This window comes from Cryptomeria japonica, chromosome 3 (genome assembly GCF_030272615.1).
Source record: "Cryptomeria japonica chromosome 3, Sugi_1.0, whole genome shotgun sequence".
Classification (NCBI taxonomy): Eukaryota; Viridiplantae; Streptophyta; class Pinopsida; order Cupressales; family Cupressaceae; genus Cryptomeria; species Cryptomeria japonica.
The window spans coordinates 974,877,016-974,949,104 of NC_081407.1; positions in this window are offsets into that span (position 1 = coordinate 974,877,016).

The window sequence follows — 72,089 nt, forward strand, 5'->3', positions numbered from 1 at the left end:
TAATTTGTTGCTCCAAATTATTTTTGGGAGGAGATTGATTTCTTGTAGCATACCCCATGTTTGTAACACCCATTTGAGGAGGAGCTTGTTGCATATATGGATGATACTGATCGTAGATATGTCCATATGGAGGTCTATATTGTTGCGACACATGTGGAGCACTTGGCATAACTTCTTGTTGAGGGACCCCATATCTGTTTTGCATATATACACCATATTCAATAGGCTTTTCATTTTCCATTGTGTTGCCCCCAATTTTGACATGGGGTCTCCTTGTGTCAAAATTTTGAGGATGTTCTTGTGTATCCACTTGTCTTAATTGACCCATATCTTGAGCATGTGTTTGAGCATAAGGCCTCCATGATGGTCTTTGAGTGTAAGTATCATATATTTGAGCTTGTGTATGTGGGATTGCTGGTTTTTGAAGCAAAACTGATGGTGACTCCGACATCATATTCGGTCCTCTATTTCCTCCACTATTTGGTCTCCTTTGATCCATGTTGGATTGAGTTTGTTGTGAGGGTCGACTTTCCATAAGTTGAGATAAGTCAAAATCATGCGGTATTTTAGCTCCACTTTGTGCCATCATGTTTAAAAAGTATTGACGATCTCTCCTCATTATCTCTTCAACCAATCTATTGAATTGAGGATCCATTATAGATTCTTGTATGTCTGCTGATAGTATTGAAGAATTGTCCACTGTGTCATTGTGTGTAGCATTGTTTATAGTGTTTGCGCTTTCCACATTTGGATTGTGTCTATAAACATTCATGTCTGGTAATGTAGTGTGCTCAGGATTGTAGAATAGATCATTGTCATACTCATAAGAACTCATGTTTACGGACTCTTGAGCTTCTTTAGCTATTCTCCTAGATTTTTGAAGGCGGGTTTCAACCATGAACTAGGTGTTTGACCAATATGTGCGAGACTAGATGAGAATGGAAAAAGTATGGAAGACCAAGAGTTGTATGAAGTGTAAATGAATCTTGAGGTGTACTTGCAATGTCCAAAGTGTAAGACCAAGTATGTAAGTAGTAGAGTAGGTGTGACTTCCAAAGAGAGGATAGTTTCTCTTGATGAGGTAAGCTGACCTTGACTCTAAGTAAGACCAAATGAGACCCAAAGGTAAGAAACCTTGATGAGGGACCACTTAGCAAAGTGTAGTAGTATGTAGTGTGTTGACAAAGTATGATGAGGACAAGCAAGTGACCTTTTGACTCAAGTTTAGACAATTATGAATGTAAAATGAGATGTGAAGCAATGATGGACTATGTGAGACCTGAGAACAGGCTGAATGCTAGGTTAAACCTGAAGAGACAACCTAGGAAGCTCAAGTATGCCGAAACTGATTTTCTTGGTTTGCTTGACTGTTAAAATTTTTCAAATCCTGACACAGACGCCTCTGTATACTTCACAGACGCGGTTTTAAGACACAACCGCTACTTTGTTTGACGCAGACGTGATTCTGAGATTTTCCTGTTGATGTTTGCCGGGACTGTAACAGTTTTTTTTTTTTTTTGTTTGCAATTGTGGACACAGACGCGCCTGTATACTTCACAGACGCGATTCCCAGACACAGACGTGTCTCTGTTCGACACAGACGCTGATAAAAACACAGACGCTATTCTGTACTTCACAGACGCGTTTAACCTACACAGACGCGGTTTTAACAGACACAGACGCGTTTCTGTAACCTTAGTGCAATCTTTCCTATCTGTGAATTTGTTTCGCTGTGACCAAATCTGATTGTTCGACTGTTTTTCGTGACAAGAGGACACAATGTTGATAACTCAATGTTTGCAGATTGTTTAGACTCCAAAAAGTGTGTTGTTTGATGTAAAAAGTTTTGCATACACTTGAAGACACAAAAGACACAATGTTTTGCTGTTTGGTCTTGATTGTTTGAATGTTTAACATAAGTCAAGCACAATTCTTATGGCTGGCCAAGACAATAGTTGTTGATCCCACATGGGGTTTTACCCCCGAGGCTACGCTATTCAGAGCGGATACTTAGATGCTTGACCTCACTGGTTCCACCCTCGGCACTCACTTCTCGGGTCAGCCAAGCATCAGTCCCCATGAAAACTCCCCATGGCGAACTTTGTATCTCTACTAAGAACCGTATGTGTGTGGGCCGCTACCAGAGGTCCGACCTCCTGCCTCAACAACTAGAAGGATTTTGGCATCTAAAACAAAAAGGTTCTAGTAAGGGCATCCGCTCGTGTGGCCATACATGCAGCACTTTCAGCTCTGTAAATATAGAAGGCTCCCAGCCGGTAGGGGTTACGCCCTACAAATGATCAAATAAATTTGATCAAACGGGTTTATGGGGAGACATAGTGTCGGTATGAACTAATCAGCACACGTTATTCATAGTTTTCACCATGAATACATTTGATTATAGTGGTTTGGATGAGGTGGGTTTTCCTCGCTACCACTTGGGTCGTTCTCTTCTCACTAGTAGTCCTAATGACCACACGGGAAGACAGGCCCTCTAAAGAGTAAACAAAAAGAGCCTATTGCTCAAGACACAAAAGACAATGATTCAATTTTAGTGCACCAATTGAAGTGTTTGCTAAGCTATGAAAACAAGGCACACAATAAAAATTACAAAACCCTAGCCAAGGCCCTGCAACAAAATTGTTAGTAGTTTGGGTTGTTTCAAATGATAACCCCTTCCTGCAAGCACACAAGTTAGGTAAATTTTAGAAAACCCAAAAAGACTTTGTGAAAAGGGGCCTTCAACAAAAACGTATTTGTCTCCAAAGCAAGCTGCACAAACCAGGTTAGCTAGATCTGCAAAGGTTAGCCGAAAATAAACCAGATCTGAAACCCTAAGTACAAAATCCGAAAACCTGAATTAAAGAAACTTGAAAAATTTGCAAAACAGAAAGCACAGACGCCTTTATACCAGACACAGACGCGTCTGAACTACACAGACGCGGTTCTGTAGTTCACAGACGCGATCAAAGGTCACAGACGCGACTTCCGAACTCAGACGTGATAATATCAGTCACAGACGCAATTAAAATTCTCAGACGCGATTCCAGAAACCTGCAAAAATAAAAATCTGGCAAAAACACAGGCACGATTCACGATATCACAGACGCTTTTGAAACACAAAAACGCGATCCGAACACTCGCAAACGCGGAAAAAACCTAAAATGTCGTCGAAATCGTCCGATCTGCAACTTCAAAAATGCAAAATCTGCAACAAAAATGTTAAATGCAAAGGGACAAGAGTCCCACCGGGCGTGCCAAAATGTTTATGGTGAAAATGGATAACAATGATAACAAAATTGAAAGGCTAAATGAATTCAACCACCAAACCCTAGCCTAACAATGAACAAAGATCCACCATAACATATGAAGATAACCTAAGACAATGCAAAATAACTCAAAATCACAAAGATTATACCATCACATGTCCAATAGGGTTTTGATCTCCATTCTTCCTATCTCCATTGATCTTGTTTGATATGCTTGCTCTCAGATTTTTGTATGCACAAGAGCTCAATAAAGAACGGAATGTGGTTGCAAGTGGAATTGTATTGTAGCCAAGTTGCATGAAAGATCATTAGCATCTATTATTAGGGTTTGACAATGAAGAAAGCATCTCCTTAAATAGAAGACACAATAAGAAATGGAGGGTTAAGATTGAGAGGTGTAAAAAGAGAGGTCGGCTAGGATTAGAGGGTAGGTAAAAGAAATAATAAAATAATGAAAGAGGTAGGTAGTGTATGAATTAAGAGATGAATGACATGTGTCATGTGTAGAAAAAGATAATGAATTAATTAAATAAATAAATATTTATTTAATTAATAGAAGAAGTAGGACAATTAAATAAATAAAATATTTATTTAATTTAGGAAAGGGATAATTTAAATAAATAAATGTATTTATTTAAATGAGAAATAAGGCTAGAAGAGGATAAATGAATTAATTAAATAAAGAAAAATTTATTTAATTAATAGAAGAATTAGGCTTAGATAATTAAATAAATAAAATATTTATTTAATTAGACATGACAATTTTGGGTGTCTACACAAATAATCAAACTTACTCTCCCCCTTTGAATATGAAACATGAATCTCTCTCCCCTAAAACATAGACTACTCCACCAGAGGAGCAACACCAACTCACCAATCCGGATAAAAGGATAAGACTCTAAAATCCATCGGATTGATGCAACTTAATGCATCTAGTTCTCATCAGGAGGGGTGGATACCCCTAATTTTTCTCTAAAATAGATAAAGGTATCTGCAAGCAAAGGCTTAGTGAAAATATCAGCTATTTATTCCTTTGTAGATACATACTCTAGCTTCACCTTCTCTTCATTGACTTGCTCTCTCAAGTAATGATATTTTATTGACACAAGCTTAGTCTTTGAATGTTGCACCAAATTCTTTGACATGTTAATAGCACTGGAATTATCACAATGTATAAAAATAGGCTAATGATAAATAACTCTGATATCCTTCAACATTTGCTTCATCCAAACTATCTGAGTGCAATTACTAGCAGCAACAATGTACTCAGCTTCAACAACATCTTTAGGTTCAACTTTAGAAATCAAACATACTTCCTCAGCAGTTAACCTTATTCTAGTTATTACACCTTTATTCTTATCACCAATAATCTGATTTTTATAATGATTCAGTCTTACATACCTTGAAGTCTTTTGATTGTTCTGATTATTAGGTTCCTGCACCTCTTCATCGACAACAACAACATCCGGGTTAACTGTCTCTACCAGATCATTCTGCTTAAGTTCTTCAGTCTGAATAGGGGCTAAAACAACATGTTGTCCATCATAATAACCACATGCTCTGATCTCTTTTCCAAGGTTCTCATCCACCTTCACATTTACACTTTTTGTTAACAACAATCAAGAAGGAAGACTGAGAGAGGGGGGGGGGGGCGGTGAATCAATCTTCACCGGATCTGAAAATTAAACTCCAAAACCAAACTGATAAACTGCAAAAATGAATAGATAAGAAAATTAACAACACAACGCACAACACAGAGATTTTTGACGTGGAAAACCTGATGAAGGGAAAAACGATGGTGGGAACCTACCCACAGTAAGATGATACTTTGTAGTAGTGTGTGAAAATATTATAATGGGGAATGCACATGCATTCAGACACATTGTCTAGAGCTCATTGCTCAAAAGATATTTGCTCGGAAGGATAAAACCCTCAGGGAAGTCTCACTGACTTACAATATTATGCGGACTACAATCCAAAAGAAATGAACTGCAATGATAGCATCTGCAAATGCCTGATGATAGTTTTGGTTAAGCACAATTGTCTACTCTACAACACCAATCTCACCTCAACACTTCACTGAATGATAAATCTCTTATTCACATATTCACCTCTCTCTGATAATACAGACACAATACCGACACCTTAATTACATAAGTATCTCACCTATATATACAAATCATCAACCTTGATAACAAAGTCGGCTAAACCCTCAGCCCTCAACTCACAACTACAAAAATTCCAAATGATCACATCCACTGAAAATCATGCCAAGATCAACCGCAACATGCTACACCATTAGAAATACCGCATAACACAAAAATCAATACCGGTTGACAAAAACCACCAAAAAATCGATCAATGATCAATGTGGAATTATAAAACAAATAGGACACTACTAGGAAACACCAACAAACATGTTAGAATCATCACCAACAGCTGCACCAACACCACTTATCAAATCTTCATCGATCAATATCAGAAAGCTCAAGAACACAGCCAATCAATATCTGCCACAAAGAAAGATAAATTGTGGGGCACCAAATCATGAACCATATGAAATGAAGATACAAAAGATCATCTCAAAAAATATCCCAAAACCTCAGCACAAGATTTGATAACACCAGAATATACCGGAGGAAATACCAGATTATGCAAAACAATGATCAACATAACAAAACTACAAAACCGGATCAGAAGATCTTCCCAAACTTGCTGAAATAAATCACAGGAATATGTTGACATCAATGACAACAACATATTCTAGCAACAACAATGATCAAACAAATCCAACAATCTCCCCCTTTGGCATTGATGACAACATATGAATGTGAAAAACAATCAATGCAAAGAAAGAAGATATCATCATCAAACTCCTCCTAAGATCACAGTAGATAATGCAGTTTTTCACATGATCTCTCTCCCCCTTTGACATCAATTCCAAAGATCTCCAGAATAGAAAACCAAACTCTCTCCCAAAACAGAAACATGAATCTCTCTCTCGCTGGGATACACAACCAAATCAACAAACTACTCCAGCAGAGGAGCAACACCAACTCATCAATCTAGATAAGAGAATAAGGCTCTGAAATCCACCAGATCAATGCAATTCAATGCATCTAGTTTTCATCAAGAGGGGTGGATACCCCTAGCTTGTCTCTCAAGTAAATAAATGTATCTGCAGGCAAAGGCTTAGTGAAAATATCAATAATTTGTTCCTTTGTAGATACATATTCTAGCTTCACCTTCTCTTCACTGACTTGCTCTCTCGAGTAATTGTATTTGATTGATATGTGCTTAGTCTTTGAATGTTGCACCAGATTCTTTGACATGTTTATATTGGTGGAATTATCATAGAGGCTCATCATGAATAACTCTGATATCTTTCAACACTTGCTTCATCCAAACTATCTGAGTGCAATTAGTAGCAACAACAATGTACTCATCTTCAGTAGTAGATAAGGATACTAAATCTTGTTTCTTACTTGCCCAAGAAACCAACTTCTTTCCCAAAACAAATGCTCCACCGGTAGTACTCTTCTAGTTATCAACATCACCAGCCCAATCTTCATCATTATAGGCACACAACATACAATCATCATTCTTTGGATACCATAGACCATAATCCACAGTCCCCTTTAGATATATGAATATCCTCTTAACATCAGTGACATGACTCTCCTTTGGATCAACTTGATATCTAGCAACCATACACACAACATGCATAATGTCAGGCCTAGTCTGAGTAAGATATAACGGTCCACCAACCATAGATCTGTACAAACTTTGATTAGCTTTCGAGGATTCATCATTTTTTGACAATTTACAACCAGTCACCATAGGAGTTCCAACGGGTTTGAAATCATCTAGTCCAAACTTCTTCAACAATTCCTTCACATACTTAGGTTGAGATATAAAGATACCTTTTCTTATCTGTGCCATCTGTAAACCTAAGAAAAAATTCATCTCACCAATCATAGACATCTCAAATTCTTTTTGCATATCATCGACAAACTTCATACTCATATCATCATCACCACCAAAGATAATGTCATCAACAAAGACTTCAACAGTCAGAATGTTATCATTTTCAATCTTAAAGTACATATTACTGTTAGCAACACCTTTAATAAATCCAAATTTCAACAAGTATTTGTCTAATCTAGCATACCAGGCTCTAGGAGCTTGTTTCAATCCATAAAGTGTTTTCTTCAACTTACATACCATATCTCTATCATCTGATAGTGAAAATCCATCAGGTTGCTCAATGTAAACTTCTTCCTCTATATCACCATTCAAAAATGCAGATTTGACATCCATCTGATATACCTTGAAATATTTATAAGCAACATAAGCAAGTAATAGTCTAACAACTTCAATTTTGGCAACCGGAGCAAAAGTTTCTTCATAATCAATACCTTCTTTTTGTGAATATCCTTTGCAGACCAGTCTAGCTTTATTTTTGACTACTTCACCAACTTCATTCAATTTGTTCCTAAAACCCCATTTAGTACCAATAACATTTTTATCCTTAGGTTTAGGCACAAGTTCCCAAGTGTTGTTCTTTTCAATCTGATCTAACTCTTCTTTCATGGCTCTTATCCAGTTATCATCTTTATAGGCTTCAACAACATCTTTAGGCTCAATTTTAGAAATCAAACATACTTCTACAACTAACCTTCTTCTAGTCATCACACCTTTATTCTTATCACCAATAATCTGATTCTCAGAATGATTCAATTTAACATACCTTGGAGTCTTCTGTTTGTTTTTATCCTCAGGTTCCCGCCCATCATCACCAACAACAACAACATCCTGATTAACAGTCTCTACCAGATCATTCTGCTTAGGCTCTTCAGGTTGAATAGGAGCTAAAACAACATGCTGACCATCATCATAAACTCTGATCTCCTTCCCAAGTTTCTCATCCACCTTCACAATTGCAATCTCAACTATCTTTCTCCATCTCTTATTATAGCACCAGTAGGCCTTGCTTTTTGTAGAATATCCCAAAAAGACACCTTCATCACTTCTAGCATCAAACTTTCTAATATCCTTACCTCTCTTGATGTAACATTTGCTACCAAAAACTTTGAAATATTTCACAGTAGGAACATGACCAAACCAAATCTCATAAGGGGTCTTATCGGTATCACCTTTGATATGAACTTTGTTAAATGTATAGGCTGCAGTGCTAATAGCTTCTTTCCAGTAGACCTTCAGAACATTTCCTTCAATCAACATAATTCTTGCACCATCCAAAACAATACGGTTATTTCTCTCAACAACTCCATTCTGGTATGGGGTTCTAGGAGCAAATAGTCGTCTTCTAATTCCATGCATCTCATAGAATGAATTAAACTCACTGTAATATAATTCTCCACCTCTATCTATTCTTAGACACTTCAGCTTCAATCCGAACTTAGTTTCAACTTTAGATTTGAATATCTTAAATTTCTCAAGTGCTTCTGACTTTTCTTTCAAAAAGACAACCCACATCATCCTGGAATAATAATCAATTAGCATCATAAAGTATCTATCACCCTGCACGCTTCTAACATTTGTAGGTCCACACAGGTCAATATGCACAAGATCCAACAATCCATCAGATGTATACCATTAATTCTTTAAATAAATTTGCTTACCCAACTGACATTCCTTACATACTGGATTAACAGGTTTAACAATCTTAGGTAGATCTCTAACAACTTGTGTAGAACTTATCCTAATCAATGAATCAAAGTTTACATGACACATCCTTCTATGCCACAACCAACTCTCATCTATCTTAGCAATCAAACAACTTTTCTCACCAACATTCAAATGAAAATTTTTACCTTCAGTCTTAGTTCCAGATGCAATCTGTATACCGGAGGCATTTAAGATCTTGCATTTACCATCCTTGAATTGTAGATCATAACCCTTATCAACCATTTGTCCAACACTCAAAAGATTATGCTTCAAACCTTCAACATACAAGACATCATCAGTGTTATGCTTAACATCAAAAGAAATTGAACCTCTCCCACAGATTACACAGGCTTTGTCATCTCCAAATATAACTATTCCACCATCATACCTTTCCATACTTACAAATTTTCTTTTATCACTGGTCATATGATGTGAGCAACAACTGTCAATCACCCATTCACTCTTTTCTTCTACCTTAACGACAAAGCTTTCTCCTCAACATAACAACTAGTGGAATCAATAGGTACATGTTTATCTTCTTTAATGGAAATAAACACAACTTCATGTCCTTCTGATTCATCATCTATAACACCTTCATCTACAACATACTAATAGTTATTTGGGTTCCTAAACTTTCGGTTAGACTTATCATACCTCCCATGTTTCTCATATATATCATTCCTATCATGCTTATCAAACTTGTCATGTCTGTCATACTTAGCCATTCTCTCTCGACATCTAGAAGAAAAATGTCCTATCTTATTACAAAAAAAACATTTCAAGGGTAATTTTACATCATACTTACTCACACCTTTAGGCAATCTCTGAGAAATCAATGCTTTAAGCTCATCAAGCTCTTTTTCTTGCTCTACAATTTTTCTTCTTTCTCTTTCATATCTAGATATCCTGCACTCATTAGGATCATATTTCTGCTTACCAGATACAGATGCTGATGCTCTAAATGTTGTCTTAGACTTTCCACGTGATTCTCCAAATTCGCTCAGCTCAAATGCAACAAGTTTGCCAACCAACACATCTCTTGTTACTGTAGTCACACTCCGTATCTCATCAATGGTGAAAACCTTATGTTTATAAGCAGGAGGTAAAGATCTTAGCACCTTAGCAACAATCTCATCTTCCTCAATTTTTCCACTGACACATCTAATACCAAGGACAAGTTCATTCACCTTAGCCATGTATGAATGCATGTTCTCATCATATTCGATCTTCAATGTCTCATACTTTCCTTTCAAGCTCTTCAACTTAGCAACTTTCACTTGACTATCACCTTCATACAAGATCTCAAGCTTCTCCCAGATCTCATGTGTGGTCTAAAGTCCCATAATATTTGTCATTTCAAAATCAGTTAGCGCACTAAGCAATGCTTCCTTTTCTTTGATGTTATATTCTGCTTCCTTAACCTCATCAAGAGTGGATGGTCCATTCCGAGGAACAACACAGACATTCTTAATAATCTTCCAGTAATCCTCTCTAAGACATTTCAAGTGCACCTCCATCTGGCTCTTCCATACAGTATAGTTACTTCCATCAAACCTCAGACTGTCCTTGAAAAGAATACCTTGAGCTGCCATCCCAGATCTCCTCAAGCGATTAAGCTTCTATCAGAGGATCTAGCTCTAATACCAATTGTTAGCAGCAATCAAGAATGAAGACTGAGATGGGAGGGGTGAATCAGTCTTCACTGGATCTGAAAATTAAACTCCAAAACAAAACTGATAAACTGCAACAATGAACAGATAAGCAAATTAACAACATAACCCACAACACCAAAAATTTTAACGTGGAAAACCCATTTAAGGGAAAAATTGTGGTGGGAACCTACCCACAGTAAGATGATATTCTGCAATAGTATGTGAAAATATTGCAATGGGGAATGCACATGCATTTAGGCACACTGCACTACTCAAAAGATATTTTCCTAGAAGGCTACAACCCTCAGGGAAGTCTCATTGGCTTACATTTTGATTTAGACTACAATCCAGAAGAAATGAATTGCAATGATAGCATCTACAAATGCATGATGACAATTCCGGTTAAGCACAATTGTCTGCTCTACAACACCAATGTCACCTCAACACCTCACTGAATGATAAATCTCTTGTTTGCACATTCACCTCTCTTTGATAATGCAGACACAATATCGCCACCTAAATTGCATAAGTATCTCACCTATAGATATAAATCATCAACCTTGATAACAAGGTCGGCTAAACCCTCAACCCTCAACTGACAACTACAAAAATTACATTACACGATACAAAGAGCGACCACCAGACTAATATTATGATTTACATTATATAGCATGTGTAGAACACAAGATATCACTGATAGGGGGGTGAATCCATGATTATAAACAATTTCAAACAATATGTGCAATCGATAGGATAATGAAAGCACTAACAAGCAACCACACACAAGAGCACATCACATAACACCAGATATACGAGGAAAACCCAATGTAGGAAAAACCTCGATGAGAAATGCTGCTAGAGATCTACTGCTCCAATCCAACATCACAATGAAATAACAGTTTTACAATGTTTAGGGCACCAACCCAAGGCACACCAACCCCTAGCAATTTATGGGTACCTACCCAAAGGAGCACCAACCCCTATTCTATTATTAGCACCAACTCAAGGAGAACCAACCCCTGCACCGAGCACCCACTCAGTGAAATAAAATGAGATATAAATCAATACAATGATAAACACTTGTTACAAATGAGTTTTGTAACCCCTGCAAACAATTCTCTCTATTGGTTAAACTCCTTTATGTTACACCGCTTCTTCTCTACCAATCCTCTGAATCCTTTGCAACTCTATTTATGCATTACCGAATCTCCTCTCACACTTTATCTACTCTCCTTCACTCTCTGCTTCTATCTTACAGGTTCAGACACTACTGGTTCAATAAATTGTTAACCTCTGCAACTATTTACCGATAACCTCAACCCTTGTCAGTTACACCTATCTTACCGGTTCTTCTCCAACACTCAATTGCTTCAATATTTTTCTATCACACTCAAACTGATCAACTCTCACCTCACAGAGAGTCACTTTATCATAAATATCTCATCCAAACTCATTCATCTGACCAACTATCTCTTTTCTACGATCTGCACATTTATACTCTTGCTTTCCCGCCAAAACAAAAACTCAAACTCAAACTTCAGGCTCTTAGGGTTTACTTCACCGAACTCAATCCGTATCAAATCAGATCTCATCTTCTTGAATTGACAACCTACAACAATTCAATAAAAAAGCTCTATCCTCTTTTTAATCTTTTTATAAATGTTTACTATATTTAGCAAACTGTAATCTATTCATCAGTCTTGATTTTGTCGATCATAATAAATGATCTAGCATTTTCCTTCTCCAGATCAACAAGACAATCAAATATCCTGCTTTGATCATAACATCAAAGAATAAAATCTCTGCCCTTCGACCTGCTTTGAGCCACAATCCTCTACAACCGATCCGTGTTTTTCACAGTTGACATTTAATACCGACCTAGTTGATAACTACCTCGTCGATGCACCATTCACCTACCATTGCAAGTTCACCACCTGGAGTCCACATGACATCTTTGTCAGCATCCAACTCACTTGAGTGTGTCAGTTCAAACTCAGTCATTGATTGAACAAGCTATCTCAGACCACACTTATCGGGTTTGCTTTCTTACCGGTTGACATCCCATACTGTTTGACATCAACATTGCAACAACTTCCAATGCGGGTAACAAAATATTGCATACTGGTTGACATACTTACTGGTTGACATCAATGACAATACAATGCCAACAATCTCCCCCTTTGGTATTGATGTGAACACCCATATTATCGGGTTAACCTCCACAATCTGGGATCACAATATGCACTATTTCCAACTGTAAAGCGGAAAAATCGTGATCGAACCCTAGTTGCTCTCCCCTCTTCCAACTCCAAGGAGAGAGAAGGGAGGTTTGCTAGGATTCGATGGTTTTCACTTAGGGGGGAGACTTTACATTCAAAAGAGGGGTTGAAACCCACAAGATCCAATCCCACGCAATGCAAGATTGGATGCTAAGTGAGTTTCAAGGGTTAAGACAGCAAGGCTACCCTCTTTTGTAAAGAATGTGCATAGGAGAATTAAGCTAGGAATGCATAGAAAGTGACAAAGATTCGCTTATAAACTGAGATAGGAATACAGTATGAAGCTGCGGACCTGGAATTAACAGTAAAATGTCGATACGGCGCTGTCCTGCAAATTTGAGCAAAAGTTGTCGGGACGATGGCGCCGGCGCCATGGTCCTCTGAAAAATCCGTGAAACGAAGGGGGATCTGTTCGTCTCTGCACAAGGATTCCAGATCTTCAATCTCAGCCGCGTACCTGCAACCTACACACAGAAAAGCGAAGACGATTGGGGGGTTAGGGATTAGGGGTTTGCCTTTAGGTCAAACCCCGGTTTTGGAATTAACCAAGAAATGAGCAAGAGCTGTAAATGTAAATGACTGTAAAACAAGTACTAATACCTTGTTCTAAGGATGTTTGTATCCTTATGTGCGAAGGTTTAGATGTTGTATGTTGTATGTTGTAGTAGTATGTGATCTCCTCTTCAATGGTTGAATCCTTGTCTTGAATGCAACACTTAGCCTTGAATGGAGACTTAGAAGGAATGCTTGAATGCTTGAATGCTTGAGTATAGTTTCCACGCCTTTTTCATCATGTATGTGTTATGTCCAAATGAGAGAGAAAAATGTAGTTTATATACTTGTCAATTAGGGCTGATAGACTGATTTTCCCGACCTTAGGCCGACCAGGAAAGATAATTTCCAAATTGCAAACAAAAAGACCCGAGACCCCTTAGGAGACCCGGCCCAAAATAGGACCCAGGGACCAGGGTGCTGGGCGCCATGGTCCTGGGGACCAGGGCGCTGGGTGCCCTGGTCCTGAGGGACCAGGGCGCTGGGCGCCTTGGTCCTGAGGGACCAGGGCGCTGGGCGCTCTGGTCCCACCTCCCGGGACAGCAGGGTGCAAGGAGGCTCAGGCCAGGGTACTTGAAAAATGCAGTTTTTGGTGTCGTGAGCAAGTTTCGGGGTCTCCATTTAGGTTGCATGTTGCGTCGCCATCGTGAAGACCGAAATGCAGTCGAAATTGCAAGTGTTGCAATTTTAGGACGCTACACCAACTGTGTTCTTTCTCCCCCTTTTACAACAATGACAAAGGGCTCAAACAACAATTTTTGGTAGACTAGACCACTCGACCCTGTCTCCCAATAGGCCAATTGCAACTTTTGTAGATAGACAATTTGAATAGACAACTAAAAAACTCACAAACGAGGATTGATGATCAAGTTCTCCCCCTATGAAGTTACTCTCTCGGTCAAGCTGATGGCAACTTTGGTAGATAAACAAATTGAATAGACAACTTCCTAAAGCTTCAAATCTGATCTTGATACACATTTAAGTGCATAAAGATGGTGAGAAAACTCCTAACTTGTGTCTTAGATATTCAAATGTGTTTACCAGTAGAGGTTTTGTGAAAATATCAACAACTTGTTCACTTGTAGGAACATATTCTACCTTCACTTCTTGCTCTGCAACCTTCTCTCTGAGAAAGTGGTGTTTGACAATAATGTGCTTTGTCCTTGAGTGCATAACCGGATTCTTTGAAACGTTGATTGCACTTGAGTTATCACATCATATTGAAATAGGGTCAGATATTTTTATTTGAATGTCTTTGAGTGTCTGCTTCATTCATAACACCTGAGAACAACATGTAGCAACATCAATATATTCTGCCTCAGCAGTAGATAAGGAGACCGAATCCAGCTTCTTGCTATTGCATGAAACTAACTGGTCACCTAAAAATAATGCACCACCACTCATTCTTTTTTGGCCATTAATGCAACCTGCCCAATCAACATCAGTATAGGCCTCTAAAGTGAAATCTCCTTTCTTTGGATACCATAAGCCATAATTAAGTGCTCCTTGTAGGTACTTGACGATTCTTCTAACTACATTCTCATGTGACTGTTTAGGTGTAGCTTGAAATATTTCCACCATACATACTGCCTGCACTATATCCGATCTTGAGGCAGTAAGGTATAACCAAATACCGATCATGGATCTATACAAGGTCTGATCCACTTCCGATGACTCATCAACCTTGCTCAACTTGCATCCGGTCACCATGGGGGTTCTTACTGGTTTTTTGTCTTCCATCTGAAACTTCTTCAACATATTTCTAACATACTTGGTTTGAGAGATAAATAGTCCTTTATCTTGCTGTGAAATTTGCAAACCAAGAAAATATGACAGCTCTCCAAGCATTGACATCTCAAACTCTGATTGCATCTGATCAACAAACTCTTTACACAAGATATCCTTGTTGCCTCCATATATTATATCATCCACATATACAACAACAATAATCAAGTGATTTCCATCCGTTTTGATGTACATATTACTATCTGCGATTCCCTTTCTGAAACCTTGCTCCTTAAGATACTTATCTAACCTTGAATACCATGCTCTTGGAGCCTGCTTTAAACCATACAATGCTTTCTTCAATTGGCATACAAAAGTTTCATCATCATGCAACAAAAAACCTTCTGGTTGTTCTATGTAGACTTCTTCGAAATTGCCATTCAAGAAAGCAAACTTAAGGTCCATTTGATATACCTTGTATCTTTTGAAGGCAGAGAATGTTAAGAATATTCTAATAGCCTCAAGTCTTGCAACTGGTGCAAATGTTTCTTCAAAATCAATTCCTTGTACTTGAGAAAACCCTTTGCACACTAACCTTGCTTTATGCTTGACAATCTTACCTTCTTCATTCATCTTGTTTCGGTAGACCCATTTAGTACCAATGACAATTTTATTTGCTGGTCTAGGAACTAATTCCCAAGTCTTGTTCTTTTCAATCTGATGCAACTCTTCTTCCATAGCATCCATCCTTTTGTCACTTTTTCTAGCCTCATTGAATGTCTAGGGTTCCATTTCAGTCATGAGGTAAAAATTCACTTGTTCATTATTCCGGGAAAGTCTTCTTCTTGTTTGTACACCGTCACTTTTATTTCCTATAATCTACTCTTTTGGGTGATTTTTCTGCATGTATCTATTAGGGGTCTTGCTGGGTGCTTCTCCCAGTTCATTTTCTGTCTGAGCTTCATCTTCATCACATGATTCATCATACCGGTTTACTAGTGCTTGTTTGCCTTTATGCAAATCTTCATCAACTCTTACATGCACACTTTCAATGACTCTTCTCAGTCTTTTATTGTAGCATTTGTAGGCCTTCTTATGAGTAGAGTAACCCAAGAAAATACCTTCATCACTCCTAGAATCAAAACCACCTAAACTATCTTCATCTCAAGATTTATGAAGCATTTACTTCCAAAAAGTTTGAAATATTTAATAGATGGCTTCTGGTCATACCACAGTTCATAAGGTGTCATTATGCTATTTGTTCTCAACTGAACCCGGTTCAATATATATACAACAATATGTATTGCTTCCTTCCAGTACATATCCGGTATGTTTGCTTCATTCAACATAGTTCTTGCCATCTCCTGGACAGTCCGGTTTTTCTTTTCTACAACACCATTTTGTTCTGGTGTTCTTGGGGCTAAATACTATCTTTTAATTCCATGTCTCTCACAGTAGTCTACAAACTCATTAGATGTGAACTCACCACCCTAGTCAGATCTCAAACACTTCAGCTTGCATCCAATTTCCCTCTCAACCATCTTCTGGAATATTTTGAACCTCTCATATGCTTGTGATTTGTCATGTAGGAAAGTGACCCATGTCATTCTTGAGAAATCATCAATGAACTGCATGAAGTATCTTTCACTGGCTAAAGCTCTTGTTCTGGTTGGACCACATAGATCTGTATGCACAAGTTATAAGGGCCTTGAGGTATTATGTTCTTTGGTCTTGAAGGTTACCTTAGTCTACTTGTCTCTTAGACATTCATCACAAAAAGTACTTGCCGGTTTGATAATTGGTGGTATATGTCTCATATAACCTTTCTTGCTTACTTTGACCAAATTATCAAAATTTATATGGCCTAATATTCTGTGCCACAACCAGCTCTCATCTACTTGTCCCATCATCCATTGGGACTCAAAGCATTCGTTCAGATTGTACACATTTCCATCTATCCTTTTACCTTCTGCAACAATTTGTACGGTACTATCCTTCCTTATCTTACAACCGGTAGAGTTAACTATGGATTTGTATCCTTTATCACACATCTGACACACACTTAGAAAATTATGCTTTAGTCCTTCCATATAGTATACATCATGTGCTTTTAATTTTCCATCTATGTTTAGAGTACCTTTGCCTTTTATCTTGATTGAAGAGTTGTCTCCGTACCTCACCGAACCTCCATTCCATTCATCAAACTTGATGAACTTATTTTTGTCTCTGGTCATGTGATTAGAACATCCAATGTCTACAACCCATAAATTTATTCTTTCTGCATGCAGGGCAGTCTACACAATCAGACTTGATTCTGCTTTATTCTTATCCTTCTCAACCCAAACCGGGTTGGCTTCCTTCTTCTTGTCTACTGCAATTTTCTGCTCCGATTTTGCTTTCGGTCTTTGATCCGATAGTGACTTCTTTTGCTTAGAAGTCCCAAGTTTGCAATGCTTTGCAATGTGGCCAATATTTTGACAATGATATCATTTCACATTGACATTGAATGATGAATTTGAAAAACTATTGTAGGATACCGACTGACTTCTCCTACATTCATAACTCTTATGACCAAAACAACCATTACATTGATAACAAGTGACATTCATCTCCCAGAGTGCAATAAATGAATTTGTACTTTCAAAACTAGTAGGGGGCTTACACATCAAACTAGAATCAGCAATTCTATGACCAAACTTATTACACAGGTAACAGTAACCATAAAATTTGGGTACATACCAATCTTGTTTCTTTGGACCGGAAAACCTTTGTCTCACCAGATGTTTTCCTGTCATGCTATTAACTTTAGTGAACCCCTCTTCATCAATCTTTAACTCGCCTTTATGGTTTGCATTCTAGTATGATGTGTGAGCCTTCCGGTTCTGAGCATTCTGGTTCATAGGCGGATTTTTTGTAGCTTTAGCATAGGTCTTCTTCTTAGTAGCCTTGCTGAAAGTAACGGTTTGTTTTTCCTTACTTTCATTTGAAGAGGTAAACTATATTTCCTTGCTGGATGTGTCTTTTCTATTTGAACTCTGTCCCTCTTCAAATCCTAAACCTCTGGTATCTGTTGAGTGCTTCTAATTACTCAACATCTTATCCAAGGCTTCAGTGTTGCCGTCATACTTGCTTCTCATCTTCAATTCATCTTTGCTCTTTTCAAGCTCCTTTCCGAGCCTTACAATTTTTTCTTCCAGATCTTTATGCTCCTGTTCCTTCTTTATAAAATCGTAGGATGTAACTTCACATATCATCTTGGCCTCTTCCAACTGGAGTTTCAGATCAAAAATTATTTTCTTGCTCCTCAAGTGATTGCTTCAAACGATCTTGTTCTTCTATAGCAACACACTTAACCTTTTTGAGTTCCCTTCTTGTTTTACTCAACTCCTCAAGAGCACAGTTGAGCTAACCTTCCAAGTCCACTTTAGCTTCAATATCTTCATCTTCATTAGCTTCATCAACTAGTTCATCTAGTGCCATAAAGAGATTGGTTTCTCTTTCATCCTCACAATAATCATTTTCTGAAGCACTTTCTTCATTTGTGGCATCATCTTCAAAAGTATATAGGTTGTTCTTCTTTAGGTAGCTTCTTCTATCTTGTCAGTAGGATTTCTTCTTTTTATCCTTAACCTCTTTTTATTCTTCCTATAAACATTTACTATATTCAACAAAAATGCTCTATCCTCTTTTTATTCTTCCTATAAATGTTTACTATATTTAGCAAACTGGAATCTGTTCATCGGTCTTGATTTTGTTGATCACAATATATGATGTAGCAGTTTCCTTCTCCAGATCAACAAGATGATCAAATATCCTGGTTTGACCATAACATCAAAGAATAAAATCTCTGCCCTTCGATCTACTTTTAGCCGCAATCCTTTGCAACCAATCTGTTTTTTTTGTAGATGATATTTAATACTGACCTAGTCGGCAACTACCTCACCGATGCACCATTCACCTACCATTGTAAGTTCGCCAACTGGAGTCCACGTGACATCTCTATCAACATCCAGCTTGTTGGTGTAATTAATTATTCATGTTGGATATTATTACACCTTACTTAAGTTTACTTAGGTACATGCATTTTATAGTAGTTTGGGTATGAGACACTTGGGTGTTTGTGCCACATTTGGATAGTGTGTGTAGGAGAATTTCCACCTTTTGTGGCCTTATCTTGTTGTTACATTCCACATTTGGTGGGTGATCCACCTCATGTGGAATATTATTTGTTTCTCCTACCTACCCTTATTTCTTATTCAGTCACATTTCATGTTTGTGTGCTCACATATCCATATAGCCTTGCCTATATAAGCAAGCTCATATTCATTGTATGTAACTATTGATCTATTGATTGATTAATGATCCAGTTGATCAGTATTTTCATCTTGATAGAATACAGTTTATTCCTATCATCTATTTTGTCTCTCTATTTTGTACTTTTCATTGAGCTTTTGATCTTGGCAAAATCTCACATGGTATCAGAGCCATTAAGGCTTCATTTATTAGTCTTTTGGAGATATTTTGGAGGCTTCAATTTTTGGATTTGGGGCATTGCATTTTTTGGGGGCGTCCTACAATGATTTGGACATCATGGTTGAGTCTGGAAGATCATTTCCATGAATTTTGACTATAAAGTTTGCTTATTTTGGTGAGGGAAAATTTTACGCCAATTTTGCTATATTTGTATAGATTTTGCCAAAAAGAAAATTCAATTAATTTTATGCGAAAATAAATTTTCTATTATTTGTATTCCACAGAAAATAAATCTTATTAGGGTGGATTAATTTTATTTTATTAAAAAACAAAAATCAAAATATTTTTTTTCGAGGGGTTCCCCCTCCCCCCGAACCCGTACTATTAAATCTTTTTGCAGGGGTCTTACCCTGCGCTAGTCATAGGGCTGTACTGCCTGTGGCTCCCTCCGGTGTCCTCTCCACCGACATGTGTTTCTTGGCCCCCACTTGTGCCCAGTGCCCTGGTCACTGTCGCCACGGCTGTGCTCCATTGCCATTTTTCAGCCCCGACAACTCTTTTGCTCAGCCGCCTTTGGTCCTCCGATGAATCCCACTATCTTTCCTAGATTCTGCACATTCACTAGCTCCGGCTTGCCACATCAACACTACCCAATGACATGCTGACACCATAAAAGACATGCGGACATCCTAATCACCCGTATGGATTTCAAAGTCACCTCTACCACATGGAAAGACACCTCATCGACCATACTACCACTTGTGCACACATAAATCCTAACACATCAAATTCCGTATAAGTATGAAACCAATCGCATGCTGCCACATCATTACTGTTCGTACAACCAGGGAGAAGGGTGCAACGACCATTTTGACGGGTAGACGGGTGTCAAATTTAAGCTCGTCATTTTATGACATCAGTGCTGCATCAGCAGTATTTTGATTTTTTTTACCCCCCTCTCATTTGCATTTTTGAAATTGTAGTTCAACTTCAAATGGCTCTAACTTGCTCATTTTTTCTCCTTTATTCAATTGTTTTTGAAATGAGCTAGAATTTTGTGCTCTTTGCAGTGGTGGAGGAATTTTCTAATTTTGATGGACAGATTTTTCAGAATTTGCAGATTCTCATGACTGTCCCTGTCTAATCCCATATTTTACAACTTTAGAGGCTTTGTTTGGGGTCATACGACCTCCTTTTCAAGTGCCACTTTTTTTTAAAGTGCATAATTTTTTGTCTACTTTCATAATCTGCCATTTGTTTGCAGTGATTTTGAGTAGAAATTGTACTTTTAGTATTTTCTCATTTTTGGCCTATTTGGTACTTGTATTTTGCTTAGATCTCAATTTAGATCACTTGCAATATTTGTGGGAGTCCTTTTTAGCCTATTTGAGGCAATTGTAAGATTGAAATAAGAAGTCCACCTTGCCTTGTTTTGTAAGTGGCCCATTGTATACACACTAAGTATAAAGTGCCAAATCATCATGTTTTGGGGGGTTCTTGATTAAGTAATTTGGGGGGGTGCGGGGGGTTGGGGGGTGTTGTGTGATTGTGCCTCTCTCTATCTTGTGTTTTTTCATTTTGGTGCTATGGGTTATGGAACTATAACAACACCACCTGATCCTAAGGCTGATGGTAATGCTCAAATTGAATGACTCACTAAAAATGCCATGGCACTTGGAACTCTTAGAAAGTGTATAAGATGACCTCATTTTTCACATTGATAAGTGTACTACAATTAAAGAGGCCTGGGATATCTATGACAAATTGTATGGAGAAGTTGATGAGATTAAGGGCTACAAGCTTGATAGTGAACTCACAACATTGGATCCCAAAGATTTTGATACAATCCAAGATTATGTCACAAAAGCAAATGAGCTAAGAGAAAAGCTAAAGGATTGTGGAATTGACAAAAATGATGCTCAATTGGTTTATAACTTGTTGGATGAGCTTCCTTCAGAGTATGTAGCCTTTGTATCTAGCTTTCACACCCATAGGTTAGCTCAAGGTTCCTCATACACTTCTCCCTCATTTGATTCATTCATGAAGATGTTGATATTTGAGCAATCTAAGTTGACCAAGATGGGGATTCTCAAATATTCAAAGTCACAAGATTTGGTGGTTAATAAGGGGAATCAAAGCAATCAAGGAAAATGCAAGAATCAAAAGAAACCTAATTCAAAACCACAACAAGATGGAGCACAATCCTCCTCTCCACAACAAGGTGATTCTACTTCCTCACCTAAGAGGAAATCATATAAGGCCAATCTTTTTTGTGCATATTGCAAGAAGTCGGGACATGATGAGCATCGTTTCTACAAGAAGGATATTGATGAGTTGAAGAATCTTCTTGAGAAGAACAAAATCAACCTACCTTCTAGAATGTCTAATTTGGCTTCTTCTTCCAAGGAAAAGGATAAAGGAAAGGATCACTCTTTTGGGATAGATAATGGAAAGGGATAAGCTCTTTGTGCTACTAAAAGTCATGATTCAGGGAGATGGCTTCTAGATTCAGGGGCTTCTCATCATATGGCATCTTCGTAGCTTATGTTCTCTTCATTTTAGACTTACACCATGCTGCACATTTTGATGGGAAATCATACATACATGGATGTGATTGGAAAATGATCTATTGCCATTGGGGATAACTCCTTCAATGATGTGTTGTGTATACCCCACTTGACAAACAATCTTCTTTCCATCTATCAAATCACACATGGGGCAACTAAGAAAATTGTGGAGTTCACACATGATTCAATTATCATTAGATACTTGGAGAGTAGAGCTATCATTACGATTGGGGTGGTTGATCATGCATCTCGGTTGTACTCATTTTTACATTTTGGTCCTATTGATGAGGTTGATTCTTCCTATGTTGATGATTCATATTTTGAGAAGAACTTTGGGTACTTGAACTTGGGGATTCTCGCATGTGAACCCGTTCTTGAGCCTTGCATTTCATCTCCTCCTATTGATATCACATCACCTATTGCACCTGATGATGCAGCTAGTGCAAAAATTTTGCCTTCTTGTGATTCAGTGCAACAAGATATTCCTTATCTTCCAGCTTCAATTGATTGGGATGATTACTTGACAAACATTGTAGGTTTGTTTGTGCAATCCTACATTGCAGATTTGGGAGACATCATTGATGACATTCATCTTCTCTTTGATGAAGATGTTCCTTCTTTGATTGTTGTGAGGGAAAACTCTGACCCTCTTGTGCATTCTTTACATGATCCTTCTTTCGCGGTTGACATGATTGTGGATATTTTTGTACTACAATTGGAGGAGCTCTCTTTATTCCTTGAGGAGACATGTGAGTCTTTGAATATTGTTCTACATTCTTCTCCACTAGATCTTGGAGTGCCTTTTTCAGCAGTGTGGAGTAGTTCACCACCTTTGGAGGGGGTATCTTTCATCATTGACATGGGGACACTTGATAATTTTTCAGCAATTTCATTCACCATGAGTATTTTTCCTACATCTTCCCTTCATGATTGGGGAGACTTCATGGATACACCTTCGGTTTTGTTTCTTCCTAAGGGGAGGAATGTTGTTTGACATTCATGGAGCAGTGTCTTCATACATCATCGAGCTTCTATCATTGGTGCAAATTCTACATTGAGGGGGGGCTACCTAGCTTCTCTTCTTCTCTCATATGGGGGGGACTTTTTCCTCACATGGGGTTTTGTTCTTCACATTCTTCTATGAGAGTTCTTTGTATAGTTTTCATCTCTCTTTTTTGGGGGAGGGTTTTTTCCCATTGGGTCTTTCTCTCTTTCCCCACTTTATGAGAGATTTCATTGCATTGGTTTTGCATGCATTTGAATTTGTACATGGGTACCTAACATGGCCTCGTAGCCGAGACCCATCTTGCATTGCTTAGTTGCATTATAGACTTAAGTGCATTCCCCTAAGTTGCACTTAAGGGGGGGTGTTGGTGTAATTAATTATTCAAGTTGGATATTATTACACCTTACTTAAGTTTACTTAGGTACATGCATTTCATAGTAGTTTGGGTATGAGACACTTGGGTGTTTGTGCCACATTGGGATAGTGTGTAGGAGAATTTCCACCTTTTGTGGCCTTATCTTGTTGTTACATTCCACATTCGGTGGGTGATCCACCTCATGTGGAATATTATATTATTTCTCCTACCTACAACACCCATTTCCTACCTACCCTTGTTTCTTATTGAGTCGCATGTCATGTTTGTGTGCTCACATATCAATATAGCCTTGCCTATATAAGCAAGCTCATTGAAGAGGGGAAAACAGATTTGAAAGGTAAACTGATCAAAACATAACGAAATAAACATGCAGATCTCCTTCGGATTGAGCTTGATGAAGTGAAGGCGCCCCTTGATAATGCTCCACTTGATGTGCTCCTTTGATTGCTAGATGTGGATGGCTCTCCAATATTATGCACAAATGATAAGGATGAATAGTAAGGATGAGATGATTAAGTTGCTAAGATGATTTCCTCGGCTCAAAAGAGTAGCATAAGCTTACTGGATTTCAAGATGTTCTGAATGAAGGGATGGAGCCCTATTTTATAGGAAGAGGAGAGGAAAACGAATGGCTAGGATGAATTCAAGATGAAGGGCTACGATTTACTTGTGAACTCACACAAGCTCCAAGAGAGGGTGTGGAGACCAAGAAATATGCCCTAAAGACATTTCGTATCTCCACACTCTACAAGATGCATTGGAGGAATTAAAAATTCTCCAAAAATGGATATTATGGGGATTAGAAGAATAAAAAGGAATTAAAAACTCCTTGGGAGAAGGAAATGTCTAGAGGAATGTGAGATTTCAAAAATCTTACATTCATCTAGAAAAAGAGCATTTAAAGCTAGTGGCTGGATGAAAGGACAACGAGTTGACTTTGTGGCTAATTATGATGATTAGCCATTAACGACTCATTAGGAGGGGGATTAGAGGAAATGTTAGGTGGGATTTATATTTGTAGGAGAATTTGACTAGGAGAGAGAATGAGTGGAGGGAATAAAACATTAGAAGAATAATGTTAAATGAGTTTAGGGAGTTTCTAGAAGAATTTATTAGGTTAATGATGAATTAAGAAAATGATTTGTAGGAATCATGTAGGTTAACTAATTAATTGAAATTAATTAGCTAAGAGGAAGATTTGTGAGGATTTGATTTTTTAGAAGAATAAAGAAAGGGATTGATTTATTAAATAAATCATATGCTATAGTGACAATATTAATTATATTTAATTAATATTGAGAAGAATTTTAATTAACATAATTAATTAATTAATTATGTGAGGAATTGAAAATAATTAAAATAATTATTTTTAAGTGTCTACATTTTGCCCCTCTTTGAAGCGAGGTGTGATGACACATTGATTCAAAGAATAATCTTGTTTTGATGCTGATATTGGTTTGATAGGATGCCCTAGCTCTTGATTTATAGATTACGGTATGGTGATGCCCCCTCGGGAGATCAATTGAGGTATTTGATCTTTGGAGTTTTGCGAAATGGATATCCCGATAGATTTGCTTTGATTCGATTGATAAGATCTAGATTCAGTCTGGTTTCAAGAAGAATTCATCCTGTATAAGACAAAGATGATCAAAGTGTCTGGTTTCAGGAAGGATTCATCCTGTATAAGACATGATTGATCATAATTTCTTGTTTCAGGAAGGATTTATCCTGTATAAGACATGATAAGAGCGTTTGGTTTCAGGAAGGATTCATCCTGTATAAGACATGATTGATCACAACGTCTGGTTTCAGGAAGGATTCATCCTGTATAAGACATGATCGATCACAACGAACGTCTGGTTTCAGGAAGGATTCATCCTGTATAAGACATGATCAGATCACAATGTATGGTTTCAGGAAGGATTTATCCTGTATAAGACATGATCAGATCACAACGTCTAGTTTCAGGAAGGATTCATCCTGTATAAGACATGATAAGATCACAACGTCTGGTTTCAGGAGGGATACATCCTGTATAAGACATGAATCAGAATCAGAATTGATTATGTGAGGAAAAAAAAGAAAAATAGAGGAAGAAAAATTAGGGTGGAAGGGATAAATGAGGAAGATATATGAAGTAGTCGTGAGGTATTTGGAAAGAAGAATAAGAGATGCGAGACCGCGGAGGAAAATGGGGGAAATTGAGAACTCCATGGGATTATTGAGTTTAGGATTTGATGGAATGATGGTGAGATTTTGTGCACAATAAATGTGGAGAGCCAACCTAGTTTGATGTTTCCCTGAGTGACTTGCACCACTACTTATAGAAATTAGGATGCCATGAGAAACCCAGGGCGTGGACTGACTCTGCAAACAAATGGGAATTTCTTGCACACAACAATGCAAGTGTTAAGAAACACTAATACAAAGTTGTGGGTTCGTGCAAGGAAACCCTCAAACACATCGATACCTCTTGTACACGAGAAGGTAAGTGTTGATAAACACTAGTACCAGGTCGTCGGTTTATACAAGAAGGATCCAAAACATGCCATACTATGAAATATGCCCCAGTATGCACCTATCATAACATACCTAGATATGGAAGAACCCAGGTAGTCGTAAATAGTGGCAGTTGTAGGGCAAAAGATGCAAGCCTATATGAAAAGATCTAACAAAATCTAACAAGTCTCTTCCTTGCAACCAAATGATACCTCTTGCCAAGAGTAGAACTAGGATGGACTCGGGATTGTTTCTCAAGGATTCTTGAAGCTTATACAGAGACATAAAAGCTCAGTTTCACTGGGACATTTCTTGTTCATGACTTAGGCGAAGACTCATCATCATACACATGTTTTATTGGGAGGCAGAAAAGAGGGAATGTTGTGCATGGGTGGGCTGGATGGCAGATGATTTGTAGTATCGACATGATAGACAGTGGATCCGGTTATTTACCTTGGTGCCTCCACAGAGGTTTTTACCAAGATACTTGCCCATAGCGCCACAAATTGTTTTTCTTTCTTTTTCTGATTTTTTTTTTTTTTCTTAATTTTTTTGTATCATAAGGTGCCTGTTTGCCAGGTTTGCACCAAAGTGACAATTTTTTCAGGATCTTTTTTTTTTTGACAATTTAAGACTTTCTAAGGACTAAGCATAAAACCTTTTGAGGTGCATGATATTCATCGGATCATCCAAAGGATCGCCTTCAGGAATAGCCAACTGATAAGCTCCTGATCCATATTTCGCTGTGATTACATATGGTCCAAGTCAATTAGGCTCGAACTTGCCTTTCTTTTCTCTTTCTTGTAGATTTTTCTGATTCTCCATGAGGACAAGATCACCAACTTGGAATTCTTGGGTTCTGACTTTTTTATGATAACTCATGCGCAGACGGTTTTGATATACCCGGAGATGATTCAAGGCCTTGAGGCACCTTTCATCTAACAATTCTAGCTCTTGTAAGTGGGCAATTCTGTATTCTTCCTCTGGTAGGATGTTTTGCAGCGATACCCTTAGAGAGGGGATCTCAATCTCAAGGGGAAGGATAGCTTCAGAAACAAATACTAGGGAATAAGGAGTGGCACCTGTGGGGGTGCGGATGGAGGTGTAGTAGGCCCACAATGTAGGATGGATTTGGAGGTGCCAATCATGACCCGCTTCATTGATTGTCTTTTTGAGGATTTTTATTAGGGTTTTATTAGAAGCCTCAACTTGGCCATTGCCTTGGGGATAATATGGAGTGGAGAAGTGGTGTTGGATGTTAAATTTTTGGCAGAGTTCTTTGACATCTTGGTTTTTAAATTCTTTACCATTATCTGTGATGATAACTTTTGGGATGCCATATCGACAGATTAGGTAGTTCAGGATGAATTTGGATATTTGCTTGCCGGTGGTGAAAGTAAGAGGGATAGTCTCTACCCACTTGGTTAAGTATTCGGTGGCGGTGATAATGAATTTATGTTCGTTGGAAGATGAAGGGTGGATTTTCCCAATGAGATCGAGCCTCCACTGCGAGAAGGGCCATGGTGTAATGAATGGCTACAATTCTTGCGACGGTGCATGAATCTTGTCGCCATGCTGCTGGCAAGGGATGCATTTCTTCACATAGTAGTATGCATCTTCTTCCATTTTAGGCCAATAGTATCCTATTCTCAAAAGTTTTTTAGCCAATGTGAGTCCACTTGAGTGTGCCCCACAGATGCCCTCATGTACTTCGCGTAATGCCCATTCGACTTCCTGTTTATCTAAACACCTTAGGAGGGAACCATCAAAATGCCTTCTGAACAAGGTGTCTGCATGGATGGTGTAACGGGCACATCGGCATATGAAAGTTTTTTGTTGGGTTTTGGTGAGATGTGGGGGAATGGTGTTGTCTTTGAGGAAAGCGAAGGTTTCTTGGTACCAAGGGGACTCTAGACCAACGAGAACGCACACCATTTCAGATTCTGGCAGGTTGTATGCCAGTATAAACAATTCCTCAACCAAGAACTCACACTTCTGACTGTGTGCTGGCATTTGAAGGACGGAGCCAATGGTGGCCATTGCATCTGCAACCCTGTTGTTTGTTCGTGGGATTTGATCAAACTTGATTGCCGTGAAATGTTTCTTAAGATCTTCAACCATGGTACGGTAGGGAAGGAGTTTATCATCTTTTGTCTGGTATTCATCATTGACTTGTTTTATGACGAGCTGGGAATCGCCATAGACTTGTAATTCCTTTATTTTCCAGTGGATAGCCAAGTGTAAACCTGTGATGAGGGCCTCGTATTCTACTATGTTATTAGTACATGCAAAGGCTATCTTGTATGATTTGGGGATGCCATCTCCTTGAGGTGTGACCAATAATATTCCTGCCCCCGATCCATTTTGAGTGTAGGAGCCATCAAAATACAATTTCCATGTGGAGGATGTGGCAACAGTCATAATGAACTCATCTGGTAATTCTGTGAGAAGAGGATGGTCGCCTGAAAGTGGAGCTTCAACCAACTGATCTGCAATAACTTGTCCCTTGATTGCCTTTCTGTCCACATATTCGATGTCAAACTCACTTAGAAGCATGACCCATTTAGCCGTTCTGCCAATGAGAGCAGCTTTTGACAGGAGATATTTAAGTGGATCAATTTTAGCAATTAATTTTGTCTTGTTGTTTAGCATATAGTGTCGTAGTTTCTGTGTGCTGAATACTAATGCCAAACATGCTCTTTCAATGGGGGTGTAGTTGAGTTCATATCCTACCAATGTCTGACTGATGTAGTAAATGGCGCATTCCTTCCCTTGATCATCTGTTTGCACCAGTAATGCGGGGTTTTCCAGGGGTAGGCGGTATCAAGACTGGAGGTGATGCTAGATATTCTTTTAATTTTTCAAAGGCCTTTTGACAAAGGCAATCCCATTTGAATTTTGTGTCTTTACGTAGCAAATGTGCGAATGGATGGCACTTGTCGGCTAGCTGTGAAATGAAACGCCTGACAGACTGGAGTTTTCCCTGGAGACTGCGTAGTTGTCTGAGAGTTTTTGGCAGAGGCATTTCCATAATAGCTTTTACTTTTGCGGGATCAACCTCGATGCCTCTACGGGAAACAATGAATCCTAGTAGTTTTCCCGATGTGATGCCAAACACACACTTTTTGGGATTTAGGTGCAGCTTGTATTTTTCCAATCTTTCAAAGATCTGTTTTAGAATAGGGATGTGCTCTTGTCTTGTCTTGGATTTGCCTAGCAGATCATCCACATAGTCCTCCATAATTTTGTGCAAGAGGTCATGAAAAATTGTTGTCATTGCCTGTTGATATGTAGCTCCAGCATTTTTAAGGCCAAAAGGCATGACCCGGTAATAGAAAGTACCCCATGGTGTTGTGAATGCGGTTTTATGCTGATCCTCATCTGCTATCCTGATTTGGTTGTATCCAGAAAACCCATCCATTAGCGATAGCATTTCATGTCCTGCTGTAAGATCCACAATCATATTTATGTTTGGGAGCGGGAAATCATCTTTAGGACAAGCTATATTTAGATCTCGAAAATTTGTGCCAATGCGGATGCCCCCAACAGGTTTGCTGACAGACACAATGTTGGAGACCCATTCAGCGTAGTCTATGGGTTTGATAAATTCTGTGTCTAACAACTTTTGAAGTTCTGCCTTGACCAAGAGAGCAATATGCGGGTGCATTTTGCGGAGTTTTTGTTTTACAGGTTTTGCATCTGGGCGGATAGCGAGATTGTGAACCACCAAGGCAGGATCCAACCGTGGCATATCGGAATAGGACCATGCAAAATTGATTTTAACCTCTATAAGGAAGTTGATGAAGTCTTGTTTCTCAATTTTAGTGAGGGATTTGGCAATGAGCACATTTTTTGGAATGACTTCGGTGCCCATGTTGATGCTGTTTGTTTCTTCTATCAACAAATTTGATTTGTCCTGTGGAAGGTAACCAATGGTAGGGAGGTCAAATCCCTCATTGTCAAGTGTCTTTTCCAGGTTTTCACTTTCAGATACGCCCTTTGTTTTTATTTCTTGTTCATCCAAAGGCGCCTCAAGGAGGTTTTCACCTAGGAAATCATATCTTTTTCTTTTATTATCTTTTTTGTGGATAAGGGCGTTGACTTGACTACCAAAGTATCCCTTTTCGTGTAGTTGAATACCCTCAATTCTATTACAGTCTTCCATATTTTGCGTTGTTAGGAGAGCAATGAGAGCATTATCGTCGGCGTAGATATCTAAATTGGGTTTGTCTCATTGGCCCCAGTCAATGAGTTCAGGATGGACAAGATGTAGCTCATATGAAGTGGGAGGGGTTATGGGGGTGATGGTATTAATGTAAGCATCAAAGAAGGTATCTTTCTCGTATTCATAAGGCATTTCGTGAAATTCCTCTTCGTCAACGCTTTTGATATCCGAAGGACTAGAAGGGGCTCCGACGATAGTAATCTTAGGCATCGGGGTGTACCCCAAGCCTTTGTTGTATCTATAGGAGATAGGATTTATGGGTGCTTTTCTTCCTTTCTCCTCTGGTCCCAGACCGTGTCCTTTGTAACCCATTTTTTCAACTATGGCAAATGCTTTTGGGTACATTTCTTTGGATATTCTTATTGGATCATCATCCTCTTCCCAGTACAGCCATGAAGAGATATCTGCTTCGAGGTTCTCGTTATCAAGTGGGCCCCATTGCTGGAAGGTGGTGTTTTGGCATTGCATGACTGGTTTCGGGTCCTTTTTTAGCTCTTTTGGTTTACCAAATGACTTAGGAGAGAGAGGGAGGTTGCCTATTAATAAGACGTCCTCCAATTTGTATTCTCCACAGCCATTGTCCAAGATCTTGATTTGATTATTTGGTTGGGATGATGTGGAGGCAACATTTGATGTGTCAGATGGAGGCATTGGCGAAGGTCTATTTAGCGGGCAATGATACAGATGCTTCCCTTCTAATAGTTTGCAATATTGAAAAGGTTGGGGATCACCTTTGACAGTGATCACTTTTCCATTATAGGGGAATTTGATGCATTGGTGATAGGTGGAGGGTACGACTTGCAACAAATGAATCCATGGCCTCCCAAGGAGAATGTTGTAGGGGAGATCAAGATCGAGTACGTGGCAAGGGGTTTCAATTGTAATGGGGCCCACTTGAAGAGGTAAGGTGATCACGCCCTTTGAAATACTTTTCACATCATCATATGCCTTTATTGTGATCCTTCCTGATGTGTCCATCAGATCCTCAGAAAGTCCCAATTGTTTTATTAATTTGTATGTACACAGATTAAGCCCAGATCCACTGTCTATCAGGATACGTTTGACCTTATGCTTGTGGATGAGAGCTTCGATGTGCAAAGGTTTGTTATGGTCCTCATCTATGGGAGTATCTTGGGAGTTAAATACAATGTGCTGCTGGGCAGCAAGGTTTCCAATGAGGGTTTGAAATTGGGTGGCGTTGATGTTATCAGGAATGCGTGATTGGAGAAGGGCTTGTTCCAAAATTTCTTTATGGACCAGAGAAGTCTTGAGAAGTTCCAAAATGGAGATCTTCGCGGGTGTCTTCCCAAGTTGATCAAGGAGGTCATATCGACGGGTGGAAGACATGGGTGGGGGGTTTGGTGGGGGAGGAACTCCTTGGATGGTGACTCTTCCTTGACGTGTAGTTGCATTACAGTCATTCTGGAAATGGGAGGTGGAAGGCGTGGCACCTTGAATGACTATTCTAGCCGGATTTGGTCTACTTTGGGAAGAAGAAGGATTAACTCCTTGGATGGTTATGACATTGACATGATTGTCTGCAGGTTCAATGCGGCTTACTAAAAAATCAAAACTGGTTACATGATTAGCGTAGTCATAATCCATTGTGTTAGATGATGAGCCTTTTCCTTTATCATGCTTTGGGAAGGGTTCTTGGTACATTTTGAGTTTGTCATTGTTATTACCAAGTTTTGCATTTGCTACCTCAATCTCACCTCTATCAATGAGATCTTGTATGTAGATCTTCAGTTTCATACACTTTCGTGTATCATGTCCCTTGATACGATGGTATTCACAATACTCATTTTCATTATACCATCTTGGTTTAGGTTGATTGGGATCAAACGAGCGAGTGATTGGAAAAACCACTATACCTGCTTGGACAAGTTTTTGAAACACCACTTCAATAGGCTCAACAAGAGGAGTGAAATCTCTTGGAGTCCTGTTATTCGATTGGGGTGGTCATCCTTGGATTGAGACATTGTTGTGAGGTTTTTGAGATTGATTTGAATTATTTTGATTGTTGAATTGATGAATATTGGTGGTGGATTTTGGGGGAGTGGCCACGGTTTGGACCCGCTTTGCATCAGTTACACCATCATTGTCTGCGTTTTTATTTTTAGCCCAGAATTTTGGCTTGTCGTTATGATAAGAGGAAGAACTTTGTGATGACTTCTGGTAATGTTTCAAGGTTCCTTCCTCCAACAAGACACGTTCGAGGGCGAGGCCCTTATTGGTCAATTTTTGGAAGGATTTGATACATTGAGATATTAAAGGTCTTGAAAGTTCAGGCACCAAGTTCTTTTGAAATAGTTTAATTTGATGTTGTTCTGCCATGTCCCACTGGAATGTTTTGATAAGATGTCGCCATCTTTGTAGGAAATTGGTGAAGGTTTCTCTAGGCCTTTGTTTTGTATTACATAGGTCCATCATAGAAACATCATTACCCATGTTGTATGCATAGTGGGCCACAAATTTTTCTGCCAAGTCTGGAAAAGAGACAATGGAACCTCATGGTAAAGATGAGAACCATGCCAGGGCGTCTCCCGTGAGACTCTTGGGAAAGAGTCTGCGAAGAAAAAGGTCACTATAGGAGACTTCTTGGCATAAGATGTGGAATTCTCGGACATGGTCGCAGGGGTCTCCTTTGCCTTCATACTTGGTGAATTTAGGGATCTAAAATCCTGGGGGATATGGTGCAACTGATATAGATGGGTCATAAGGAGAAGGGAAAAACTCTTCGAATGAGTAAGCTTTCCTTTTATTAGTCTTTTCTTTCATGTTTTTGATGATATTCTTCATGTCTTGAATTTCCTTGATGAGGTCTTGTTGTGGACTTTGATATTGATGGATTGTATTTGCCCCAAGAATTGGATGAACTAAAGAAGGTGCACCACCACCAATATATTGATATGATGAGGAGGTGGGAACGTGGGATGTGATGACCGATGTCGCTGGGGTTCATGTGATAGTTGGTTGCGGTCCGCCAATTGTTGTGATGGGATTGAATGCAGTCTGGATAAAATTTGCGACATTGTTGGGAGAAAGGGAAGTTTGTGGAATAGAAATATGTGGTTGAATAGAAGGAGGTGGTATAGAAGTTTGTTGGAGAATGGATGAGATTGGATTTGATAGTGGTATGGATGGTAAGGAGGAAGAAGGCGGGATGGAGACCGTGGTGGGAGGTGTTGCGGGTGGCATTGATTGGGCTTGGATGATTGATGGGGTTGCAATTGATTGAGTTTGAATAGTTGGTGCAACACTTTGTGTGGGAGCGAGGTCTCCTTGTGGTTGTTGGATGAGAGCAGATCTATTAAATTCAGGTGGAAGTTGAGCTCCATGTTCAAGAAGAGTTTTCAGAAGTGCAGTAGGATTGTGTTTAATAAACTTTTCTATCATCTCTTGGTTATAAGAATCCGCTAGGAAAGTTGGCACTTCCGGACAAAGTTCATCTTGGTTAACCATGTCAAGATTTTGGCTTTGATCTTGATCGCTTGGTTGCCCACTTTGTGTATGATCTTGTGTGGGATCTTCATATAGGACACCAATTTCTGGCATGCCATATTGTTGATCAGCCATCTTTTTCTTTTGGGATCTAGTTGCGACCATACACAATATTTGTGATGAAAAGACTTAGGAAAAATGTGATGAAATGACTTAGAAAATTTGTGATGGAAGGATTTTAGAAACTTGTGATGAAAGGACTTAAGAAATTTGAGAATGAAAGGACTTAAGAAATTTTTGATGAAAGGACTTAAGAAATTTGAGGATGAAAGGACTTAAGAAATTTGTGATGAAAGGACTTAAGAAATTTGAGGATGAAAGGACTTAAGAAATTTGTGATGAAAGGAATTAAGAAATTTGAGGATGAAAGGACTTAAGAAATTTGAGGATGATTGATGAAGAAGGTATGGTAGTGATGGATTAGAAGAAAACTTGATGACTAGGTTGTCTTTGGCATAAACATGAAGGATCTATTTAAATGGCAAGTTGTATGAAGGGATATGACCACCCTGATTTGGACAATAGTAGGTGTTTCAAAGGACAAACTTGAATGTTGACGTAGAGGATAAACTCTTAGCTTCTCTCTTAGGCTTATGAAAAATGGGACGGATGGAGTTTTGACACAATTTTGGACTTGGTGTGGGTAATGACTTGGACAATTTGTTTGTGTCTTGACAAATATTTTTGCAAAGTGTTTGGGGATAGTGATGTGTTTTTAGTTTACTCTTGGCAAGTATGTATCAAACAAAGCAAACACAATGATTAAATGCATATTATCTCAAAGACACTCATGCTCATATACAACATTCTTAAGGCTGGCAAGGACAATAGGCGTTGAATCCCAATTGGTTTCCCATCTACGCTTACCCAGAGCGGACACTTAGATGCTTGACCCCACTGGCTCCCCTCCACGGCACTCACTTCTCGGGGCAGCTAAGCATCAATTCCCATGAAAACTCCTCATGATGAACTTTGTGTCTCTACTAAGGGCTGTAAGAATATGGGCCGCTTCAGAGGTCCGACCTCCTGCACCAATGATTAGAGGCTTTTTGGCCACTATGAACAAGGTGTTTAGTAAGTCTTCCCGTTAGGAGCTACCCTTCGAAGTTGCGCAAGCACAATTGAGGCCTATAGCCCAACGAAGCACCAAGAACTTAGTAGTCATGCAAGCATGATTGAGATCTCTAGGATCCTACTAAGCACCCAATGTGAGAGTGAACTCTCATATAGCCCCAACCATTAACCCTTTCGTAGTCAATGGCCTATTTATTATAGTGAGTTGGGAACCCCAGATCCGGGTGTACTCACTTGGGTCGTTCCCCTCTTACCTTCTGTGTAGGGGAAAAAGCAAGACTAGGCTAACATGCCCTAATCCTACCTTTTGACACACATTGTGGAATACGAAAAATCCTAGTGGTATCACACAATTGGCTACTTCTTTTTGTGGAAGAGAGAGCCACGGGCTACCTATTAGGGTTTCTATTCCTTTGTTGTAATTGAAAGATAAAATGATGCAAGTTCAATTCCTAACCCGAAAGTGCAAGTATGAACTAATAACAAGATTGTAAAATTGAGATTAAACAATGGAAAGATGTAAACACAAGGACAAGGAAAGAATGCAGATGCATACCCGGAGTTAAAATCTGAGTGAAAATGTTCGGGACGGGGGCGCAGGCGCCACTATCTTGATTCTGCTCCTGAAACTGCTATTTTGCAACCTGAAAAGCTGTCGGAAATGCCGAAACTTGTTGTCTGACAGAAGGACTAGGGTGCCCAGCGCCCCTATCCTGGCAGGACTAGGGCGCCCCACGCCCCTGTCCTGGTCTTTTGCCCTGAAATTTGGTGTGTAGCTCAGTTTCTGTCTGCTTCTGTCAGATCTGCAACTTGCGACGTCGTCCGAATCCCGAAATCTGCACTTATATCTGAAAAGGTATGGTGGGCGGCTATATAGGGTTTTGCCTTAGTCAAACCCCCGCTTTGATGATTTCCACCTCCATGAATAGCCAAGTTGTATTGTAAAAGTAGTGTGTGTGCAGACCTTGTGTGTGTGCAAGATCCTAAAATGCCAGTAAGCAAACTAGAGCAACCTAGAAAGTAAACCCTAATTGCTTGTAAATGATAATGTAAATGCTCCAAATCAAGATGAAAAGTGATCTAAAGCATGAATACAAATGATATAATGAGGCTTATGCAAAGACATGAAAACAACATGAAATCATACCCAACCCCAAGGGAGGGGTACAAGCCAATCTTCAATCGGTGATCCCCTATTGCTCTTCAATGTCTTCAAAGCCCTAAATGGATGAATGAAATTGATGAATGCTTGATGGATGGATGTTGAATGTTGTTGAAGTCTTCAAAGATCTACTCTTTCGCTGCGTAGAAGGTCCCTTGAACCAAAATTCTGGATCCTTTCAAATGAAGAAAGAGAGCTCTTATATATGAAACCCTAGGTCTTAATTTCAACTTTTGGCCGACCTAGAGATTGAATCTCCCGCCAATTTCTTGGGGTTAAGCTTTATTTTATGATTGGATTGCGCTCCTAAAATTTCGAGAAAAATGTCGGGGACCATGTGCACTCCGGGCGCCATGGTCCTGACAACTTTTCACCAAAGTTCAGGGCCATCGGATATGATGATTTTAGGGAAAATCCTGAACTTACAAGTGATTTTGAGATGTTTTGACCCCCGAAATCAAGCCCCCAAGTTCAAAATAGGACCTAATTAGGGTTTTTGATTAAATGATGTATTGGAGGAAAAAAATAAAAGGGGTACACTTTAATGAAAAGGGCCCAACTTTATGATATGGGAGATGATAAAAATAGAACCTTAGACCTAATTAAGTGCTAAAGGGGAAATGCAATGCAAAATGCAAAATGCGCCAAGGCGGGTGCTAAACCAAGTGTGAAATTGTACCACCTTAGCAAGTGCGTACAATTTACGACGCTACATTTAGCCCCCACTTTAGCGGTCATATGAACACTATGTGCATATGCAAGCTAAAGTACAGAAAAGTAAACATTATTTGAAAAAGGATATATCCATAAGTCTGTCGAACGAAGCCCCCAGCGGTATCTGCAGTACACAGTTAGGAACCGCACCCTACAAAACACACGTTAGATCACAAAATCACCTAATGCTTACTAAGGAAGGTGATGAAAATTCGAGGGTAGCTATATGCCCCCCCTGTTTCGGCTTGCTAATTTTAGTGAGTTGAAACAGGGTATCATGTTTACCACTTCGAATTGTTAAAGAATATTGATGACAAATGCTCACAAGAAGATTTGATATGAGATCAAAAACTAATGGAGAATCATTTGGTAAGAAAGAAGACTAAATCTCAATTCCAACACAACAAAGAGTGTGAGGATTTGAGAGTTCTCTAACACAAGATGAAGGATGTAAATGGAAACAAAATGCAAAAAGAAAGGAAAAAAGAATGAATACACACATTGGTGATCCATGAGAAGAATAGTGAGAGAGAAAACATGGACTTCTCGCCCCTAGATCTTGTCTAGGTGATCCATGGGAAAAGGACATGGAAAACTAGCCCCTAGAGTCTGTCTAGGTGATCCATGTAAGGGAGGAGAGTGAGAAAGTCTAGCCTTATGCCGCAAGTTGCACTCAACCTCGTGCATGTGTGTGTAAGGGAGGTTAGAAGCACCTCATAGGAGTCTATGCCCGAGTATGCTACAACCTGTATATGTATAGTACAAAAGCGTGACATCTCGCTCTAAGAGTCTGTGCTCTGGTTCTGAGAATGACCCATTGCTCAAAAAGTGTAATGTTTATGTCATAAGTAAAGTAGAACAAGGATACCTACCTTCATCACAAAAGAAGATACCCCAAAAATGCAACAATGTCATAGATCCAAGCAAGAGAGTTTTGCACTCTTTAAGCATGGATAAGATAGTTGAAAAAGGGATATCTTGTAGTATGTGTAAAGGAGATCCTTAGAGGAGAAGAGATCTTTGTACAAAAGACACCTATCCCTGAGAGGAATTGTCTTAGAAAAATAACACAATCTTCTAGGGAGAGATTTAGACATAAGCAAAATGTACTACATACTCACATGAGTTCATGCAAGCAAGCCATTAGTGTATGTAAAATGCTCCTCACAAGAAGTGGGTAGGATAAGAAAGAGAATACACATCTTCTCCCATATCTAGGAAAAGAGGATTCTAAAGAAAAGATGATCAATATTTCCACACTATTACCCCATAGGAACAAGAGATAACATAGAAAATTAGGCTATTATGTTGCTACAAAAATATGATTGCACTTGAAATTGTACCATCATGAATGACAACGAGCCCCCAGTAAATGAGCTACCAATGTCACATAATGATGAGCAACATAAGAGCCATTAATGTTATTTAAAGACATGATAGATTGAATGAGGTATTTGAATATGACATGCTAAATGCTCAACTATAAGTGAGATCAAAAACATGTATAAAATGATAAAAATTGAAGAAGAAAAGTCACAAGAAATCTTAGAAGAGGGATGAGTGTAATTTATTAGAGCCTTATCCCTGGAGTAAAGGACTTTATGATGAATAGGAGATAAAGATTCATAAGTGGATTTAGAAATTTGAGGGGAGTCATAAAGAGATTTGTTCATCGCCAAGATTTCCTTATGAGGGGAATGAGAGTTGATAGAAGTAGAAGATGATTTAGTTGAAGTGAGATCATCATCACTACTAAATATAGCATTCACATTGAGAGATGGTCTTTTAGATGCTTTGGTGGGCTTAGAAAGATTATATCCAAGTCCAAATGAATATTCATGCATGTTATGTTCTAAAGGAACTTTAATTCCTTGTTCATTTGTGCCACAACCATTTCCACTATAGCCACTCTTAGCCAAAATGTGAAAACCACGACCATGAAGGGATGCTAAATCAAAGAGGGATGGTGATGCCCCATAGATCTCAGTGCTATTTGTATTAGAGGAAGATGTTGAAGAGTTATTTGAATCGGAGGTAGCCACAAAGTTGTTACTGAATTGCTTAGACAAAGTGGGCTTCTCTTTAGTTTCTTCCTTAGATTTTTCCTTCTCAATCTTAGGCACTCTATATTCTCCTACAAAAGTAGGGTTAAAGTCTAAAGATCCCCAATCATCATCCAAGAGAGCCTTTTCAGGAGAAAAGATATCTTTGGGAGAAGATTCTGATTGAGTAGAAGGATCAAGAGTTCTAGAGGGGACAAAATCCTTAAAGGAAGTAGATGCATTTGAAGTGGTAGAAGGATTGGAAGTAGTTGAAAAAGAAGATCCAGTTTGTAATGGTTCTTGAAGATTAGTATCAGCTAGCAAGGTGTATGTTATATTGTCATAAATGAATTTGACTCGCCCATGCAAAGTTGAGGGGATAGCTTGCATACTATGAAGCCAAGGTCTCCCTAATAGAAGATTGTAAGTCAAATTACTAGAGATGACATGAATAGGTGTAGGTAAAGTAACATGACCTACTGTAATAGGTAAGATTATGATACCCAAACATTCTTTACCAACATTATCAAAGCCTCGAATAGAAATAGAAGAACGTTTAATGAGAGAATGATCCACATTAAGCTTGTCCAATAAATCAATACTACAAACATTAAGGTCAGATCCATTGTCCACAAGGGTTCGTCTTATAGCACTTTCATTGATAATAACTACAATCATAAGAGGATCATATTGATTTTGAATTTCATGATCAGGTAACTCATCTTGTGTGAACACAATTTGAGCTTTGGGTTTGCTTGTAGAATCAATCAAGGAAGCCATGTTATTATTATTATTATTAGGTGTCACTGCAGGTGGGACATCTAAATTTTTTAAAGCATCTTGTAACATCCCATGATAGGCAGGTGAAGTTTGAACTAAATCCCAAATAGAAATCTTTGCCGGAGTAGTTTTAAGTTGTTCAATAAGATCATAGTCCTTACTAAGCATTTGTGAAATACGTGGAGCTTGCGGAAGAATTGGTTGAGGATTAGGAAGAGAAACTGGAGTAACAAGAGGGGGATTAGGCTGCCTATTATTTCTAGTATTATAAGTATGGGCAACCACATTATAACTCTCTCTAGTTAATTGCTTGGCATAACTATAAGGACTTATAGGTTTTCTTCCTTGCATAGTGATGATAGGTTTATTCAGAGTAAGAAAGGAATCATGACCATACCCTCCTTGGACAGTAAGGAGAGGTGATTTAGGAACTTGAAAGGTGGGAGAAGGATAAGCACCTTGGACTTCAAAGAGAGGCTTATTATGCTCATTCAGGTTTATCATGTTAACTAATTTAGAAGTTTTGTTCTTGTTTAAAGATTTCGATAAAGCCACAAAGTCATCCAGAGCATCATCCAACAAAGCATGATCATATCAATTAAAAGGTTTATCTTTTGATTCAAAAGGAGACATCTCTTCGTAGAGGGGATCATTGAAAACAACCATGTTACTAGATTTAGTGGAGGAGTTGATAGGAATGTACCCTTGAGAGGAATCATTCGACTTATCTTTCTCATCACAACGAAATGGCATAGTAACAATGTTTATGAGTTTTTGGTAAAATGAAGGTTTGGTATCTTTAGGGTTCAAAAACTCATCTAAAGCTTCATCTAATTCATCTTAACTATACTCATAATCAACATAATTGCATACATCATCATAAATATGAACATCTTGCAAATAAAAATCTGACATTTTGAAATAAAAATTGCATAAAACTTAAACACACAATGCAAAGAAACAAAGAAACACACTCTTTCTTTTCCCTCTTTTTTTTTTTTTTTTAATGAAAATGAAACTTAAATGAAACACACTAAATCTAGATCTAGATCTAACAAATGCAATGCAAGAGAAAGCAATAATAAGATTCACGTCGGGTTCACCAAAATGTGTAGGGGAAAAAGCGAGACTAGGCTAACATGCCCTAATCCTACCTTTTGACACACATTGTGGAATACGAAAGAGCCTAGAGGTATCACACAATTGGCTACTTCTTTTTGTGGAAGAGAGAGCCACGGGCTACCTATTAGGGTTTCTATTCCTTTGTTGTAATTGAAAGATAAAATGATGCAAGTTCAATTCCTAACCCTAAAGTGCAAGTATGAACTAATAACAAGATTGCAGAATTGAGATTAAACAATGTAAAGCTGTAAACACAAGGACAAGGCAAGAATGCAGATGCGTACCCAGAGTTAAAATCTGAGTGAAAATGTTCGGGACGGGGGCGTAGGTGCCACTGTCCTGATTCTGCTCCTGAAACTATTGTTTTGCAACCTAAAAAGCTGTCGGAAATGCTGAAACTTGCTGTCTGGCAGAAGGACCAGGGCGCCCAGCGCCCCTATCCTAGCAGGACCAGGGCGCCCCACGCCCCTGTCCTGGTCTTTTGCTCTGAAATTTGGTGTGTAGCTCAGTTTCTGTCTGCTTCTGCTGGATCTGCAACTTGTGGCGTCGTCCGAATCCCAAAATCTGCACTTATATCTGAAAAGGTATGGTGGGCGGCTATATAGGGTTTTGCCTTAGTCAAACCCCCACTTTGGTGATTTCCACCTCCACGAATAGCCAAGTTGTATTGTAAAAGTAGTGTGTGTGCAGACCTTGTGTGTGTGCAAGATCCTAAAATGCCAGTAAACAAACTAGAGCAACCTAGAAAGTAAACCCTGATTGCTTGTAAATGATAATGTAAATGCTCCAAATCAAGATGCAAAGTGATCTAAAGCATGAATACAAATGATATAATGAGGCTTATGCAAAGACATGAAAACAACATGAAATCATACCCAACCCCAAGGGAGGGTTACAAGCCAATCTTCAGTCGGTGATCCCCTATTGCTCTTCAATGTCTTCAAAGCCCTAAATGGATGAATGAAATTGATGAATGCTTGATGGATGGATGTTGAATGTTGTTGAAGTCTTCAAAGATCTGCTCTTTCACTACGTAGAAGGTCCCTTGAACCAAAATTCTGGATCCTTTCAAATGAAGAAAGAGAGCTCTTATATATGAAACCCTAGGTCTTAATTTCAACTTTTGGCCGACCTAGAGATTGAATCTCCCGCCAATTTCTTGGGGTTAAGCTTTATTTTATGATTGGATTGCGCTCCTAAAATTTCGAGAAAAATGTCGGGGACCATGTGCACTCTGGGCGCCATGGTCCCGACAACTTTTCACCAAATTTTCAGGGCCGTCGGATATGATGATTTTAGGGAAAATCCCAAAGTTACAGGTGATTTCGAGATGTTTTGACCCCCGAAATCAAGCCCCCAAGTTCAAAATAGGACCTAATTAGGGTTTTTGATTAAATGATGTATTGGAGGAATAAAATAAAAGGGGCACACTTTAATGAAAAAGGCCCAACTTTATGATATGGGAGATGATAAAAATAGAACCTTAGACCTAATTAAGTGTTAAAGGGGAAATGCAATGCAAAATGCAAAATGCGCCAAGGCGGGTGCTAAACCAAGTGTGAAATTGTACCACCCTAGCAAGTGCGTACAATTTACGACGCTACACCTTCTCAAAGAGCAAGTTGGGAGGACAGGCCTACTAGAGGTAAACACACAATCAAACAATAAAAGGTTGGAGGGTTTGGATTTCTGATCGTCTAGTAAGACGAGAGCATACTTTCCTACCTTTACGCTTTTCTTAAATACACATAAGACAATGGTTCATTCCATTTTAATTAATATCTAGGTGCCTAATTTAAATAAATGCACAATATTTGGTTGAATCAGCTAGGCAACCTGCAAAACCACTTGATTAGTAGTTTGAAAAAACGGAGTCTTCAAAAAGCGTCCTGCAAAACAACTTGATTAGTAGTTTGGAAAAATAGTCTTCAACAAGCGTCCTGCAAAAATCAACAAAATGACAAAAATATTAATTTTTTTAATTTTTTGGGAATGAATAGAAAAACATGAATAAAAACTTTTTTACTAATGACAAATGTGGATTTGAAGAAAGCTTTGATGGGTAAATGGGGTTTGACTAGGTTTTTACCACTTTTTAAGGGATAGGGAAGCAAAAAATGGTGATTTTGGAGGAGAGATGAAGGAATGGGAAAATTTGTCCAAGAGGGACAAAGAAGCAAAAGTTGAAGATGGATAATATGGGAAAAATTTGGAAGTGATTGGATGAAAAGGGAAGAAGTTATGGCAAACCCTAAAAATAGAGAAATATGGGATTTTGGGCTTCAAAAAGTGGATTTTTGAGATAAGGCCTCCAAGGAAGAAAATGTGGAAAATGGCAATGCGGAGAATCTAGTGAAATTTGGAGGAAAATGGAGTCAAGATAAAGAAGATATGGTGAAAAAATGGAAACCCTAAATTTAACAGAATAGAAACCCTAAATTTAACAGAACAAAAAGCCTATATTTAACAAAACAAAAACCCTAGATTTAACAGAGCAAACAGAAACCCTAGATTTAACAGAGCAAATTGTCACACTAAACAAAATAAAATAAAAATGTCAAAGGTCTGGATTTCTGATTATCTAGATAGACAAGAGCATACTCTCCTACTTTCACACTTTCCTGCGGATGGACAGATTATATTTAAACAGAGCAGATAACATGAAATAAATAAATTAAATGTAGACTACAGTTAGCGCCTAAAATTTTCAAATGGATTAACAGAGCAGACAATAGCACTACACAGATAGAAAAGTGTCAAAGGTCCGGATTTCTGATTGTCTAGATAGAGAAGAGCATATTCTCCTATTTTCACACTTTCCTATGGTCAGAGCATACAGTTGTGCTAAACAGAATAGAAAAGTGAAAGGTCTGGATTTCTGATTGTCTATATAGACAAGAGCATACTCTCCTACTTTCACACAGATTATACTAAAATAGAGTAGATAACAAATCAAATAACAAATCAGATAATAGAGCTGTCGTGATGCAACAGAAACAGAAACATAAAAAAAACAGAAACAAAACAGAATAAGGAGGAGCTGTCACACAGAAATGCAGAGCCGCGATTCTGGAACCTGCGAAAAAGATATAAATATATATATATATATATTTTAAATTTTTTTTTTTTTGCAGTCGCGCTATTCTGGAACCTGCGTCTCACAACTCACAAAAAACCTAAAAAAAAAATGTGGAGGCGCCCCTTGATAATGGTCAACTTGATGTGCTCCTTTGATTGCTGGATGTGGATGGCTCTCCAATATTGTGCACAAATGATAAGGATGAATGGTAAGGATGAGATGATTAAGTTACCAAGATGATTTCCTGAGCTCAAAAGAGCAGCATAAGCTTACTGGATTTCAAGATGTTCTGAATGAAGGGATGGAGCCCTATTTTATAGGAAGAGGAGAGGAAAACGAATGGCTAGGATGAATTCAAGATGAAGGGCTATGATTTACTTGTGAGCTCATACAAGCTCCAAGAGAGGGTGTGGAGACCAAGAAATATGCCCTAAAGACATTTCGTATCTCCACACTCTACAAGATGCGTTGGAGGAATTAAAAATTCTCCAAAAATGGATATTATGGGGATTAGAAGAATAAAAATGAATTAAAAATTCCTTGGGAGAAGGAAATGTCTAGAGGAATGTGAGATTTTGAAAATCTTACATTCATCTAGAAAAAGAGCATTTAAAGCTAGTGGCTGGATGAAAGGACAATGAGTTGATTTTGTGGCTAATCATGATGATTAGCCATTGACGACTCATTGGGAGGGGGATTAGAGGAAATGTTAGGTGGGATTTATATTTGTAGGAGAATTTGACTAGGAGAGAGAATGAGTGGAGGGAATAAAACATTAGAAGAATAATGTTAAATGAGTTTAGGGAGTTTCTAGAAGAATTTATTAGGTTAATGATGAATTAATAAAATGATTTGTAGGAATCATGTAGGTTAACTAATTAATTGAAATTAATTAGCTAAGAGGAAGATTTGTGAGGATTTGATTTTTTAGAAGAATAAAGAAAGGGATTGATTTATTAAATAAATCATATGCTATAGTGACAATATTAATTATATTTAATTAATATTGAGAAGAATTTTAATTAACATAATTAATTAATTAATTATGTCAGGAATTAAAAATAACTAAAATAATTATTTTTAAGTGTCTACACTCATATTCATTCTATGTTGTTAAGTCCCAGAGACAACTGAGAGAGGGGGGAGGGGGGGGGGGGTGAATCAGGTGTCCAATAAATTCAACCAAAATTAACTTGACCAAAACTTAATGCTTAATACCGGTAAACCAAACTTTATGCCGGTAGACAGTCTTAATAATTAATTGGAGTACTAGTAAAGATTAATGCATGAAACAGAAAGACAATAACATCCACAACACATAACACAAATCTTTGTACGTGGAAACCCTGTAAGGGAAAAAAACCACGATGGGAAGCCTTACCCACAATCAAATGATACTACTGCAGATAGTATGTGTGAATAATATGGATTCTGCACATGTAGAAAGGCCAACTGCCTAGAGCTCACTGCTCAATCAAAAAATGAGAGTCACACTGATTACAATTGGATGGTTAAATCCAATGATAATGTACTCCATAAAATAGTATCTTCATATGCTGGATTCAGTACCGATTTAGTTCTGATTGCCTTCACAAAATCCTTCTTTCAACCTTCAAATGATGTCTGCATGTATAGCTCTGCTTATTTTCACATATACCTTGTTGCAATCTTTTTCGCATTCTCATATTAATCTCACAAATGAGATCTTACATTTATACCATAACCTAAGACCAATTTGAATAGGTCGGCTCACTAAAAGATATTACAATAAAATCAATTACAAATAAATCTATATCCGATGCATGATGTCGGCTCAATGCATTTACAATAATAATAAATCATCTCCATAACGTGTCGTGCTGATCTGGAATAGGTATACCTGCCGGTGCTTATCCTAGACCTATTTGCTGGTAAAAGAAAATATGCAAACCTGAATAAACAATTAACCAAATCACCAAAAACAAGTGATCGAATAATGTCTTCGACATAACCAAGTAGTCTCCAAGTTATTCCAAGTGCCGATGAACAATATAATTTGACGGTGAACCAAATATCGGTGACTGTGCATAAGTCTCTGACTTGCCGGTGAACATAACCAAAATATCCAAGTGCTGATAAGTGTTGATAAGTGATGATAGGTGTTGACATCAATGACAAACCCATATCAACATATCCAAAATGCCAACATATGTAGCTATTGATCTATTGATTGATTGATGCTCTAGTTGATCAGTATTTTCATCTTGATAGAATACAATTTATTCCTATCATCTATTTTGTCTCTCTATTTTGTACTTTTCATTGAGCTCTTGATCTTGGCAAAATATCACACATCTCACTTGCTTGTGTAGGTTCGAATTCAGTCACTGACCGAATATGCTATCTTGGACTGCACTTACCGGGTTTGCTTTCTTACCGGTTGACAAACCTACCGGTTGACATCCCATATCGGTTGACATCAACATGCCAACAACCTCCAATGTCGGTAACAACATCTTGCATACCAGTTGACATCAATGACAACAAAATGCCAACAACATGGACCTAATTCAAATTTCCAAATGATCACATCCATCGGAAATCACGCCAAGATCAACAACAACACACTACACCATCAAAAATACCGCATAACACGAAAATCAATACTGGTTGACAAAAACCACCAAAAAATTGCACAATGATGAATGTGGATCACCAAAATAAATAGGATATACTAGGAAAGACCAACAAGAATGTTAGAGTCATCACCAACAGCTGCACCAATACCACTTATTAAATCTTCATCGATCAACATCAGAAAGCTCAATAACACAACCAATCAACAATTGCCACAAAGAAAGATAACTTGTGAAGCACCAAATCATGAACCATCTGAAATGAAGATGCACGAGATCATCCCAAACAATATCCCAAAACCTCAACACAAGATCTGATCACACCGGAATATACCAGAGGAAATACCGGATTCTGCAAAATAATGATCAAAATAACCAAACTACAAAACGGGATCAAGAGATCTTCCCAAACTCACCAGAATAAATCATAGGAATATGTTGACATCAATGACAACAACATATCCTAGCAGCAATAATGATCAACCAAATCCAACAATCTGCCCAACAATCCAATGCTTTCCACTATCTTTTTTCAGTCTTTTATTGTAGCACCGGTAGGCTTTGCTCTTTGTTGAATATCCCAAGAAAATGCTTTCATCACTTCTAGCATCAAAATTTCCTATATCCTCATCTCTCTTGATATAACATTTGCTACCAAGTAATCTGAAATATCTTACAGTAGGAACATGACCAAATCAAATTTCATAAGGAGTCTTACCGATATCACCTCTAATGTGAACTCTATTGAATGTGTAAACATTAGTGCTAATAGCTTTGCTCCAGTAGATCTTCATAACATTTCCTTCAATCAGAATAGTCCTTGCAACATCCAAGATAGTTTTGTTCTTCCTTTCAACAACTCCATTCTGCTGAGGGGTTCTAGGAGCAAATAATTGTCTTCTAATCCCATGCTTCTCACAAAATGAATTGAACTCACCAGAACATAATTCTCCACCTCTATCAGATCTCAGACACTTCACTTTCAATCTAGACTCAGTCTCCACCTTAGCTTTGAATATTTTGAACTTGTCCAATGCTTCTGATTTCTCATTCAAAAAGACAACCCACATCATCCTGGAATAATCGTTAATTAGCATCATAAATTATCTATCACCCTACACACTTCTAGAATTTGTAGGTCCACATAGGTCAGTATGCAAAAGATCTAGTAGTCCATCTGATGTATACTATTTTCTCTTGAAAGAAATCCTTGTTTGCTTACCCAACTGACATTCCTTATATACCGGATTAGCAAGCTTAACAATCGTAGGGAGATCTCTAATAGCTTGTGTAGAACATATTGTAATCATTGAATCAAAATTTACATGACACATTCTCCTAAGCGACAACCAACTTTCATCAATTTGAGCAATCAAACAACTTTTCTCACCAGCGTTCAAATGAAAAATGTTACCTGCAGTCTTACTTCCAAATGCAATCTCTATATCAGAGGCATTTAGGATCTTGCATTTTTCATCGTTGAATTGTAGATCATAACCTTTATCAACCATCTGTCCAACACTCAAAAGATTATGCTTCAAACCTTCAACATACAAGACATCATCAATATTATGCTTACCATCAAAAGAAATAGAACCTCTCCCATGAATTACATAGGTTTTGTCGTCTCCAAATCTAACTATTCCACCATCATATATTTCCATACTCACAAATTTTCTTTTATCAATGGTCATATGATGTGAACAACCACTATCAATTACCCATTCATATTTCTCTTCAATCTTAGCAGTTAAATCTTTCTCCTCAATAGTGCAACTTGTGGAATCAATAGGTACAGGTCTATCTTCTTTAATTGCAATAAACACAACTTCATCTCCTTCCGATTCTTCATCTGTAATACCTTCATCAATAACATAATAATAGTTCTTTTGATTCCTATACTTCTGGTTAGGCTTGTAAGGCTTATCATACTTCTCATGCTTTTCATATCTATCATTTCTATCATGCTTATCAAATTTATCATGCCTGTCATACTTAGCCATTCTCTTTGGGCTTCTAGAAGCAAAATTTCCTATCTTATTACAAGATAAATATTTCAAAGGCAACTTTCCATCATACTTATCGGCTTCTTTAGGCAATCTTTAGGCAATCAGTGCTTCATGTTCATCCAACTTTCTTTCTTGCTCTTCCATCTCTCTTCTCTCTCTTTCATATCTAGATATTCTGCATTCATCAGGATCATACTTTTGCTTACTAGATACAGATGTTGATTCTCTAAATGTTGTCTTAGAATTTCCATGCGATTCTCCAAATTCACTCAGCTCAAATGCAACAATCTTTCCAACCAACATATCTCTTGTCACTGTAGTCACACTTAGGATCTCATCAATAGTAGCAACCTTATGTTTATAAGTAGGAGGCAAAGATCTTAGTACCTTAGAAACAATTTCATCTTACTCAATGGTTCCATCAACACATCTGATACCTAGGACAAGATCATTCACCTTAGCCATAAAAGAGTGTATGTTGTCATCATCTCCCATCTTCAACATCTCATATTTTCCTTTTAAAATTTGCAAATTAGCAACCTTCACTTGTTTATCACCTTCATACAAGATCTCAAGCTTCTTCCAGATCTCATGTGCGGTCTAAAGTCCCATTACATTTGTCATCTTAGAATTAGTCAAGGCACTAAGCAATGCTTCCTTCGCTCTAGTATTATGTTTAGCTTCCTTGATCTCATCAGGAGTAGTTGGTCCATTAAGAGGAGCAAAATAAGCATTCTTTGTAATCTTCCAGTAACTTCTCCAAGACATTTCAAGTGCACTTCCATCTGATTCTTCCATATCGCATAGTTACTTCCATCAAATCTCGTTTTGTCCTTCTTAAATATAACACCTTGAGCTGCCATCCCGGATCTTCTCAAGTGATTAAGCTTCTATTGGAGAATATATCTTCGATACCAATTATTAGGAGAAACCAAGAAGGAAGACTGAGAGGGGGTGGGGGGTGAATCAGTCTTCAATGGATCAACAAACTTAATCACAAAACATAGATCTGATAAATTGTAGTAACAACAAAGATAAGCAAATTGAGAGCACAACACACAACACCAAGATTTTGACATGGAAAACCTGGTTAAACCTACCCACAATAAGGTGATACTCTACAGTAGTATGTGAAAATATTACAACGGGGAATGCACATGCATTCAGACACACTGCCTAGAGATCATTGCTCAAATATAATAGCCCAAAGGGCTACAAACTCAAGGAAGTCTCACTGAATTACAATAAGATTTAGACTACAATCCGAAAGAAATGAACTGAAAGAATAACATCTCCAAATGCCTAATCACAGTTCCGATTAAGCACAGTTGTCTTCTCTGCAACACCAATCTCTCCTCAATCTCAATACCGAAGGATAAATCTCTTTTTCGCACATACACCACTCTGATAATTCAGACATAACATCGACACCTAAAATACATGAATATATCACCTATATATACAATTCATCAACCTTGATAACAAGGTTGGCTAAACCCTCAACCTTTAATTACAAAATTACATCACACAATACAAAGATCAACCACTAGACCAATATAATGATTTACATAGTATAGTATGGACCTAAATCAAATTTCAAAAGCACAACTCCACTGGAAATCACACCAAGACCAACTGCAACACGCTACACCACAAGAAAAATTGCATAACACGAAAATCATCACCGATTCATAGAAACCATAAAAAACTCGCACAACGATCAATGCAAATTGACAAAACAAATAGGAAATGACTAGAAAATGCTAGCAAGCACGTTAGAATCATCAGAAATAGCTAGGCCGACACCACTTATCAAATCTTCATCTGTCAATGGCTAAAAGCTCAAGAACACAACAAATCAACAACTGTCACAAAAAAAGATAACTTGCAGATCACCAAATCATGATCCATCTGAAATGGAGATACACAAGACCATCCCAAGAAATATCCCCAAATATTAGCACAAGATATTATCACACTACAATATACCGGAGGAAACACTGAACTCTACAAAACAGTGATCAGTAAAAAAACACTGCAAACCGGATCATAAGATCTTCTCAATTTGCACACACCAGAGAAATACATAGGAATATGTTGACATCAATGATAATAACATATCCTAGCAGTAGCAATGACCAACAATATCCAACAGGAAATGCATCCCACTTCATCATGAATGAAATGATAAGGATTAAGATGAGTCTTTATTGTGTGAATTTCATTGTTATATAAGAATTTGATTGTGTGATGAAGAGAAGAAGGCACTAATTTCATAGAATGAATCCACAATCTACCCAGAAGTAGGTTATAATTAATAAGGTTGGGCATGACATGAATAGGAGTAGTTAAAGTTATGGGTCCTACTTGGATAGGTAATATGACCATACCAAGTGACTCTCTAGGAACATTATCAAAGCTACAAACGCAAAGAGGACAGGGTTGAATAGAAGAATAATCCCAATTTATTTTATTTAATAAGTCAACACAACAAAGGTTAAGTGATGACCCATTATCAATTAATGTACCTCGTAGATTTTTCTCATAAATGCAAGGAGTAATCATAAGGGGATCATCTCTATTTTTAATCTCTATAGAAGGCAATTAATCTTGTGAGAGTGTAACATCATTTTGTTTAGAAGAAGGATGAGGAACCACCCTTTGTAAGGCTTCTTGGATCGATTTATGATGTGAATGTGAACTTTGAATCAATTCCCAAAGGGAAATCTTAGCTAAGTTATCATAGAGTTTCTCATCAAGATTAGGTTCCCTATCAATATGTTTATTAGGATGGGGGGGGGGGAGGAAGGGAAGTGAGAATAACATTGGGATATTTCTTTTTGGCAAAAGCATTAAATGTGTGATGTATTTTAGAATCATATTTTGGTTCTAGTTTCCTTTCCATATCACCTCTTTCACATATGTATTTTGCAACTTTTAGGAAATTGAGAGTTTTTTGGGGCTTAGGATTCTCATAACTAGAAACATGAATGGTATTTGTATACAATTGAATTGGAAAATAAAATATTGTAAAACTAAATAAGATTCAACCATATAAAACTAATTTCTAAAATTAATCCACCATACACTTATGAAGAACCTAAAATCATGCAAAACAACAAATATGAAAGATTATACCATCACATGATCATACCTAGTTTGATACCCATTGCTTACTATCTTCATTGATCTTGATTGATATTAACTATGGTTTCTCTTAGATTTTGTATTGTGCACAAGAGCTCAATAGAGAATGGATCGTGGTTGTATAATTCAACAATATGTAGGCGTTTCGTTGAATGATTGAGATATTGAGGGATAGGGAAATGATCCTTTTTTTATATAGAACCCTAGAAATGGAAGGCTACAATTAAGAGGTGGAAGGATAAATGGTCGGCTTAGAGTAAAGGGTAGGTATAGAAAATAAGAAAATATTAGAGAGGTGGTTAAAGGTAAGTTAAGAGATGAGTGGCAAGTATCAAGGATGGAAAAAGCTAATGAATTAAATAAATAAATAAAGATTTATTCAATTAATAGATGACGTGGAGACAATTAAATAAATAAAATATTTATTAAATTTAAGGAAAGGATAATTTAAATAAATAAAAATATTTATATAAATTAGGGAAAGGCTAGAAAAAGATTAGTGAATTAATAAATAAACAAAAATCTATTTAATTAATAGAAAGCTTGGGATAAAATAATTAAATAAATAAAATATTAATTTAATTAGAATAGGACAATTTAGGGTGTCTGCATTTTACCCCTATTTGAGACAATGTAATTTATTGCATTGTTTCAAATAAAAATAAAGCATTGGTACAATAAGTTTCCCCTAGTACATAAGACAACATTGCCCCTTGAGAGATTGGGTGATTTGTTTTTTGAAAAATTTGGACAATCTCTTGAAAAGAAAAAGGCTAGAAAAGGCTAAGCAAGATGGAAAGGCAAGTGAAAAAAGGCTTAAGATGGGTGAGAACATGGTCTCATGAGATCACAACAACCACAAAGAGTCATCACGAGCACCTAGGGTTAGCACCCCTATAAATAGGAGCTTGGAAGAGGGACCACCTCATTTGCATCCATCACCTTCATAGTTCACGATGCAGAGTGAAGGAGAGCTTAAGAGCAAAGTAGAAAAGCTAGAGCAGAGAGATTCCATTGACTCAAGCATATCTGATGGTACAAGCGACCTGAGGAGTATGGAGAGCCGATATGTACCCTATCATCCTTGTGATTTAATGTATTCAATGCATCATGAATAGGACTAGTTTGTATTTTGCCAAAAATGTGACAATTAGGAAAATGCCGAAATCATGTTTAGGGTCATTTTTAGCGCGTCTAGGTTGCCTAGTAGTGCATCTAGGGTTTGAATAAGTGAGTTTATGGTTTTCAAAACTACATTTATGGTCAATACATGTTTAGGGTCAATGCAAGTGTGTTTGCAACAAATATCGACATGTTTATGGTCAAGGTGCATTTGTGGCACTGATAAGTGCATATGTGGTTTATTAGTGTGTTTGTGTTAAACATAAGTGCGTATAGGGTAGAAGTACATTTTTACACAATATAATTAAGTATAAGGGTTTTGAATGCGTCTGTGATAAACATAAGTGCATTTATGGTCCCAAAAAAGGCAAAATAGGCAGTTGCAATGATAAACAATAAGGACCAATAAGATAAGTAGTCAGATTGATGAGATTTGATGAGTGCCCTAGCAGGATAGGTTGCAAAGAGACTGATCGAGTTTCAAGATAGAGTTGATAAAGCTCAGGTAAAGATGACAACATTTTGATGCTAATGTGATCACAGGTGGATTTAACCCCATTGGATTCACATGACAAATTCTTGTGGACATAAAGATTGAAAACATAGTTGTCACAGAGTGATCATGTGGCCCTATTAGTTTTGGGATTATGGCACGCTACCTTTATACCTAAGCTTTGAATGAATCTTTTGGGTTTCTATATAGATTGGCCAAGTCGTGGTACAATGAGCATTGTACCTTTCACTTGCCTACTGGGGAGATGTCTGTCACATTAGATGATTTCTATCACATACTATGCATTCCCATCCATGGAAAGATGGTAGTTTATGATCGAGAGGGTGGGGACATTGATGCTCTATGCCACATTTTTTATTGCAAGGATTTAGAGGTCCTCAACAACCATATTAGCTGGGATGAGACGAACGAGGTTAAACTAGTCAGATCTACTTGGGCAATAGTCATCAGAGGACTGATCAATGACTACATTTGTACGAACTACAAGCACCATGAGATGTCCATTGGTTGGGGCTGAGCTATGGATATGACGCTTTCATATGGTACATAATTTATGTGGGGGCCTTGTATGTTAGCTCATTTATACCATAATTTTCATCAATTTGTATAACTTAGAGGGTGTGATTTCAACAAGTGTCACCTTGCTCATGCGGCGGGTCTCCGGTATCGCCTGACACGCTCAAATCGGTGTGAAGAGTATGGAATCGACATCGTGGTCAGAGATTCAAATGTCAGAATCACAAGAAGACAAGTGTGCAAATGATTTTTCAAAATCACTTTTTACCTTTTAATAGGGTAAATCAAAGGGTTAATAAGTGGGGCATGTATTTTACTCCTACTTTTTCATTTTTATCCTTATCAACATCATTTTTTTGGGAGATGAATCAATAATGTGCATCCAACTCAGTCAATATTCTCATATCACAATTAATTCAAAAATGATCACAAACTTAACAACTTTTCACTAGATCCTTGATTGATCTCCTGAGGGGGCATCATCAATATCGTTCATAAAATCTACATCTGGGGCATCATATCGACATTTTGACACACAACATCATATCGATCAAATTTTGGTGGCATATTGAACAATTCTCTTTGAATCAACATGTGCACACACGTCACTTCAAAGAGGGGCAAAATGTAGACGTATAAATCTGATCACTTTCTTAAATAAATATTTAATATATATTTTAGTCCCATTCCTCCTATTAATTAAATTCTATTTAATTGATTTCTTCGCATTTATCTATTTATTTAAATAATTTACTCAATTTATTTAATTAAATTCACCTAAAAATTTTCTAGCCTTTAATTAAATAAATCACTTTATTTAATTAAATCCCCTTTCTCCCTTTTTAATTAAATTGATTCTTGCAAATAAATAAATCTAATTTATTTTTAAAACCCCCCCACTTGTATTTATGCAAGTTGCATTTATTTTGGTTGAAATAAAGTAATTTTATTTTAATTAAAATCCTTTTCCCTCATCCACTTGCATTTTCCTACATCTCCCACTTGCCCCCTAAACCTCTTCTAGATTCTTCTAAATCACTTCCAATTTAGCCTAATTCATCTCCTAATTATTGACACATTCCTAAGCAAAGGGAAGTCACTTCTCAAAGCCTCCAAAGTCTTCAATAACCATTAAAGGCTTTGTGTCTTCAAATGGTTAACCTCCAAAGTCTTCCAAACCATTAAAGGCTCTTACATAACCATTTATGATTAACTCACATTTGACCTTTGGTTAGAGACTTTCCTCTAACTCAACCATCCTTTTGACTCAAGGGTCTCATCAAACACTTATGACTTTGACCATAGTTATCCTATTAACCCTTGCACATGACTTTACCCCTTGGGTAAAAGCTTTATCCAATGGATAAACCTTACCTAACCTTAACCCTTACCTCCTAAGGTAACCCTCATGCCTTCTTAGGAATTTAATGCTTTTTGCATCTCCTCTCAAGCAACCTCTTGTTGACAATTGTCACCATTTCATTGGTGAGAATTGTGAACATGGATTGATTAAATTTCAATCCTAGCCCTTGTTAAGATTATTCAATCTTAACCATCCATTGCCCTATTTCCCTATAAATAGAGCTCTCTTTGTTCATTTTTTATATCTCCAAGTTTTTATGCATCTACATTATAGCCTAATTTACTAAGCATCTTAGCCTCTGTTTGTTAAAACATCATCATAGCATTTAGAAGTATTTTTCATATCACATAATATTCATGATAGGCTAGTATATCATGTTAGGAAAATTTGTTAATCTTTTATCATATCACTATCTTCATCTTAAGCTTAATCATCATAGTTTTAACACATCATATATATCTTAGAATGCATTCATGCATGTAGATCAAATATCACTCATTCTTGGAGTTGTCATTCCTAGGTCACTTGCTCAATGATCTAAGAGAAAAACATTGGCTTTAGGGATCCTGTGAGATAGAGAACAATGGGAAACCACTTGGGAAGTTAAACTAATTCAATTAGTTCATATACTTGCACCAACAGTCTCATTGGTATGTGGGTCTTTTGATCTCGATTTATTTGTTTTGTTCACCGCATTTTCCCGCATACTCTAACCGTCTCATCCTTTTTCTTGTTCTTGTTCTTAGAGGAGCTCCTAGTTTGAATAGGCATTTACAATCGACGTGACCGAGAGTTAGATGTGATGCAGATGTCAAGATTAAATCAAAGCTAGTTACACGTTTTAATGTGGTGATTGAGAGAGGTGGCTAAGACTCAGTTTGGTTTCAAGAATGATCTATCCTGTGTAAGACATGATTTTATCAACCTAGGTTGATTAAGTTTGATAAGTGATCGATAAGCGATTTGATAAGTTTGATAATTGATTGATTTGAACTAGCTGGGAGATAACTGACAAAGTCATGCAACACAACGACAAAGGTACACTATCGAGGCTGTTTATGCTCAAGATTACAATGACTAGATTTACGCTCACTGTGGACTGATTAGGCAAGTATGATAGTTCTGGAAAAGTACGCCAACAAACAAGTTTTGGACTGACAAAATCAAAGATTCATATGACAAAGGATACTGACTCAGATGACTATTTAACTTTCTCCAGAAGATACAAACAATTTATCGTATGAGTTGTTGCCTATACTCAAACTACAGTTTAATGTTTACCAGACGACAATTTGTCACAGTCAGAATGATTTGTATGATAGAGTTTATAAGATTAGACGACAATTCTCAGAGACCAGAACGGAAATATGAATAAGCTAGGACGATAAATGAGAAGACCCATATGACAATATAGTCAACTCGTACAATGAATTAGGAAGCCAGTATGACAAATTAGGAAGATCATACGACTGTTGTGCTCAAAGACAAATTGTGACAAGGAGACTGAGTTTTTCGACCACTGAATTTTGATTTTTTGGGTGTTTTTGAGTTTTTTCATTTTTTTTTTAGATTTTCATTTTTAGCTTCGGACAAAAAACACAACAAACATGTGAGATCCAAAGTGACATCAAACACAAAATGCTAATTCTAAGGAAATTGGCTGAGAGAGAAAACCTTTGCTTGTAGACTTAGGTACACACCCAATAGCTAATCAGAATATGACCATTGAGTCTCACGCAATGGATTCTCAATGCCGTATTAGCCGACTACAAATGCTAATGGGGGCATGAAATGGCAAGTATCTTGGGAGAGTTACTATCTCACTTGCACAAAGATTATCCCCCTTTCAGAGGTGAATTGGGTAGCTGCTATTTTAAAGTTCATAGTAAGGATTTCCATTTGAAATTACCCCTTGAAGTTGCACAAGCGCGATTGAGGCCTATAGCCTAACAAGGTACCGAAACAAGCTATAGTCATGCAAGCATGATTGAGACCACAAGGCCCTACAAATGCCCGATATGAGAGATCTCAAAAGAGAAAACTCAAATAATCCCGTCCTTTGAGACTTTAATCCCAAGAGGCCTATTTATTATAGTGAGTTAAAATGCTCAGGTCCAATTGTACTCACTTGGGTCGTTCTCACAGGGTGATTACTTTTTCCCACTATGACAGGCCCGCTAAAATGTACTCTCCTACCTTACAGGGTTTGGATTTCTGAATGTCCATGTAGACAAGAGCATACTCTCCTACCTCTTAGATTTTTCTTCAAACACAAAAGACAGATTTATTCATTAACCAAATAGCAATTTAAGTGCCTAAAAAAGAATTTAAAGAATACACAATATTTGGTTGATTCTCCTTAGGCAACCTACAAAACCAACGCATTAGTAGTCATACTATTTTTTATTCTTTAACATGCGTGAGTTTGATTTGATAAATTCTTCAACAAGAATTCTACAGAAAATGAGTTAGGCTATGAAAATCTCAGGCAGGCAAAAGACAATTCAGGGTTAGCGTCGGTGAAATTCAAAGCCAAGTCAAGAAAACCCTAAAACGATACTTGTATATAGAATGAGAAACTCATAAATTCATACGAGAATTCCTACATGGTAGAACGAGTATTCTCACCAGACCGAATGAGGAAACCCCAAAAGAAGATGACAAAGTAGGAACTCATACGATGATTCCCACATAGCCGAATGACAAATCTCAGAACTCGTCCTGTATGTTGCAGAAACTCGTACAACCTTTTGTAGAGGCTGACGAACAAAAAACCTGAAAATTAAAATAAAGATCTTCCAAGGCCGAAAATGAAATTCTCGAGCCCCACGGTGGGGGCCAAAAATGTGTGTGTGAAAAGTGGATTTGTATTTGTATCTATATCTGAATACACAACACTTATATTAAGTCATTAGATGCATGGTTAGTAAATCAATAATCAATAATGAAAAATAAACCATTACAAAGTGACCTATTGCCTTTTAGTAGATGTGAGTTTAGTTTTGCTCTCAGATTTCATATGCAACACCAGTGACTAAACGACACCTAAATGAAGGATTTAATCTATACAAGTATGAAATTGAGCTAAATGGATTCAAGATTAAGCTAGATATGCATGATTAATCTAACATGATTTTAAGCAATATTAAGCTAGATGATTTAAAAAATATGCAATAACTAATATGTAATATCTCAATGCACAAATCTCAATAAGCCTAGAGCAAAAACAACATAATAACAATAATCTCTAGGTTCTTTTTTTTATGAGAGATGAGGGCTTGAATTTATAGAAAATCCAGAGAGAGACCAACGGTCAAGATCGATCAACGATGAGTGGCAGAGATTATCCAAGAGGAAGAACAATCCAGGTGAAATGATGTGATTGGCTACTTTTCTTAGCTTTAAAGAAAATTGAACTAACTTTAAGATAAAATCAGAAAAACTGATTTATTTTATATTTTATATTTTGATATTCAATTTTGATTTTTAATTGATTTAATTTCTTTTTTGAGATTTTTCAATTTAATTCCATTTTGATTTCTTTTCTCAAAATAAATTTCTTTTTCAAATTAATTCCTTTTTCTCAATTAATTATTTTTTGATGTTTTAATGGCAAATTGATTTATTAATTAAATATGCTAGGATATTTAATTGAATAAATATGATAATTGATTAAAATGATTTACTTGGAATGATTAATTAATTAAATGATTATTTAATTAATATTGAGTGATTTATTTTCCATGTGACATTGATGACTGAGAATTAATTAATTAGGTGCTCATGATTGATTTAATTTGCCTTTGGTTAGGACCCTGGTGATGTAGTCGAGATTAGGGGCCTATGGTTTAGGTGACCATTTTTAGGGTATTACAATTCCAACAATTGGTATAAGAGCTTAGTTCCTCTAAAGGAGCCTACGAGCTTGAGGAAGATCCAGAAGATTGAATCAATGAACTTCGGTTTGCAGAAGCAACTTATTGTGGCACTTGAAGATCTTGATGTAGCTATGAAAGAGAAAAGTAGCCTAAAGTTAAGTCTAGAAGCAACTGAAAATTTCATTGAATCTCTGAAAGAACAAGTGAATACATCCAGAGAGAGGAGAAAGGAACTGATGGATAAACTCAAGGAGAAAGAAGAATAATGCATCAATAATCAAGTCCTACAAGAAAAGACAAGATAAATGAACGTGAGAAGCTTGCTAGAGATAATGCAGCCCTGAAGAATGAGATGCAATCTATTGTGATGAAGCTGACAGAGGAGATTGAAGATTGGAAGAAGAATGAAGAAAATATGTCTCAGTTATTGAAGGATAGATTTGATGAATGTTGTAGGTTGAACTATGAGAATGATCAGTTGAAACTTGAATTAGTGCAATGTAAGAATGATGGACAAGAACTTGAAAGGTAGATCATAATTCTGAGAGATGAACTTTCTATTGCTAATGAGTACAAGGAAAAATTCAAAGCTAGCTCAGCTAGGCTAGATGAGATGTTAGAAACTCAGAGACATTGGAAAGGCATGAGAAAGACATTCGAGGACTTGGATATGAGAAAGGAGAATCTTCTGATTCAAGACAAAGCAATCATCAGAAGAACAAGAAACCTCTGGTAAGGCAACCCAATGCTTATAAATTCAATGGTAAATATTTTTTTTGTGGTAATTTTGGTCATATGACAAGTCAATGCAGAAATAGGATGATGAATAATGTGATCAATAATGTTCCCACCTTTGTCAGTCAATGTTCCATATGCAACAACTTTGGTCATAAGTCAAACATGTGCAAAACAATGATTCATTTTCAAAATAAGAGATGTTTTGCTTGTGGAATGTTTGGACACATTTTTAACCAATGCAGGATGAGAGAAAATCAAATGAACTTCAAGCCTATGCATGGAAATTTTGTTTGTCATGCATGCAAAAAATTCGGTCACATTGCAAAATATTGCAAAAGCAAGAATGCGAATAAGAATGGTTCGGTAGACAATAACGTATCAAATGGAAAGGGCAAAGTGAAGGTTGAAGAAGTCAAAGAGAAGCATAAGAAGATGTGGGTTAAGAAGAAAGATTAAAATGTTTAAAATGGCTCCACACCTGATTCCGGTGTTGGAACCTCATTCGATAACTAAGGAACTTTTGGCCTTAGGGGGAAGCTTTTCATGCAGATTCTTAAAAAACCCCTTTCAGAGATCTGTAACCGGTTGAGGATGGTTGCAAATGATTGAGATTAGTTGTGTAATTGATATTCGAAAGATTACATATCTATCTAAGTAACCGGTAATGAATTCTTGAAGGAGCAGGGTATTCGGAAAGCCTTTAGGGTTGTGCATTTATTACAACTTAGAGCAAGGTTTTCAGAGGATAAAAAGGCATTCTATCATTCATTCCTTACATTGCGAACAAAGAGAAAGAGAAGGAGAGAAAGGTGAATTAGACTAAGTAGAAAAAACTAAGCTTGAAGCAATTCTTAGTATCCAGTTGAATTTGAAATGATACTTATCTGTATTTGAATTGTTTTTCATACCCTAATTTTGAAATGACATCTACATCAGGTTTAGCAACTCTATTGGTGGTTGAGATCATTGAAAGGGAAAGGCCATTGTTTAAGATACATCCATTCAAATCAATTGAAGATGATTTGGAAGGAGCATTTTCCTCTGTGACGTAAGGTGTGTTGCACAATGAAGATATTAGGACATATATTCACTGTAATATCGAAGAGCTTGGGAATGCAAACATGCTATCACTATACACCAAGAATATGATGGATGGAATGGGGAATTTGAAGCCTGAATTCAAATTATTGCAAGACAAGGGTTTTATCTAGTTTTTTCATTTTTTCGGTGTTTGATGAACTCGAATATGTTAGGTATGTATTAAGCCGAATCCATGATGAGTTTATTTGGCTAAATACACCTCACAAGATCACCAAGCAAGCTATTTAAGTGGTAACCTATTTGAGTGCAACCAGTGAGATTCCTAGTCTAAGAAATGTCAAGAACACAACTGTGACAGTGGTTACTGGATCCCAACATGACAATCATTCAATGACAATAAGTGATATCATAGAGCATGATGTAAGATTTGATTTAATGGTGACAAGATATAAGGTGTACTAGTCCAATAGATAGAATTCAGTATCCGATACTACAATATTTGCAGCTTATCAGATGCTCAAGGAGGACATAAGATATTATTTGTGTGAAGTTCTTCTCAGTGAGATAATGAGCAACGTAAAAGAAGATCAAACAAGACAAGGAATATGTTTTTAAGTTTGGTTCTTTGATTTTTTGGTTGACACTTTACTTTTTGAATGAAATCCCCGGTATTGGAAAAGTACAATGGGCTTATGACAAATCAGTGGCAGTCCAAATCAAGGAAGGTTTGTAGGGATTAGGTGAAGTGGTGACTTAGAATCCGCTTTGTGTGGTTACTTTGAATCATTTCAGGCAATGAGGAAAAGAAGAGAAAGGATCCCAAAAGATATTGTTGAAAAATATGAGAATACAATCTGCTTTATGGTAGATAAAGATCAATGTTATAAGAAGGCAACACAATCTAGAACCGTTCCAATCATGACCATGGGGTGTGAGGTGGATGGAAACACACTTGATGCATATTATCAACATCTGCTAAGTAAACTAGTTGATGAAAAAGAAAAGAGGTTAAAAAATTACAAGGAGAAGGATGATCAGGCTCCAATGACAGTAGCAAGAGATAGTGTAGTTGACAAGGGTAAACAGGTTGTCACTGACTCTGATGATTTTTCTAAAGGGCCTATTGATCTCAAATCATTATCTCCTATTCAAGCATTGAAGCTAGCAACTCTTGCAGAAGCAAAAGCTAGTGAGGACTTACTCAAGTCCCACATCGTAGATAAAGAGTTGATAACATTGGCGACAAATATATTGGAGAAATTTTTTTCATTATTTAAACCGGATACAACTGATACTCCCTCTAGTAAGCTTAGAAGTATGTTGAATACTGTAGAATCTCATTTTGTGTCTTTGCAGAAGGTTGTCGATGCTAAAGTTTTGAGTCAGTTCAATGCTCTGAGATTGAAAACATTTTTGAAGATGATTGAGGGAGATAGAGTGAGTTTGATAACTGCTATGAAGAACATTCAAGGTGCATTAGATGAAGGCGACCACATATACAAGTCATTCTTGTTTCTGCCAAAGTTTACCATTGACATTGAAAAGAAAATAAGAGAATGTGGAGGTCATCTTGCTAGCATATCTCTATTAGACAGTTCAGATAACCAGAAGAGAACTGAGAGGGGGGGGTGGATTAGTTGTTACAGATTACCAAAAGCATTCACAATTTAAAATTTAATATTAGAATCCAAAACAATAATATTGGAATAGAAGTTAATCCAATTAAGCATAAACAATAATCACAGAATAAAAGCCATCCACACAACACCAAGATTTGTATGTGGAAAACCCTGTAAAGGGAAAAACCATGGTGGGAAGCCTACCCACAGTCAGATAATACTTCTGTAGTAAGTATGTGAATTATAATGAAGGAGCCTGCACTTGTAGGAAGGCCAATAGCTTAGTGCACACTACTCATCACAAAAGGAGTCTCATTGACTACATAGAAATCCAGACTACAATCTAGAGAAGTGTTGAACTGCAAAAGATAACATCTCCTATGCCTGAGTACAGTTCTGGTTAAGCTCAATACCAAAAGACTAAATCCTCTTACACAAACCTAATTCTATCTCCAGTGATCGACCAACTCCTCTGCCTGAGTGATATTACATTATTCACACATTACATTCCTTGACCATGACCTCTTACAATAACCATGATGATCTACAATGAGATCTTACACCTTATTTATACAAACCCTCGACCGTAAACAATCAGGTCAGCCACCAGACAATAAACCAATTACATAATTACAAACCATGTCGGCCTTAGACCAAAACAAATAATATCATCTCATAAGAAATCCCAGAAATACAACAATAGGTCCTGTATATGGTGAAAATGGATAACAATAATAACAATATTGAAAGGCTAAATGAATTCAACCACAAAACCCTAGCCTAACAATCAACAAAGATCCACCATAACATATGAAGATTACCTAAGACAATGCAAATCACATGAAATCACAAAGATTATACCATCACATGTCCAATAGGGTTTTGATCTCCATTCTTCCTATCTCCATTGATCTTGCTTGATATATTTGCTCTCAGATTTTATATGCACAAGAGCTCAACAAAGAACGGAATGTGGTTGCAAGTAGGATCGTAATGTAGTCAATTGATCAAGTAGTTAGGGTTTGATAATGAGGGAAGCATCTCCTTATATAGAAGACACAATAAGAAATGGAGGGATAAGATTGAGAGGTGTAAAAGGAGGTCGGCTACGATTAGAGGGTAGGTAGAAGAAATAATAAAATAATGAGAGGGGTAGGTAGTGTATGAATTAAGAGATGAATGACATGTGTCATGGGTAGAAAAGGTTAATGAATTAATTAAATAAATAAAGATTTATTTAATTAATAGAAGTAGGATAATTAAATAAATAAAAATATTTATTTAAATGAGAAATAAGGCTAGAAGAGGATAAATGAATTAATTAAATAAATAAAGATTTATTTAATTAATAGAAGAATTAGGCTTAGATAATTAAATAAATAAAATATTTATTTAATTAGACTGGACAATTTTAGGTGTCTACATTTTTCCCCTCTTTGAGACAATGCGGCTTGTCGCGTTGTTTCAAAGAAGATAAGATGAACTGATATAGAGTTGCCCCAGAATGGGAATGATATGCCCCCTCGAGAGATTGGATGAAAATGTCTAAAAAGATTGCAGACAATCTCTCGATAAGAAAGAAAGGCTAGAATGGACTGACCGGATAAAGTGACAAAGTCACGGGATAATGAAGACTGACTCAGAAAATGAAGGCGAGGGCTAGGGTAGGCTATAAGATAGACCACGGGGGAAATACATCCTCATTTTCATCTACACATTCACAAGAGCATATTGCAGAGCAAAAATAGAGTAGGAGCAGTCAACAACGATGGCTTTCACTCACAGATTCGACCGCGTTCGTCGATTCCAGAGGCCAGCAGAGGTAGGAGAGCCGGTAAGTACCACCAAACCTCCTCGTACTTTGACACATTTAATTTTGTCATTAATGCATGTCGAATAGGGTAATAAATGCACTTAGAATAGGGTCCAAAAAGTGTCAAAAATGTCCAGGTGCGTCTGTGTTGGTGCCAGGCACGTCTGTGTTCGCTAGGCGCGTTTGTGTTTGTGCTAGGCACGTCTATGTCTGGACCCGCGTCTGTGTCAATTGTGGCCACGTCTGTGCTGTTCAGGCACGTTTGTGCCAAGAAGGCATGTCTATGTCAACTAGGCGCGTCTATGCAGAGCATAGGCACGTCTGTGTCAGGCAGGCGCGTCTGTGTCAGGCAGGCGCATCTATGCAGTCTTTGAGTGCGTTTATGTCATGTAAGCGCGTTTGCGTTTGAAAAGTATGAATTTGCATCTTCTAGGTCAAATCGACAGTTCTATGATGAACATACCTGTCGATTGGATAAGTTGCTGAGAGGATACACTCAAGCAGGTCCTCTAGGAAGACTAGGATAGATCAAGGCACTTTGTGATGAACAGTGAGTACCAAGATAGAGTACTTTATGATGAACAGGGAGTACTGAAATATGAGCAGCACTTTGTGATGAACATGGAGTGCAAATGTGAGTAACACTTTGTGATGAACAGGGAGTGTCACACACGTAGTACTTTGTGATGAACAGGGAGTACCACTAGGATAAATAGCAACACTTTGTGATGAACAGTGAGTGTCACTAGAGTATATAGCCATATGCATTTAGATAAAAAGTAGCATTTTGTGATAAACAGTGAATGCCACTATAATTGACATGATTGAATTGTTTGACTGCAGGAGTATTTGCCGATGCTAGAGTCACGGGAGAGATTCCCATCGACGCAGAGGTTGCGACTTGAGTTGTCGCTCGAGGACAGAGCTGCCATCGAGGAGATAGGTTTGAGACATGTGCTGTATGTGCCTGAGTTTCGGGCAAACATGGGTTTGCTGACTGCGCTGGCTAAGAGATGGCACTCTGAGACGTGCATGTTTCATCTACCGATGGGTGAGATGACAGTCACCCTGGAGGATGTATATAGGATTATGCGGATACCGATTGATGGGGAGCTGATTCTGTATGATCGAGATGGAGACAGGGATTCCCTTAGATGAGTGTTCTAGGATCCAGGACTAGAAATGAGGGTGGGACACGTGGCATGGGATACCATGACATGGATAGAATTAGCACTACCAATAGTGTTGGCAGGAGTGATCAGTGAGTTCCTCTGTATCAGTTTTGTACCATTTTGTATTGTAGACACCTGCGGGTGCTTTTGTAGCCATATGATTTTGACATCATTGTATCATGACACTTTTGATTATATATATGAGATGATTCATCTTTGCGGCAGCTATATGCATGTGTACCTATGTGATGAGATGTTCTTATGTGATGTTTGTTTTTATGCTATGATGTGATGCAGTTGTGATATCTATATGTATGTATGAAATGCTTATATGTTGTAATGTAGGTGTAACTACATGAAATGCAAATGTTTTTGGTGTGTCATTATACTTAGTCATGTGATAGCAGGCTATGCGGACTCGAGAAGGATGATGGAAGTCAATCAAGAAAGGGGGGATGAAAGACAGAAGATATGAAAGTGAAAGAGCTTCTTGTGCGTTATCATCATTGAGCTTTATTATGGCAAGTAGGTTATGACAATCAAGGCATATGTTCGACCCAGAAAGTCATTGTACTCGTTTGCATGGAGATAAGACACTCACAAAAAAGGAATGCCCCAGTTCACACTAGACTCACAGTGTCCTCATATCCTTGGACAAGTCATAGCATTACTAAGAGACAATCCACAGACAGCAAAAGAAAATAGGTGACGATACCCCATCCTCGCCTTTCTAGTCAAAGACATCCTGGAGATAGAATCTCTAGTCAAAGACATCCCGGAAAAGCTAAAAGACATGTTACCAAAAAAGATGAAATCAAAAGAAAACCAAGACTCGACACCAACATCCACTGTAGTCCTCAAGTTTAGTGTCTCTTGTCACTTGTAGAAGTCTTATTTGATTGTGGTCACAATGTTTACTTTCACAGAAAGGATAGATAGCACTGAACCATATGTTGTCTGAGTCTTTTGAAAGATTTGATTTGTTGAAGCCCATTGTTGCTGCTGTGTCTCATCTAAAACTGACTGAATCCATGAAACTAATACTTTATTGCGGAGAAGATGAAACTTTATTGCGGATCTGTGATGCAAATGTTGCTTTATTGCGGATTGTGCACGAATAGACTGAAGGAAGTTGGAAGAAACTGTACTTCTTGAAACATGTGATGTTCTCAGTTCCACACCCATCACTAGACGTAGGATTTGCCTTAGCCATAGATAGGATCTAATTTATTATGTATGGAAAGGGATGAAAAGGAATGTTTATTATGAATGGCGAACCAATCTTAGGTAGATCAATAACAAGCCATGACGGGAATGGGTAAGTTTATTATGAACGAATAGGTTGTGAGTGTGTGCAAAGTGAAAGGATGAAAGTGAATCTTGAAGGAGGGAGGAGCAACGTCTCTACGCATGGTGCTGGTGACCCAGTTTTCACCATGGTACTTGCCTAGGGCGCCACCGAAGTGGTTTTCACCATTGGACGAAATTATTTCTCTTTACTTTTTTTGATTTTTCAATGTTTTTTGTGTCACAAGGCACCTGTTTGCCAGGTTTTCACCAAGTAACGATTTTTTTTTGTTTTATAATTTTTTTTTGTATTTTTTTATTTTTTTTATTTTTTTGTATTTTTGAAATTAGGATATTCTGAAGAGCTATGTGTAAAACCTACGAAGGTGTATGCTGTTGATAGGATCCTCCAAAGGTTCACCTTCTGTAGTTGAAAGCTGATATGCACCAGATCCATATGTTGCTGTAATGATGTAAGGACCAAGCCAATTTGGTTCAAACTTGCCCTTCTTCTCTCTGTCTTGTTGATTTTTAGGATTTTCTCTGAGAACTAAGTCACCCACCTCAAATGTGCGAGGCTTGACCTTATGATTGTAGCTGTGACTCATTCGTTGTTGGTAAGCTTTGAGATGACTATAAGCAGTTTGTCTTCGTTCATCCAATAGTTCCAGCTCTTGTAAGCGAGAGACCCTATAGTCTTCATCACTGATGATGTTTTGCAAAGAGACCCGTAAAGAGGGTAGCTCGACCTCAATAGGCAAGATGGCTTCAGAACCATAGACTAGTGAATAGGGTGTAGCTCCTGTAGGTGTACGGACACTTGTGCGGTAGGCCCAAAGTGCAGGATTAAGTTGAATATGCCAATTACGACCAACATCGTCGACTGTCTTCTTTAGGATTTTAAGGATTGTTTTATTAGGCACCTCAGCTTGGCCATTACCTTGGGGGTAGTATGGTGTGGAGAAACGATGGGAGATATGGAAGCGGTCACAGAGTTCACGAACATCCTAATTTTTGAAGGGACGCCCGTTATCAGTGATAATGGAAACAGGAATACCGTATCGGCAAATGATATAGTTGAGGATGAATGTAGTAATTTGTTTTCCAGTAACTTATGTGAGAGGTACGGCTTCAATCCATTTTGTAAAATACTCTGTGGCAGTGATAATGAATTTATGACCATTGGAAGAAGGAGGGTGAATCTTGCCGATGAGATCGAGTCCCCATTGACAAAAGGGCCAAGGAGACGCAAGCGGTTGAAGTTCTTGTGCTGGCGCATGTATGAGATCTCCATGAATTTGACATTGCTTACATTTCTTGACAAAATGATATGAGTCTTTCTCCATATTGGGCCAGTAATATCCAGTCCTGATGAGTTTCTTGGCCAAGGTAGGACCACTAGCATGTGGACCACATATTCCTTCATGCACTTCCCATAACGCAATCTGAGCTTCGTCGCTTTCTAAACATCTAAGAAGAGTGCCATCTAGACCTCGCTGGTATAGGATATCAACTAAAATGACATATCGAGAGGATTGGCGAATGAAAGTGCGACGTTGGTTATTTGATAGATCAGGAGGTAAAGTATTGTCTCGTAGGTCTGTGAAAATGGAACCATATAACTGGGATTCGGGACCGACAACGCATAGCGTCTCAGTAGGCATGATCTCATATGAAGTGATCAAAAGGTTATCCACCAAGAACTCATAGCGGGTCTCATTTGGAGGTAGATCGATCAGTGAAGCAATTGTAGCCATGGCATCTGCGGCGCGATTCTGCTCTCTTGGTATCTGCTCAAAGTCTATCTTTGTGAAATGTTGTTTTAGACCATCCACCATTTGTTTATAAGGCATAAATTTTCATCTTTTGTTTGGTAATCATCAGTTGCTTGATGGATGACAAGTTGGGAGTCCCCAAAAACACGAAGTTCCTGGATCTTCCATTGAACTGCAATTCGTAATCCTGTTGTTAATGCCTCATATTCCGCTATATTGTTAGTGCAAGGAAATGATAAGTGGTATGATTTTGGTATAGAATCCCCTCGAGGAGTTATAAAGAGGATGCCAGCTCCTGCCCCATGTTGTGTATATGAGCCGTCAAAGTATAGTTGCCATGGCTTTGCATGTGACATTGTCAAAATGGATTCATCTGGAAATTCTGAACTTAGAGGAACATCATCTATCATGGGAGCATCTGCTAATTGATCTGCGATGGCTTGTCCTTTTATTGCTTTTCTATCCACATACTCGATGTCGAATTCACTCAGTATCATTACCCATTTGGCCAGTCGCCCAGTAAGTGTTGCCTTATTGAGAAGGTATTTCAATGGATCTATCCTTGCAACTAACTTTGTCTTATGAGTAAGCATGTAATGTCGTAATTTCTGTGAAGCAAAGACCACAGCAAGGCATGCGCGCTCAATTGGTGTGTAGTTTATCTCATATCCCACCAATGTGCGACTGATATAATATACTGCTTTTTCCTTGCCTTCAACAATTTGTTGCGCTAAGAGTGCCCCCAATGCTGTTGGAGTAGCTGAAATGTATAATAACAGTGGTTGATCTGGAACTGGTGGCATCAGAACTGGCGGATTTAGAAGATAATCTTTGAGCATCTGGAAAGCTTGTTGACAGTTGTCATTCCATTTGAATTTGATGTTTTTATGTAGCAGGTGCTGAAAAGGATTACACTTATCTGCCAGTTGTGCTATGAATCTTTGAATGGACTGGAGTCTGCCTTGTAAGGATCGAAGTTGACTGATATTTCTTGGTGGTTGCATTTCCAAGATAGATTTGACTTTTGCTGGATCCGCTTCAATTCAACTTTTGGATACAATGAATCCTAGGAGCTTCCCCGAGGTTACTCCACAGACACATTTCTTAGGGTTTAATCTTACTTTGTATTTTTCCAATCAATCAAAGGCAACTGAAAGTATGTCCAAATGTGTATTTTTGTCTATTGATTTGACCAAGAGGTCGTCAACATAATCTTCCACAGTTACATGCATGAGATCATGAAAGATAGTAGTCATGGCTCTTTGATATGTAGCACCTGCATTCTTTAGCCCGAAAGGCATGACATTCCAGCAGAAAGTTCCCCATGCGCAAGTAAATGATGTTTTGTGTTGATCCTCGGGTTTGATCCTTATCTGATTATAACTAGAGAATCCATCCATTAATGATAGCATTTCATGACTTGCTGTGAGATCAACAATCAAGTCAATGTTTGGTAATGGGAAGTCATCCTTTGGACAAGCTTTGTTAATGTCTCTGAAATCTGTGCAAATTCTGATGCTACGGTCTGGTTTACTGACAGGTACCAAGTTGGAGATCCATTCAGGATAATCAATTGGGTGTATGAATCCAACATCGAGTAATTTATCAAGTTTTGCTTTGACTAGTAATGGCACTTGTGGATGCATTTTTCTTAATTTCTGTTTTACTGGTTTTGTCCCCGGGTTGACTGTCAGATGATGCATTACCAAATCTGGATCCAATCCAGGCATATCAGCGTATGACCAGGCGAAGTTGATTTGTCGCTTTTTGAAGAAACTTATGAATTTTGACCTTTCAGACTCTGTCAATGATTGAGCTAGGAATATGTTGTGTGGAACCTCTTCTGTACCAATGTTTGTTTTGATAGTCTCCTCTACCAACATGGATGATTTTTCCTCATATGATGCTGGGAGAATGTCAAGCCTTCCATCTTCGGGCGCCTCAGAGAGGTTTTCACCCTCAGATATGTCCTTTCTTTTTACTTTTTTGGGGTTAGATAGCGCCACAATGTGGTTTTCGCCATAAGACCCTTGATTTGTTCTTATTTTCACATTTTTGTGACTCGAAGGTCCGACACCCTCACCAAAATATGCCACGCTATTGAGTTCTATGGTGTATCCTGCTTTATGGTCTCCAGGGGGAAGATTATCTCGTATGCCTAGATAGTCAATAAAAGCTTCATCGTTTTGGAATGTATCCAACTGTGCAGGTCCTTCATGATCCCAGTCAATGAGTTGGTGGTGAACAAGGGGAAGGCCGTTAATGTCTCTGAAGTTAGCGGGGCTAAGAGTGAAGATGTGGTTATATTCGGGTATGTCAAGGTAATTATCGAGGTCATCAATGGCACTCTCCTCATCAATTTCGATCACGAGCGAATCCAAATTATCATCACTAGTAGCGCATTCCAAAATAGGTGTTCTCATCCTATGTGATTTCAACCTAGAACCTTGAGACAAGGACTATGTAGACTACTCATGGGTTGTTTCTTGACCAACTCTGAATTTGTTATAAAACTCCTCCTCTTCTGTGGGTTCACCGGGCTCTCTGAATGTCTCGGTGAGCTCGTAGTCACTAGAAGACTTGTCGGAACCCCATTCCCATTCGTTGGAATCTGTGGAATAGCGATTCTCTTGTTGAATTTTGGCAGCTTTGATTTGTAAGGGTTCTTCTGTCCTTTGGGTGTGGACCTTGGGAGTTAAGAAACCAAGTCCTTTTGAGCGTTCCTTCTTGAAAGCCAATTCAGGTTGTAAAGGTTCAATGATGCCTTCCTTTCGTAACCCCAGAGGGATTTTTCCATCATACCCGAATTTTTGTAGAATTTTGAAGCCTTTGCCATATTTATCACATGGTAGATTGATGTGGTCTTGTGTTTCCTCTTCATTTTCTCTGAAAAGCATTTGGTATAAATCTTCCTCTTCTAGTTCACCCCATCTTTGAAAGGTAGTAGGGTCCCATTTGAGCATCATGATGGAGATTTGCTTGTTAGGATGTGGTCTTCCATATTCTTTTGGGGAACTCATGACTTGTCTTAAGTACATGGTCTAATTGAAAGTATATTCCCCCATGCCTTTGTCCTGAAACTTGCCTTTAAGCTCACCTTGTTTTGATGTCGAAGGTTTTAATGACTCAGGATCAATGTATGTCGACGAAGGAACAACCTCCCGATTACTAGGAATGATGGTCTCAGTCTTTTATTTCAGGTTATTGCAATATATGAATGGATTAGGATCACCGTTAACTATTACTTCCACTCCATTATGAGGAAACTTAATGCATTGGTGATATGTGGATGGGACTGCCCTCATTTCATGGATCCAAGGATGTCCTAACAATATGTTATAAGTGAGATTTAAATCTAGGACTTGACAGACCACATCCTTTGTAACTGGCCCAACTCTGAGAGGTAAGATGACTGTACCCTTGGATGAACACTCTTCATCATCATATGCCTTAATGGTGATCTTGTTTGTAGAATTCACAGCTTTATCAGAATATCCCAATTGTGTGATAGTGCTTAATGTGCAAATGTTTAGACCTGCTCCTCCATCTATCAGGACTCGTTTTATTCGATGTTTGTGTATGAAGGCTTCAATGTGTAATGGCGCATTATGCGGCTGACTTACAGAGGCGTCATCAGCTTCCGTGAAAGTAAGTGAATGTGGAATGGAAAGGTATCCCACCATGGCTTG